General features: G+C 38.5%; 1 protein-coding gene across 1 annotated transcript; it reads right to left on the bottom strand.

The window, feature by feature from the left end:
- Nucleotides 1–42,625: 42,625 nt before the first annotated feature.
- LOC119824376 (zinc finger protein 120-like) lies at nt 42,626–61,814 on the bottom strand. The gene is made up of 6 exons (XM_042055850.1): nt 61,662–61,814; nt 54,479–54,605; nt 52,878–53,091; nt 52,181–52,794; nt 44,089–44,140; nt 42,626–42,863 (listed from the first exon to the last, which is right to left on the bottom strand). The coding sequence occupies exons 1-6, from the start codon at nt 61,812–61,814 to the stop codon at nt 42,626–42,628; spliced, it is 1,398 nt and encodes a 465-aa protein (XP_041911784.1).
- Nucleotides 61,815–72,089: the final 10,275 nt, after the last annotated feature.

Genomic DNA, 72,089 nt, shown 5'->3' with positions numbered 1-72,089 from the left:
CGACGAACTAATGACTGGATTAACTTGAGACCCAAGGTTGCCAGGGTGAACACCTAGATGGGCAGAAATCAAAAGATGGATGGCTCAGGGAACTAGGGTAGAATCAAATACCAGTAACAAAAAAGAAAAAAGTCAATGGAGTGATACCTAACTCTAGGTCCAATGGCTCTCTAGGTCTCCAATTCTGTTCAGCTTTGTTGCCACATTTCTTTTGCTTGGTTCCATTCCCCATTAGCAGCTCACCTCAGCAAGTAACCTATGACCCTGGTATCTCCAACATCTTGCATAATTAGAAAATTGCATCCCTCCAATATCTAAGATCCACTTACGATCTTCCAGGCTCCTCTATAGGACTTGGGTCAATACACTGACTCTGCCCTCTGCAGTCCACACACCTGGTCTTCTAGACTCTGGCTGGCTCCAATCCACTGCCACTGCTGTTCTTGCTCATCATCTCACAGTGCTGGCATCTCCGAAACACTGGGGGCTTCTGATGCAACTGGGCTGCACTTTAAACAGTAGTCTCTCATCTGGTCACCTCTGAGTGCCACATCTAAAATTTTTGGCATGACCCTTACGGTCCTGGGCATTCAACTGCCAATGAGACTGCACCTGCAGTGATGTCCTTTCCTGGCCTCTCCCAGTGCCAAGCCTTACATCCATCAATAACTTCAAAACCAGTACCACCTGGGTAACACACATTACCAAGTCCATCTACCAGCATGAGGTACAATCTTGGCTACCACTGGAAGACAGTTTCTCTGTGCTCTTAGGAAACACTTCCCAGACATTTTCACATCAGTGATGCTGGTCCCTTAATTACCACTGATTTCTTAGCCCTAGCCAACCAGAATCAAGTACCCAGCAAAGCAAAATTTCGCTTACTTCTAATAACTTGCTCATCACAGCTGATACTTCAGTCCCAGCTAACCAGAACCAGAGGATCTAAACATATTTCTCCAATCCTTAAGACTTAAGCCAGAACCACATGACCAAAGCTATCAGGTTCTGCTGCTTACTGGGACTCGAACATGGCCCCTTATTTAATTATATCTTCACCAGCTTTCTTTCTCTCACTGCCTAAGTTTGACTATCCAGAAAATTGATCTGGAGACGAGGCTGACCTTGATTTCACAGAGATAAGTCTGCCCCTCTTTTCACCATCCCAGGATTGACAGCAAGTACGAACAACCCTTCAGGTCACCACACTCTTTATTCCATTTCTTAATCTGTTTATGTCCTTGAACAGGGAATATAGCAACATTCCACTTTTAAGAGGGGGTGCTTTTCCTCAAGTATTTTTCCTTGCTTAGCTACTCCTTATATTATATATCTTCATAGAGTTACCACTAATATCTACAGGACAAAGTCTATCCTAGGCTGTTTTGAGATTTCTTCTTCCAATGCAATTAATCAAAAACTCTTCACTTTAGCCTCAGGGAGATTCTTTAAGACAAGGCAAATTTCCGCCACCTCTGTCACCACAATATTAAAAGAATTATTTCTCAGCAATATACTAAAATCCTACTCTGGAACCTCTTGAGCTGGCTCCCAATATTTCACATCACTACTGAGGTCACTGTCACCCATGCTTCTCCTAGTATGACCCAGTTTGGAATGCTTAATGCATTCTATGTTATTGCTAAGCCAAAGCCCCAAAGTCCATATTAATTCCAAACAAAAGTATGGTCAGGCCTAGCACAGCAATACTCCCTGGGAACAACTTCTGTTTAATTTGGTTTATTTCAATACAGAGACACCCTGACCATTCAAACTCCTATAATAGAAACATTTCATTGAGGTGGATCATTTAAAATTTCAGGGGTTGAGTCATTTATCAGCATGGCTGGGAACATGTAAACAGGCACCCAGATGTGATGCTGAAGCCTTGAGTACTTTGATGTTGACTCAGAGGCAACAGGAAGTATCTGACATACTTCCTATTAACAAGGCCATGTCCACACCAAAATGGCCATAGCTTCCTCTCCTGCCACTCACTACATGATTATGGGTGTCAACTATATTCAAACTACCACAGTGGTGTGGCTGAGTTTTGAGGTAGACAGACTCCCAATTATCTGAGGAACTGCCATATTGATTTCCATAGTGGCTGTAGAGGTTTGCAGTCCCAGCAGCAATGGAGGAGTGTTCCCTTTGCTCCACATCCTCATCAGCATGCGTTTACACTTGTGTTTTTGATCCTAGCCATTCTGACAGGTATACGATGAATTTTTAAAGTAGTTTTGATTTTCACTTCTTTGATGGTTAAGAAGGACAAACATTTATTTAAGTGTTTTCAAACCATTTTAATTCAGCTATTTAAAATTCTTTGTTTTGATCTGTATTACATTATTATTGGATCATTTGAGTTATTGATGTCTACTTTCCTGTGTTCTTTATTATGAGAAAGTCAATCTGGAACCACATAGACAAACAAAATATATACTCACATTTAAGTTCATATTAGCAGCTGAATAAAGAATCATCACAGTACAATCCAAACCCAGAGAGGGTAAGTAACAAGGATGGCTGTAGCAGGGGATACACTAATTTCCCATGGGAAGAGGAAATAGACTAGATTTTATGGGAGGACTGGGAGCACCAATAGGAAGCATTATGGCAGCAATGGAGGGACAGAGGGAAATAAAACACTGAGAAATGACTGGAATAGGAAAGCTTTCAGGGTTGATGTGGAAACATAGTGCAGTAGAAACTTTCTGCAAAATATGATGGTGACCCTAGTGTGGACTCCCATTTACTAAGAATATGGAGCCTGCACCTGTCATCTTCCGTAATGACAAATAACTCTCAGTGGTGGGACTAGAACAGAAAGCCAACCATAATTTACTTGACACACACTTGTGCTATCTGGAAGATTTACCAGGGAATTGGTGCCTTAAGTTAGTGTGCAGGCAAACCAATGCCTGGACTAATTTGAGTCCCAAACCAAAAGAGGCAACCCATGACAAAGACTGCCTGGATGGCAAGGAACAAGAAGCTGTATGGCTCAGAAATTTAGACAGAACAAAATACAAGTAATGAAAAAGAAAATAATGGGCGATGTAATGATTCCTAGCTCTACTCTGATATCATCGATTGCTTCCTGGCCTAATTGTAATCAGAGGAGTTTCCTCTGACAAATGATTGTGGCAGATGCACAGAACTTCACCCAAACACTAGTTGAAGCTCTTGGAAGGATACAGAAATTTGTATGGGGGAGATAGAGACAGAGCCACACATTGGTGCACCGGACTGAGCTCCCAAGGTCCAAATGAGGAGCAGACGAAGGGAGAACATGAGCAAGAAGTCTGGACTGCGAGGGGTGCTCCCATCCACTGAGATGGTGGGGCTGATCTATTCAGAGCTTACCAAGGCCAGCTGGACTGGGACTGAAAAAGCATGGGATAAAACCGGACTCCCTGAACAATGAACAATGAATGAATGGCGGACAATGAAGGCTGCTGAGAAGCCAAGGACAATGACACTAGATTTGGATCCTACTACGCATACTGGCTTTGGGGGGACCTAGCCTGTTTGGATGCTCACCTTCCTGGACCAGGATGGAGGGGGGTGGAACTTGGACTTCCCACAGGGCAGGGAACCCTTACTGCTCTTTGTACAGGAGAGAGAGGAGGAGTGGAGGGGGGAGGGGTAAATGGGAGGTAGGGAGGAGGCGGAAATTTTTAATAAAAATAAAAAAAAATAAAAAAATTAAAAAAAGAAGTGAAAAAAATTGTATGGGGGTTTTATAGAAGCCAGAGGTGTAAAGGACATCAAAAAAACACAACCCACAGGATCAACTAAGCAGGGATCATAAGGGTTCAGAGTCTGACAGAGCAACTATGGATCTAGCAGGGTCTGAGTCCTATCCTCCCCTTGCACATTATGGTTGTATTGCTTAGTGTTTTTGCGGGACTCCTAACAGTAAGAGTGTGATTTTTTTCTGACTCTTTTGCTTGCTCTTGGGTCTCTCTTCCTCCTTCTGAGTTTCCTAATCTTTCATGGATATGAAGGCTTGTGCCTAGTCTTACTGTATTTTGTCATGATGTTCAACTGACATCCCTGGGAGAACTGTTCTTTCTGAAGGGGAAGAAAGGAACTGTGGATCCAGGGCAGTGGGAAGTTTGGGGACTAGGAAGAGTAGACAGAGTTGAGCCTGTGGTCATGATGTGCTATATGAGAGAAGAAGAAATACAGAGAATAAACAAAAAAATGAAAATGCTTTCAGTTTAACTTCATGCTCCTCACAATCTTTAACAGCCCCAATACTGTCAAAATATCCAAAGTCCCCTCTGATACTCAAGACAAAATATTGTCTTGTGACATCTGTTAAAATCAATAAACAAAGAAAACTTTTCAAACATACATGGCACAGGATATATTCCCCTTTAGAAAGAGAGGAATGTGACTGGCTGTGTTTTAGCCCTCAACTTGAGCAGACATCCCATACTCACATACAGATCTCATCGGCCAGAAAAACAGGTCAGCAGTCCATGAAACTCCCCCATTCCTTCAGTTCCCACAGACACAATCCCACAATAATTCTCCAACCATCACCCATGTAGCCATATTTCCACAACCAAACTGGGTGTGAATTCTCTGCTTAGGAACAGGCCAAACCAGCTAGAAGAAGAGGTAGATGAACTCAGACTAAGACTTCCTGATGAAACAGAGTCTCCACAGCTATTGTAAACCCAGGCTGACTGCCCACTGATGGATCTCCGCCACTCTGTGATTACCTCCCTAAAAACTAATCCAAATCCCACTTGCCTCCTTATCACTGTGTTTTAGCTCCCAACACACATGCAGATGTTCTGTTTGAACAGAAGGACCACCAGCTGCCAGAAGTTCATCTAGGACCCACAGACATCTCCTCTCTGGAAGTCCCCAATACTACACTGTTCACATCCCCCCTTCACATTTTCTCATCCACCAACTTGCACAAAGACACCCTGAGAAAACAAAGGCCATGCCTGCCACCTGGTTTCTAGTAACAAACATGGTTATGGGGGACCTCTGTTGATCCATAAACCGCACAGACCAGAAGAACAGAGAGGAGAGCAAATAGAAACCAAAGAACAAAACACCCATTCTAAAGAGACTAAAGGAGAAATAGGAACCTAGACTCATAATCACCCCAAACTCAGATGCACAGATGTTAACTTAAGAAGACAAAGAACAGCCAGGGCAATATATTCCCACCAGAGCCCAGCTATTTTACTACAACAAGCCATTACTACTCCAACCCTGCAGAAATACAAGTAAAAGGTCTTCAAACAAACTTTATAAATGTAATAGTGGTTCTGAGAGAGGATGTGAATAAATCCCTTAAATAAGGCAATAAAAAGATAAATAAAATATTAGAGAAAATGGATAAATTCCTTGAAGAACGCCAAGGAAAAATAAAACAGCCAAAGGAAATGGACAGAACCGGTCAAGACCTGAAAATGGACACAGAAGCAATGAAAAAGCATAAACTCAATGCATACTGGGAATGAGAAATCTAGGTAAGCAAACAGGGATTACAGAAGTAAGCTTCACCAAATTATAGAAGACATAGAGCAGAGAATCTCTGGTGTTTAGAATATGATAGAAGAAAATTTAAAACCTAAAACACTTCTCAAACATAACATCCGGGAAATCTGGAAAATTAGAAATAGATAAAAACCTTGCAATAATAGGAATAGAAGGAAAAGAATTCCAACTTTTATACCCAGATAATATTTTTAAAAAATCATAGCCAAAAATTATCTTACCAAAAAGAAGGACACCAGGGAACACAGACCACAGAATCAACTAAGCAGGCCTCATGGGTGTCTATAGCAACTAAGCAATAATTATGTAGCCTGCATGGGTGTGAGGCATGTTCTCTGCATATATGCTATGGTTGTATAAGACTCCTAACATATATGTGTGTTTGTAAGTCTCTTAACACTGTGTGTGGAAGGTACCTCTCTGACTCTTTTGTCTGGCCTTGTGACCCTATATCTCCTATTGGATTACTTCATCAGGCCTTGATATGAGGATTTGTGCTTAGTCATATTGTAACTTGGTTGATATCCCTGGGAGATCTCTTTTAAGAAAGGCAATGTAGGAGGAGGGGATCTGGTGGACAGGAGAGCAGAGGAGGACCCTGAGAAGAGCAAAAGAAGGGGAAACTGTAGCTGAGATGTATTGGATGAGAGAACAATTCTAAAAATAAAAGATAGAAGAATGTGGACACGGTGGGGGAAGACTGAAACAAAGCAAGTTTGAAACCCAGCAGGACATAAACCAGATCCTGTAGCTCTGTCTCAGACATATCAGGGCTTCACTTCAAAGAGTTTAAATAGCTCTATCCATGGAAGTTTTTGTTCATGTTATCTCATTTGCTATTATATATGTAGCTATCCACGGCAAATGCCTCATAGTTGAGGTTTGTCACTATACTATTTTCGCAAAAGAGCACAAGCTTCGTCTTCACAGCTTCATGCTATCAACTCTCAAAGGCTCCTCACTAGGTTTCTGACCCTGCCAAACACAGACGGGTTCAACAGTGCTGAACTGAACCCACAGAGGAAGAATCCATTACCTTTACATTTGCATCTTTAGTGTTTCCAGATAGTACATGGACAGTCATGACAAGTCTGGCTTGTAAGTTGTGATGGACCCTAACAGAGTTGCATGGACAAGAGTTGCAGTAGGTTTAGTATGAAGTTGATTCCTGGAACTAGGAATCACTTTGCTTCCTCCTTCCGTCACTGAATATTTGGAAGAATGGAATCTTATTCTTAGAGCACCTTGGAAGGATTCCACTTTAGAGCAATGGGCTTTTCTTTAATGCTGACAATCTACGTGAAAGTTTCTGCCTGTTTCTCCACAGGACTGCCATCTGAAACTACCCAGTGCTTTTTTTCTCTACCAAACAGACCTTTCATTTCTTTCTGTCCCACTTGTTTCATTTCCCACTATAGGCTTGAATGAGTCACCAGTATTAAACACACAACAGAACAAATATTTTATCTAAGAAGACAGCTATCACCATTGATGGAGAAAACAAGATATTCCAGGACAAAAACAGATTTAAACAATACGTAGCCACAAATCCAGCCTTACAGAAAGTAATAGAAGGAAAATCACAAAATAAGGAGTCCAACAATGCCCACAATAACTCAGACATCTAGCAACCCTTCACCAGCACACCTCGAAGAAAGGAAACACACAAACTCTACTACCAAAAACAATGACCAGAGTTAATAACCACTGGTCATTAACATCACTTAATATCATCAATGGACTCAACTCACCTATAAAAAGGCACAGGCTAAGAGATTGGATACGAAAACAGGATCCAACATTCTGCTGTTTACAAGAAACACACCTCAACCACAAAGACAGACATCTATTCAGAGTAAAGGGTTGGGAAAAGGTTTATCAAGCAAATGGACCTAAGAAACAAGCGGGTATGGCCATACTAATTTCCAACAAAGTTGACTTCAAACTAAAATCAATCAGAAGAGATGGAGAGGGACATTTTATACTCATAACAGGAACAATTCATCAAGATGAAGTCTCAATCCTGAATATCTATGCCCCTAATATAAAAGCACCCACTTATGTAAAAGAAACATTACTAGAACTCAAGACAGACGTCAAACCACACACACTAATAGGAGGAGACTTCAACACTCCTCTCTCATCAATGGACAGGTCAATCAGACAGAAACCTAACAGAGAAATAAGAGAATTTATGGAGGTAATCAATCAAATGGACTTAACAGGCATCTATAGAACATTCCACCCAAATAGGAAAGAATATATCTTCTTCTCTGCAGCTCATGGAACCTTCTCGAAAATTGACCACATGCTCATTAACAAAGCAAACTTCCACAGTTACAAAAAATATTAGTAACCACCTGTGTTTTATCGGATCACCATGGATTAAAATTAGAATTCAACAACAATGCTACCCCCAGAAAGCCTACAAACACATGGAAACTGAACAGTCAACTACTGAACCACACCTGGGTCAAGGAAGAAATAAAGAAAGAAATTAAAGTCTTCCTTGAATTTAATGAAAATAAAGGCACAACATACTCAAACCTTTGGGACACTATGAAAGCAGTGCTAAGAGGAAAGTTCATAGCACTAAGTACCCACTTAAAGAAAATGGAGAAAGCACACATTGGAGACTTAACAGCAAAGCTGAAATCTCTAGAAAAAAAAGAAGCAGACTCACCCAGGAGGAGTAGAAGACTGGAAATAATCAAACTGAGGGCTGAATAATCCCAGCACTCGGGAGGCAGAGGCAGGCGGATCTCTGTGAGTTCGAGACCAGCCTGGTCTACAAGAGCTAGCTCCAGGATAGGCTCCAAAGCTACAGAGAAACCCTGTCTCGAAAAACCAAAAAAAAAAAAAAATAGAAACACAGAAAACAATCTAAAGAATCAATGAAACAAAAAGCTGGTTCTTGGAGAAAATCAACAAGATTGACAAACCCCTACCCAAACTAATCAAACGACATAGAGAGAACACAGAAATTAATAAGATAAGAAATGAAAAGGGGAACATAACCACAGACAGAGAGGAAATTCAGAAAATCATTAGATCTTACTACAAAAGCCTGTATGCCACAAAATTGGAAAATGTAAAAGAAATGGACATTTTTAAAGATAAGTACCATATACCAAAGTTAAACCAAGACCAGGTGAACAATCTAAATAGACCTGTTAGTCACAAAGAATTAGAAACTGTTATCAACAACCTCCCTCCCAAAAAAAGCCCAGGACCAGATGGTTTCAATGCAGAATTCTACCAGAACTTCCAAGAAGACCTAACACCTATACTCCTTAATGTATTTCACAATATAGAAACAGAAACGTCATTGCCAAATTCTTTTTATGAAGCTACAGTTACCCTGATACCAAAATCACAAAAAGACTCAACCAAGAAAGAGAATTACAGGCCAATCTCAGTCATGAACATCGACACAAAAATTCTCAATAAAATACTGGCAAACAGAATCCAAGAACACATTAGAAAAATTATCCACTACGATCAAGTAGGCTTCATCCCAGAGATGCAGGGCTGGTTCAACATACGAAAATCTATCAATGTAATCCATCATATAAATAAACTGAAAGAAAAAAACATATGCTCATTTCATTAGATGCTGAAAAAGCATTTGACAAAATTCAGCACCCCTTTATGATAAAGGTCTTGGAGAGATTAGGGATACAAGGGCCATACCTAAATATAATATAAGCTATTTACAGCAAGCCAACAGCTAACATAAAATTAAACGGAGAGAAACTCAAGCCATCCCACTAAATTCAGGAACACGACAAGGCCATCCACTTTCTCCATATCTCTTCAATAAAGTTCTTGAAGTTCTAGCAATAACAATAAGACAACATAAGGGGATCAAGGGGATTCAAATTGGAAAGGAAGAAGTTAAACTTTCGTTATTTGCAGACGATATGGTAGTGTACATAAGCAACCCCAAAAACTCCACCAAAGAACTCCTACAGCTGATAAACGCCTTTAGTAATGTTGCAGGATACAAGATCAACTCCAAAAAGTCAGTTGCCCTCCTATACAGAAAGGATAAGGGAGCAGAAAGGGAAATCAGAGAAGTGTCACCTTTCACGATAGCCACAAATAGCATAAAATATCTTGGGGTAACTCTAACCAAAGAAGTAAAAGGTCTATTTGACAAGAACTTTAAGTCTTTGAAGAAAGAAACTGAAAAGGATACCAGAAAATGGAAGAATCTCCATTGCTCTTGGATTGGGAGGATCAACATAGTAAAAATGGCAATTCTATCAAATGCAATCTATAGATTCAATGCAATCCCCATCAAGGTCCCATCAAAATTCTTCACAGATCTTGAGAGGATAATAATCAACTTTATATGGAAAAACAAAAAACCCAGGATAGCCAAAACAATCTTATACAATAGAGGAACTTCTGGGGGCATTACCATCCCTGACTTCAAACTCTATTATAGAACTACAGTATTGAAAACAGCTTGGTATTGGCATAAAAACAGAGAAGTTGACCAATGGAATCGAATAGAGGACCCGGATTTTAACCCACAAACCTATGAACACCTGATTTTCGATAAAGGAGCAAAAGTACACAATGGAAGAAAGAAAGCATCTTCAACAAATGGTGCTGGCATAACTGGATGTCAACCTGTAGAAGAATGAAAATAGATCCATATCTATCACCATGCACAAAACTCAAGTCCAAATGGATTAAAGACCTCAATATCAATCTGAACACACTGAACCTGATAGAGGAGAAAGTGGGAAGTACTCTACAACATATGGGCACAGAAGACCGCTTCCTACATATAACCCCAGCAGCAAAGACATTAAGGGCAACATTGAATAAATGGGACCTCCTGAAACTGAGAAGCTTCTGTAAAGCAAGGACACTGTCATTAAGACAAAAAGGCAACCCACTAATGGGAGAAGATCTTCACCAACCCCGCAACAGACAAAGGTCTGATCGCCAAAGTATATAAAGAACTCAAGAAACTAGACTTTAAAATGCTAATTAACCCAATCAAAAAATGGGGCACTGAACTGAACAGAGAATTCTCAACAGAAGAAGTTCAAATGGCCAAAAGTCACTTAAGGTCATGCTCAACCTCTTTAGCAATCAGGGAAATGCAAATCAAAGCAACTTTGAGATGCCATCTTACACCTGTCAGAATGGCTAAAATCAAAAACACCAATGATAGCCTTTGCTGGAGAGGATGTGGAGTAAGGGGTACACTCATCCATTGCTGGTGGGATTGCAAACTTGTGCAACCACTTTGGAAAACAGTGTGGCGGTTTCTCAGGAAATTAAGGATCAACCTACCCCAGGACCCAGCAATTCCACTCTTGGGAATATACCCAAGAGATGCCCTATCATTTACAAAAGCATTTGTTCAACTATGTTCATAGCAGCATTATTTGTAATAGCCAGAACCTGGAAACAACATAGATGCCCTTCAATGGAAGAATGGATGAAGAAAGTGTGGAATATATACATATTAGAGTACTACTCAGCAGTAAAAAACAATGATATCTTGAATTTTGCATGCAAATAGATGGAAATAGAAAACACTATCCTGAGTGAGGTAACCCAGACCCAAAAAGATAAACATGGGATGTACTCACTCATAATTGGTTTCTAGCCATAAATAAAGGACATTGAGCCTATAATTCGTGATCCTAGAGAAGGTAAATAAGCAGGTGAACCCAAAGGAAAAGATATAGTTATCCTCCTGGATATTGGAAGTAGACAAGTTGGCCGGGCAAAAATTGGGAACTTGAGGGTGGGGTGGGTTGTGGGCAGGGGGAGATGGGGAGAGAAAGGCATGAAGGGGAGGATGGGGAGAGCTTGGGGGAATGGGATGGTTGGGATAAAGGAATGGTAGATATTTGAGCAGGGAAGTATATATCTTAATTAAGGGAGCCATTTTAGGGTTGGCAAGAGACCTGACTCTAGAGGGGTTCCCGGGATTCCAGGGAGATGTCCCCAGCTAGTTCCTTGGGCAGCTGAGGAGAGGGAGCCTGAAATAGCCCTATCCTATAGCCACACTGATGAATATCTTGCATATCACCATAGAACCTTCACCTGGCGACGGACGGAGATAGAGACAGAGCCCCACATTGGAGCACCGGACTGAGCTCCCAAGGTCCAAATGAGGAGCAGAAGGAGGGAGAACATGAGCAAGGAAGTCAGGACAGCGAGGGGTACACCCACCCACTGAGATGGTGGGGCTGATCTAATGGGAGCTCACCAAGGCCAGCTGGACTGGGACTGAAAAAGCATGGGATAAAACCAGACTCCCTGAACATGGCAGACAATGAGGACTGCTGAGAAGCCAAGGACAATGGCACTGGGTTTTGATCCTACTGCATGTACTGTCTTTGGGGGGGGCCTAGCCTGTTTGGATGCTCACCTTACTAGACCTGATGGAGGGGGGTGGAACTTGGACTTCCCACAGGGCAGGGAACCCTTACTGCTCTTCGGACTGAAGAGGGATGGGGAGGGGAATGGGTGGAGGGGGAGGGAAATGGGAGGCAGGGAGGAGGCGGAAATTTTTAATAAAAAAAAATAATAATAATAAAAATTTTAAAGTCAAAAAAGTATAAACCTATGAACACAAAAAAGAACTTTAAATTCTGTTGTTTGTTGAATTTAAAATTAAATAGATATTTTATATTTAAAGGCTAATCAATTCTCAAATAATAGACATAATCCAGAAAAACTATCAAACAGAAGTAATATTTTATTATTTTTATTACTTGAATTAATATACATTGTTACATATACTAAAATATGTTTATTATTTTATCCAATTTATATCATTGTTTTGGTTGGAATTTTCTTATTTTAACAAAGTAATAAAGACAGATATAAAGAAAAAATAAAGACAGCCATTAAGTTTTTAATTTTGGCTTACTCAATTTCTCAGGTAATGGAGAAAGTGAGAATTACTCAGGGCAAAATTATAATAAAAATGACCTCCAGCTTAATTTTTCATGGAGTTCTTCCCAGTGAACTCCGATGAGTTCAACCTTCACAGTCCGCATTACTCCCAACCCTCCCATCTTCCCAGTTCCATAGGAATAGCCACTGTTGCCTCGTGTATTATCTTCTAGGAATTTTGTCAGCTAAAGCCCTAATATCTTCAACAATACTTCAAAAGTCATCAATCCCAGGTCTTTGCAGTAATAACATCACTCTGGTCTACCATATTTTGTTATAACTTGCTAGTTACCTACTGTTATTAAATTCTAACCAAAAGCATCTGAGGGATTATTTGACTGATACTGTCATCACAATTCGTCATTGTGGAAGCTTAGGATAGAAACTAAAGTTAGCAGCTGAAGTAAGAATAACCATGGGGAAATGTTTTATTAGCTTTCTCTCTCACTTGGTCACTGGCTCATGCTCAGCTCGCTCTCTTATGTAGTCAAGTCACGCTTGCTAATGAGTATTGCCACACTCAGTAGAGGAGCCTTCCTACATAAGTCATCAATCAACACAATTTCTCACAGGCATAGTAACTAGTGATTCTTAGTGGGCATGCCCTCAAATGATGTTCCCTCAGAACATCATTTCTAGGCAATTTTCTAGGCAACATCATGTTGACAGTTGATGCTAATTAAGACAAAGGTACAATAATAAATGAAAAAGTTTGAAAAACCCAAAACAAGTGTATTAACCCTATCAATCACTTAAGTGGCCGAAACACAAACATGAAGATAGCAACAACTGGAAAGCACAAAATTGCATAGAAATAATGAAAAACAAGCCTCTAAAATCAAGATGAGAGGGGGCTGGAGAGATGGCTCAGTGGTTAAGAGCATTGCCTGCTCTTCCAAAGGTCCTGAGTTCAATTCCCGGCAACCACATGGTGGCTCACAACCATCTGTAATGAGGTCTGGCGCCCTCTTCTGGCCTGCAGACATACACACAGACAGAATATTGTATAATAAATAAATAAATAAATAAATAAATAAATAAATAAAATATAAAAAAAAATAAATAAAATCAAGATGAGAAAACTAAAACTGTCTCTCTACAGAAAACACTCAAACCATCAAAGCCTCAAGGAAGTCATAAAAATATAGTAAGTTTTCTGAATAAAAAAATTGGCTTATGCTGGAGAGGATGAACAGTAAGGAGAACACTCCTCCATTGCCTGTGGGAGTGTAAATTTCTACAGCCACTTTCTAAATCTTTATGTCAGTTTCTCAATAAAACTGGGAATCAGCCTACCTCAAGACCCATTGATACCACTCTTGGGCATATACCAAAGGATGCTCAATTATACCAAAAGGGAATTTGCTCAACTATGTTCATATCAGCATTATCTTTAGGGACAGAAGGTGGAATGAACTTTAATGCCCTTAAACTGAAGAATGGATAAAGAAAATGTGTTACATTTACACAATGGAGCACTAGTCAGTGGGAAAAAACAAAAACAAAATCAAAAAACAATGTCATCTTGAAATTTGCATGCAAATGGATCGAACTAGAAAAAAACATCCTGAGTAAGGTAACCCAGACCCAAAAAGTAGAACATGGAGAGCACTCATTAACTGGTCTGTTTTCCTTCTCAATTACCAATCAAAGTCCAGCCAGGCAGGAGTTGCAGGAGTGTTTACTTAGCACTGGGTAGCAGAGGCAGAGTTAGCTGTGTTCAAAGCAATTCTCAACTATATAGTGTGGGGGCAATCCTGAACTAGAAAATGCATTGCTCTAAAGAGAAATAAATAAATCAATAGCAGTTGGAAGAAAAAGCAATGAAATCCTTGATAAACAGGTAACAGTGGGGAACAGACCCAAATAGAGATTAGAACAGTAATGTTTTTAAAGAAATGAAATTTGAAAAAGGATACAATTAAATGAGCTTTTTAAAAAGATCAAAGTAATTTATTTTAATAACAATAAGATAGACCTCAGGGATATTGACTTAGAAAACTAGCAGGTCATTCCCTTTTAGCTGTAACACCACTAAGAAGTGACAGATTGATATTGCCCATATGCACCCCTGTTGGCTGCTGAGCTCTGGAACCTGACATACAGAGTTACAGTCAATGGCCTGTTTCTAATCCATAGAGCTGAATTAACTGTGTCAAGCAGGATTGAACACAAATGCACAGGACAGTTATTTAACTGGAAATTCAGTATTACTGACTCAAGCTAACCTTCCTAAACTCACAAATCAGGTCTGTCTTCATTCTAATAACATGAATTAATACATACTGGAATTTAAAAATTATTACTGCAACTGCCTGACTTAGTTATGATTTTTATTGATATGGAGAGACAACATGAGCATCATAAACTTTATAATAAAGCATTTAATTGGGGTGGCTCATTTAGAGTTCCAGAGGTTAAATCCATTATCATCGTGGTTTGCAGCATGATGTGTTTGCAGAATGGCATGTTACAACTTGATATGTAGGTCACAGGTATTCTACTGGCATGCTTGGCAGTATTCAGAACAGAGGAAAGCTCCAAGCCCATCCCCTTCTTTGTGACAGGCTTCTTTCAAGACCATACCCATTCCCACAAAGCCACACTTTGTAGTAGTACCACTTCCTATGAAATTACAGAGGCCAATTACATTCAAACTACCACATTGCCACAATCAGGTCCTTTTTCATACAAGTGAATCCAGCAGCTGATTTTCTACCATTTCCCCCCGCAATGTACTCAATAAACTATTTTTTATGCTCTATTTTGAAGGCACAAACCATGTTACACATGCAAATCCTTCTGCAACTGTAATGGACAATTGAGTATATAACTCAAGTGGATAATTTAAAAAGTCTGAGGTCACAGTCATTTAAGAATATTGCAAGTGTAATCAAGAGGACAGCAAGGTCATTGACCTAGAAAGCCTGGGATTACGGTCACCTATGTCAACTTTAGAGATCTTGTCTCAGACACATTTTTCTAAAAGGCTGGAAGTGCAGCTGTTCTAGATAAGTCTTTCCAGTGAGAATTTATTCCACACACTTATGAGATTAATAAAGAGAAATATCTGTAATGATAGAGAAAAACCAACTCTGGAAAATTCCAAAGAGGAAAGAGCCTAGAATAAATTTCACAATCCACGTATGCTGACATCCTTAGGTTTCTTTTAGGTTCAGACTCTAGCTTACAATTTGAAGAATTTAAATAGTGACAGGAAACTTTAAGTCTACCCAGTTAGGCAAATGGGAGACTTAGACAGTAAAGATATTACCATAATTATTTCATAAGTACATCAGTGACCTGAAACAGCAGGTCATACTTTACTGAGAGGTCCTGAGGTGGAGCTGCCAGAAGGGGAGAAAGATAGGAAAAGTAGAACAAAGGAAAGGTAAAAGCTGAGGCAGAGGAGTCTTGCATAAGCTATGTCTTCCTCCAAGGAAGCTTCCTAAGAGGAATAGCTTCTTGTGTACTATTTCCAGGAGGATATCAAAGGAAATGGGAGCCTTCTATGAAATCAGCAGAAATTATCATACAATGGGAGAAACCCAGGAGAAGGCGAATCAAATAATGCAGCACAAGGGGCACACAGGATATCTCAAGAATATTATGGACTACACCCACAGTGGCCTTGGGAATGATAACTGTAGTTCCAGGAGATGGGAAGAGTTGGATTTTCAAAATCTGAAGAACCTCTCCACAAATTCACTGGCTCCAGATCATCACCATCTCTCCCAAGCTTAAACCTGGTTTTAATGAAGGAGCTCTCTTCTATTCTCCATAACACTGGGCCTTGGGAAAACTCCTAAAACACTAGGCTGTTCCAGGCTCTGTCATGAATGTCCCTAGGTTTGAGGAGGAGCTCTGTTCCTTCTCCATGAGTGAGGACCTAAATGAAAAGTCTTGCTTGGTCATTCCCTTTTCACATAGCTGTCAACTGGTCTCATATTGTGCATCTGGCAGAACTATAATTTTCTATAGAAGAAACCTGAGACTTTATGTCACACCATGCCCTAATGTGCACTGTGACCCTACAGTGCCCTTTTGAGCAGCTTGTTAGAGGCCTGTTCTTTGATATGGGGATTGGCCTAGTGGCTGTTTGTAAATCAGGGGTGTCTACTTTTTCATGGTTTAGAGCCAAATGTTTGATCGATTCTGGTGAACAAATGTGTATCCAGGCATCCAAATCTCTAACAGGCCTAGTTAGCATACTACTTATTTTTGAGTAATTTTTGAGGTAGCCCTCCCTCAGCTAAATATCTTCTAAGCACTGGTGAATCTTTATATTAACAATTTTACTCTTTCTACTTCACACCTTGGTTGTGAAGTGGGATCTAAGGAGAGAATGCCTTTACAAACTCCAAAAACTTAACTTCAAATGGATTTTACACCAAAATGTTAAATGCAAACCACAGAACTCCAGGAAGATACCAGGGAAACTAGACCTCTCCAAGTTTGGCAACTCTATATGCATCAAAATCACATTGGCTAAAAAGTGTTTCCACACACAGTTCCATGATCAAAATGCTTCTCCCAGAATCAACCCACAAAGAAAGTTATTCAGACGCCAGTTCCTGGGTTTGAGAATTTGGAAGGACCACAGGGGACCCAGCCTCAGAGAGGGCCCCATCTCCCATGGCTCGCCATCCTCTCCTCTCCATATTGGGACAGCAGCCCCTTACTCACCATGTCGTGGCTTGCGTGCTCACCCATGCTCTCCTCAGAGTTCCCTGCAGGTGCACTCACAGCACAGCACACAAAGCTCCGGGGCCAGCTCTGCTAGAAAATCAAGCCTGCAACTTTGCGCCAGGAAGTGTCCTGCCTTATTTTGACTGACAGGTAAGCTTGGAGGCCTGATTGGCTATTGAGACTTGAGTGACAAGAACACCCCCCCCCCCCTTAGGTTTACAGTGTACTTAAAGACACAGCACAAGATTTCTCGGACCCGGCTTCCAACTCAAACACAGACTTTTTACAGGTTTGCAGAGATTTTATTTAAATATCGCATACCCCTCTCTCAAATAGTTGACCCAGCTATCTTCCTGCATCAACTACAATCCCCTCTGCCTTCCTTGTCTTCCCAGAATATTTAAAATTAAAGAATTTAGGACACAAAATTTTTCAGTCTGATGTCAGGAGTACTGAGGGTACTTTTTACCTTGTTATCAAAGGCACTTCAGACGTCCATGAGAGCAACCCAGGAACCAGATCACACACAAAATGATATATTTTTCTGCAGAAAGAAAACTGGATGATAGATTCCATTGCACTAGGGTTTTTATTTCTGAATTTCAAGTCAAACTCTTGAGAAATGAATAATAATAAAAAGTGTAGTCAGCATGGGAAGTTGAATACTTAGAGTGAATGGGGCTAGGAATGATGCTTTTATAAGCTCTATGGTGAGCCAGCACATCTTCCTCAGTGGGCAGGTGAAAAAAAAATCCTTGCATTATTCCAGGTTCTCTGCCTAAACAGGACAATTAGAATAAGTCTTTTTGTGTTTGTAGAAAGTGGATTTACAAGAATCCCTCAGAGGCTGTGGTCCAGTTATTCCAATAATGGCTGTCGACCAATGGAAAGCTAAAGACTTCAGTAGTTTTTTGGTCCATAAGTCTGGATGTCTCAACATATTTTCAGTATATATAAGAATTCCAAAGAAGTAGGCTCTAAAGCTAGTATAGGGATGAATTTGTTAGCCAGAGCTATGGCAAGCAAGCAAATAGAGGTTTTTCTTCTTCAATATTCTTATATAAGTAGACTGTTACCAGAAGGTGTGATCCAGATTATAGGTGGATCTTTTTGTTTGATTGTGTGTTTTCTTAATTTTTATTTTTGTTTTTTTTTTTGTTGTTGTTGTTGTTTTGTTTTTGAGTCATCATTTATCTCTGTATGCTGAGATCACATTATCTAGACCAGAATGGTCACAAATTCAAAAAATAAAATTGCTTCTGCTTGCTGAATGCTCAGATTAAACATGTATACCAATGCCAAGCTGGTTCATGTGGATCTTATCATATGAAATAATGATGGTTAAAGATGATTCTTCCCATTACAAAACTTTTAATAAGAAAAACCCCTTATAGGTATACCCAGGTTTTTGGGTTTTATCTATTAGTCTTTGATTAAAAGACTGTATTTTGATGGAAAATTGTTAGGTAGAGGTTACCTGATTAGTAGTGTGCATCTTTTGGACCATGGCTGCCGTTGAAATAGACCTGATAAGTTAAATTTGGAATCAAGGCAATAATAAACCATTTCATCTATGAGAGGGCAGTTCCCACTGACTTGAAACATACATAGCAAGATCTTTGTAGCAGAACAATAATGAGATTCTCTGATATCGTATACACCACAGGCTTATGGGGACAATCTGTACAATTAGTGAATTTTAAAGCAGTCCAGTCTCTGGGCTTTCGAGTTCAACATAGAAAAGGTGACATAGGATGTGAAGTTCCTTCATGGTTGCTACCTGTTGATAAAGAGCAAAGTTGTAGGTCTTGTCTTGAAGGCTGGAACACGGTAAAAATCCATGGAGATCAGGGAAAAACAGGCTGTCTCGGACTCTGTGAGACCTGCAGGCTGCTTTGGAGCAGTCTGTGTCAGGACAATGTACAAGGGCCTCCTGCAGGGAGAGCTGGAGATCAAAGCAACAACTGTGGAGAGGAAATGGCCTGGCCAGAGCAAGAGCAAACACTAACACCTCAAATGATTATAAAATTGGTGGAATAAATATATATTAATGGAAGAATATGAAGTTACGGAATCTTAGAGAAGAAACTCTCTCTCTTAGGTGCACACTTGAAATTTTGGGAGAAGAGAGAAATGCAGTACAGGCCAGGGAGACAGGGAAAGTGTCTCTCCCCTATAAAAAAAAAATTACAGAGGTGGGAAAAGAAACTGTAGATAAATAATACATATTTGAGCTTATATTTACCTGTGATGATGTTGGAGGATCTAAACTGACCACCTGAAGCTCATAAGAATCTTTCTTAAATTTGGGTATGTTGTGTGGTCATTTTCATTGAATTTTAAAAAATCTTTAATTTCTTAATTTATTTTTTCCTTGACCCATTGATCATTCAGTTGACCATTGTTTAATTTCCATGTGTTTACGGACTTTCTGTAATTAGTAGTGCTGTTGAATTCTAATATAATCCATGGTGATCTGATAAGATACCTGGGGTTATTCTAATTTCTTTTTCTGTTGAGGTTTGCTTTGTCAGTTTTTGAGAAGGAATCATGAGGTGCTGAGAAGAAGGTATATTCTTTTATGTTTGGATAGAAGGTTCTATAGATGTTTGTTAAGTCCATTTAAGTCATAACATCTCTCAGTTCCCTTATTTCTCTGGTAATTTTCTGTCTGAGAGACCTGTCCAGTGGTGTGATTAGGTGTTAAAGTATCTCACTATTAGTGTGTGGGGTTTATTTGTGATTTAAGCTTTAGTAGTGTTTCTTTTATTTATTGATGGTGCCCTTATATTTGCGGCATAGATGTTCGGTATTGAGATTTCCTCTTGATGTATTTTTCCTCTGAGCAGTATCAAATGTCTTTTTGGTCCCTTTTGAGTAATTTTAGTTTAAGTCTATTTTGTTAGATATTAGGATATCTACACCAGCTTGTTTCTTAGGTCCATTTGATTGAAAAATTTTTCCCAACCCTTTTCTCTGAGGCAACATCAGTCTTTGAGGTTGAGGTGTGCTTCTTATATGCAGTGGAAGGAAGTATTCTATTTTCATATCCAATCTGTGAGCCTGTGTCTTTTTATAGATTAGTTGAGTCCATTTATATTAAGGTATTTTAATGACCAGTGATTGATTATGGGACATAATGAAAGCAGTGTTAAGAAGAAGTTGATAGTTCTAAAGGCCTTCAAAAAGAAGCTGGAAAACTCCCACACTAGTGAGTTAACAAAACAGCTGAAAATTAACCAAAAGACAAAGAGATAATATTCAAATTAACAAAATCAGAAATTAAAAGGGAGACAAAACAACAGCCATGGAAGAAATTCAAAGAATCATTGGGCGACATTTCAAAAACTTGTATTCCACAAAATTGGAAAAATTTTTAAAAATGAATAATTTTCTGGATAAATATAACTTACCAAAATTAAATCATGACCAGATAATCAAATTAAATAGATTATAACTGCTAAAGAAATAGAAATGGTCATCAAAAGTTTTCCAACCAAAAAAAGCCCAGGACCAGATAGTTTTAGTGCAGAATTCTATAAGATATTCAAAGTAGAACTATTACCAAAACCCCTCAACCTGTTCCACACAATGGAAATAGAAGGAACATCACCAAACACTTTTTATGAGACTACAATTACCCTGATACCCAAACAACACAAAGACATTACTAACAAAAAGAACTACACACTAAATTCACTCATGAATATTGGTGCAAAATTACTCAACAAAATACTAGCAAACCGAATCCAAGAACACATGAGAAAAACCATCAACCATGATCAAGTCAGCTTCAACCCAGAGATGCAGGGATAGTTCAACATATGAAAATCTGTCAATGTATTCCACCTTATAAACAAACTGAGAAAAAAACCCACATGATGATTTCATTAGATGCTGAAAAAGCCATTGACAAAAATGCAACATTCCTTCATGATAAAGGGTCTTGAAGAGAGCAGGGAAAAAGAACATATCTAAACATATTAATCACAATATACAGGAAGCCAACAGCCAACAGCAATCTAAATAGAAAGAAACTCCCAGCGATCCCACTGAAATCAGGAACAAGAGAAGGTTGTCCACTCTCTCCATAGCTATTCAATATAGTACACGAGGTTCTAGCTTGAGCAATAGCCAACAAAAGGAAATCAAAGGGATACAAATCAGAAAAGAAGAAGCCAAATTCTCACTATTTCCTGGTGATATGATAGTTTACAAAAGCCACCCCAAAAATTCTACCAAGGAATTTCTACAACTCATAAACACCTTCAGTAATGGAGCAAGATACAAAATTATCTTGAAAAAATCAGTAGCCCTTTTTTTTACACAGTTGATAAATGGGCTGAGAAAGAAATCAGTAAAACAAATTTATTTTTAAAAGTTTAAAATAATACGTATTATGTGTAATGAGCATTGAAACAGATCCCTCTGAATGAGTAAAAAGGGGACTCTATAGTGTAGGTAAAGTAGGAAATCTATAGTATAAGGATAAGTATAATACAGAAAATAGAAAATTAAGTAAGAAAACTGTGTAAAGTAGAAAATTATTAAGGAGAAATATTAAGAGAACATTTTTCCCCACTTGGAGGTCCTGCCAGATGGGAAGGTTGCATCGAGTAACCTAGGTAACAAAAGTAATCTTGCCACACAAGAAGGACCCCACCCTTCTCTGTCCATTCGATTCTGATAGCCTAGGGCACCCGGCTATCAGAAGGATCAAACCGGAGACAGGTTCAAGTGGGAATAAAAGGAACGGCAGAAGCAAGGCAGTCATCTCACCATCTCGATGGCCTCGCACGCCCGGTGGCGCCACCCGCTGTCAGTGCTGTTGCAGGTGCTCAGCTTGCTGCTAGTCCTGCTGCAGCTGCTGGGCCTTGTAGTGAGATCCTCTGAATGCCCTGCCTCCAGAGAGCACATCGCCAGACCACACAGCCTGCATCATCAAGAGATAAGCTTTGTGGTCAAGCACCCGGTGCGGTCAGGCATCCAGCCTGAAGAAACCCAACAGTCCTTTTCAGGACTGAAGAATCCTTATAGAGGATATCAGGTTGTATGATGCTATTTACACGCCAGCAGGGAACTTCGTAAATCTGATATTAATGCATTAATGATAAGAGAAGAGCACAATTGTGTTAATGCACATGTTTAGTGTGTGAAATGTTAAGAGATATTTTATGGATAATTGATAAGTTGAATGGAGTTTAGGAATTGGATTAATGTATTAGGATTAGTAGGATTAATAGTTGTGATATTCAATTGTTTTTTGTGTTGCCTATCACGGTCCTCCCATGTGTGGTAAGAATGTGAACCCCCTTAATGCACTGGATATAGAAGCTATTAATAAAGAATCATTATAAAGACAATTCTCTTGCTTGGTCTGGTTACTCATTGCTCTTTGGGAAGAATGGCACCGAGTCCTCATAGCACTACTCACAAAAGAACCTTGAGCTGAGAAAGTTCACAGTGATTGAAGTGGCTAAACAAAATAGCTCGTGACATTATGATATTTACATTTTTATATACCATATACATTTATATATATATCATATATTGTATATTATAAGACTACATTATATACTTATATATATAATATAATGTTACGATAACTAAATTATCCAAACCATAGTTTAGAAAATTAATCTTTAGACTGTATCTCTTAATTTCTCTTACTTATGTTAATAGATAATGATTTAAGTAAAGTTTCTGTTTATAGTTTATAAGTTACTGGTCTTATACAGATGGAACTTGTGCTTTATATGTGTTAAATTGAGTCTAAAAATTGATAATGAATGTGAGGGCCAGCCATGATAATCTAAGTCTGGGCAGAAAAGAAGTTCTTTACTTCCTCCAACCATTATCACCTGGGACTCTGACCATCAATAAATTTAAATTTAAAATTAAATGTCTCAATAGTTTACTCTGAGACAATGCCTGGCAGGCCGAGATTACTCGACCCCCACTCAAGAGCAGACAATTCAAAAGAAATTCCTGGCATTCCAAGAATAAATAGAAATAGTTGCCAGCACTTCACAGGACACCCCTAGACAAATGTCAGCCAATCAGGGGTCCTGAACCTCAGAGACCCCTCACCCCCACCTTTATTCCTATAAAAACCCAATTCTAATTGAGCTTGGGGCTCTCCAGATATTCCAATAGGCTGGACTTGTGGAGAGGCCGAGTTTGCAAACTTGATTAAAATAAAGGCTCTTTGCTTTTACATATGGGACTCAGTGTTCTTTGTTGGCTTTTGTGGGGACCCACAGATTTGGGCATAACAATGAATTTATTTAATATAGAAATGAAAATTCTTAAACAGAAATATAATATATATACATATACAGAGAGAGAATGTTTAATTATGAATCCTTTACAATGTATTATGAGACAATTTAGGCATTATAAAGTGAAAAAAATAGCTGCTTTATGGATGTAGAAAAAGGGCAAAGTATATTTTAAACTGTTATGGAGATAACAGGAAAAAGGAGAGAACATGTGAGTGCAGACAGTTTAAAAATCAGTTAAAAAGAGAGAGATATTTGGTGGCTGTATTTTGATCTATTCCTGTAAAGTAGATGGCACTTAATAAAAAGACACAGTTGGAGAAATAGGTCCCTAGTGTTAGGATGAAAAATTTTAAGAGTTAAACAAAGACTGTAGAATTTAAATTTAAATAGCAAGCAGCAGCATGTCTTTTTATTGACTGGCTGGCTTGGAGGGGATGGGAGCCTAAGAGAGTGGCAGGTTGCTGACATCTGAACAAGCTGGGGGGGATCAGTGAAAGAGCAGGGGGAGGGGCAGAGACACAGCTGTGCAGGAGAGTACAGACAATTAGACAGATGCAGAGCGTTAATAAGCATTATAAAGTAAGATTTAATGAGTTATCTTGAATGTCTCCAACCGAACTAAAAAAATCCTGTAGAGTTTTTACAAATCATCAGAGGAGCATCCTCTCTTTAGAATTTGATCCTGGATTGGCTAAAGGCAACTTTCTGTATGTGGCCACTTATATTTTGTAAATATAACTGGAGCAGGATATCCTTACCCAGAAAGAGAAAAAGACAGGTTTTAGAGTAGTAACAGAAAGAAAAGTTGTAGGAATAGTTTATGCAATGTTGAGAAATCATCACATGGGTTTTTAAAGCAGCTGAAATTATCTTTCCATAGAGCCTAATGCTGTGGGCCCCTTAGTGAAACTTGCTTTGTCATTAAAACACCAGGAGTAGGCACCTGGGTTGCCTACAAGGCAGTTTTAGAGTTTAAAGCACAAGTTTGACCCTTTAGATTTTAGTAGGTTACAGTAAAGAAATATGTCCAGAGTGCACAGGAATCCAAACTGCCAGGCCTTAATCCTAGGTGATAACATGGCAAAATACTTTTTACTGTAACATGGTTAATAAAACTCAGAGAAAGTAACTGAGGTTCAAGCTGGAGGTCAGAAAAGTAAAGCAGCCAACCACTGGCTCTTACATCTACCTCAGTCAAAAATGTTGATCTTGCCTCCAGGAATTTTAGAATTTATTAGAATACAAATAAAATACCACTATATTTACCTTTTTTTCTAGAATAAAAAAGAAGTCTAACTAATATAAGGAAAACTATATACAAAAAGTACAATAAGTATATGTAATATGTACAGCCAATAAATACATTCTCTATGTCTAATCCATTTGCATTTAAACAACTTACAGAAAATATTCCATATCTCTTCTAGCTTGGTGAGTCCAAAATCTTATATATAATTTACTTTCTATCATAACTTGCTTTCTACATCTGATAAACTATTGCTATAACTATTTAATCTTCAACTCCCTCAGAGACCAAGAAGGAAATAATATTAACTAAATAAGCAGGAAGTTCAATGAAGTGACTTCCAAAAATTGTGAGTAATGGCAAAAACAGTTCATTGCCTGGACAGTAACCCAAAGTTCCTCTGCAGCATTGGGGCATCCATCTTTGGCCTACATGCCTTCACAGACTATTCTATGAAGCAGGATATCCTGAAGGACTTTCTCTCCTTGTCTTGACCATGCTTGGCAGCCGTTTTTTGTGTCCTGCTTGTCCAATTAGGACAGCATATTATCAGCATTCATGACAAGGACATTTTCTTGCCCAGTGGCTTATATTTTGGCCCAAAGAAAGTGGATTTCATGTGGTGTTTCCTACTGTCCATTATTTTCTATAAAGTAGATTGATTTTGCCAGGAGCAGACATGTTTCATTTTCATAAAAAAGAACAACCCAGGCAATTAAATCATTGTAAGTACCATATTCTGTAGATCTCTGAAGTGTTTGAAAATGGCCTGTCCATCTAAATTTTATCTCTCTGTGATCTTAAAAAGTACCTACCGTGACTACAAGCTCAATTATGATAGGTGACTAATTATTAAACTTCATTTCCTTATTATCTTAAACATTTTGTAATAAATAATGTTCAAGGACTAGGGATGCATTACATTGTTAAATGAGCTGTTTAGGTACAATACCTTGAACAAGATTAGAAATATATGTGTAGGTGCCAGCCCATAATAAGCTAAATAGAAACAGACAACCCCAAAAAAGTTCTTTACTTCCAACCATTATCACCTGCCCAAGTAAGACTCAGTCATCGATAAGTTTAATGGAGTCCTGAATCTCAGTAGTTTACCCTGAAGCAATACCTTGTTGCAGGAAGAAGCACCAACAGAGATTACCTGAGTACCACCCAAGAACAGACCATCCAAAGGAAACGCCTAATGTTCCAACCATTATAGATAGAATCACCTGCCAGCACACTCACCAGGACACCCCTAGAAAATGTCATCCAATCACAATTCATGAACCTCAGAAAACCCTCACTCCCACCTTTACTACTATAGAAACCCAACTCTACCTGAGCTCAGGGTTTGTCATTTATTCCAATACATTGGAAATGCAGAGAGACCAAGTTTGCAAACTTGCATAAAATAAAGTATCTTTGTTTTACATATGGGACTCAGTCTCGTTGTTTTTTGGGGAACATTGCAGACCTGGGTATAACATAGGTACAGTATGTTTTAATAAAACTAATCTCAAATTTCTATGAATATACAAAATTTGTATACAATATATAAAAATTCAATCCAATGTAAAACATTTAAAACTAATAGTTGATTTTTAAATGAAGGTTGAATAATCAACCTTTTAACTTAGCATATCTATGTCTTCCCTTTTTCTTTTCAGAGATTCAATAATCTAACCTTTTATCCTTCATATCTATAATATCCATAATCTGTTGGATAACCAAAAATCAACAACCCCATCTCTTGGGAATGTGGGTGTCATATTCTTAAATTTATTTCCTGCTGTCTGAGCGTGATGGTATTTTTAGGGAATCCTGGAAGAAAAAATTGGATTAATTGTCAAGTCATGGGATAGGCAGCTATATCATATTTTTTGTAGTCTATGTATAATGAATATGTCTTGTCTCAAGTCCAGGCTAGAGTAGTTTGTGAGGCTGGATCATCTCAGCTAGCCACCTCAAAATTGTTCTTAGCAGTTTTTAGTTCAAAGTCAATCTTTAAGTGGTGCTATCAGCTGAATGACATTATAAGAACCAGGTGGAATCATTGTTCTAGAGCCCATCTTCTTCATGGAGGCTTCAAAGATTACTGTAGGAAAATTTATTATTCACTGTGGAAAACATAAACATTATTTATATCAAAATGGAAAATTTAAATTTCAATAGACATATATTCAAAGAAAAGTAGCAGAAAGATGAAAATATGTATGGGGAGAAGTAAAATTTTTGAAAACAGAGTTTTGATAACATTAGTTCCTAGATTTTTTTCTTCCTTCTGTCCCATACCAGGTATCTCCTATTATGAGAAAGAAGCAATAAATTTTTTTATCAACGTGCTTGGATTGAAAGAAGGAGAGCCACCATCCAACTTTAAAGCCAGCTTTTATTTTTAAGTGAGTTACGACTACAATTATACTGAGAAGTAGAAAATATGTATGTTTAGAGGGTAAGATTTTATACTGCAGAGAATATTAATATCATAAGTCAGATTTCACCTTGCTTGGCAATTTTTTCTCGATAGGTATCATTTCTTTTTTAGGCATATAAATGTACCAGGTCTCTTGACATTTTGAAGATAGATATTTGCAAAGACAAGAACAGAACCCGGCCACAAATATGGGAATCCCCTCTGTATGCTGTGAATGTGTTTTATTACCATTTGTTAATAAAGAAGTTCCTTTGATCCTATGGCAGAGCAGAATAGAGTAAGGTGGGAATTCCAAGCAGGCACAGAGAAGAAAAGATGTCAGAACCAGGGAGACATCATGTAGCTGTTGAAGAAGGCAGATGCCCCAGAACCTTACTAGTAAACCACGAACCTCAGAGAGAAATACAAATAATAGAAAAGGGATAATTTAAGATATAAGTGTTAGTTATTTTTTTAATTTTTCCTATATTATTTACTAATAGCTTTCCAACTCTCAGGAATGAATGACCATTATTTCTGATTCTTTAGGAATTATTTTTTTAATTTTTTATTACTTTATAAATAATACCAATCAAAATTTCCACTTCCTCCCCTCTTCCCACTTCCCTCCCACTCTCCCACACACCATTCCTCCTTCCTCCTCCAGTCCTAAGAGGGCCAGGTACCCTGCACTGTAGGAAGTCCAAGTCCCTCCCCCCTACATCCAGGCTTAGGAAGATATGCATTCAAATAGAATAAGATCCCAAAAAGCCAGTACATGCAGTAGAGACAAATCCCAGTGTCATTATCATTGGCTTCTAGTCTGCCCCCAATTGTCAGCCACATTCAGAGGGTCCAGTTTGATCCCATGCTCATTCACTCCCAGTCCAGCTGAATTTGGTGAACTCCTATTAGCTCAGTTACACTGTCTCAGTGAGTGGACCAATAAGTGTGAGTTATTAAGAAGCCTGAGCTAAGGAGCCAAGCAGTTTTTAATTAATACTGTTTCTATGTGATTATTTCAGGTCTGGGTGGCTGGGAACAAACAAGCAGCATCCGTATACAAATTGACAATCCAATGTGAGTCAGCTATATGTACACATAAACCTGAGAGAGCTGTCTCAACTAAGACAGTTTCTGAAAATTATCCTTCCAATAATCCTGTTCTGGTACAGAAATATTGAGGTTTATTTTGCAGTTAAAGCACATTAAACCTTCCAGGATTCAGAAAGATTTGCTATAGCAGATAAAAATCTGACTAGTATGGTCTGAGGGTAAAAAATGAAATAAAGTACCTCACATAATCCTTTTGTCATGTCCTGTTTATTCGTTCTATGGCCTCTTTAATGACCACACTGTTCCCCATAATTTTCTGTTCCTGTTTTTCTTGCTGTTCCCACCTCCTATAAGTTTTCTTGTCTATGTGACTCACATAGACTTTAACAAAATTAAGGTTAATAAAGCACTATGCAATCTGTTTCTGGAGCTTTTCATAATTCAGATCAGGATGCATTACAAAATTGTAAAAAAAAAAAAAAGCAAAAAACAAACAAACAAACAAACAGGTAGGACCTGAAAAAGCAGCAAACTAGAAAAAGGTGATACTATCCAAAAAGGGCCAGCATCCAAAGGGAAACATCTGGCATTCCAAATCATTAGATAAAATTCCGGAACCCTGGACTCACCCACTCCCCTCACCCCAGTCTCTATTGTGATAACCAGCTTTGCGGACACAGAGACTTGTTTGTCAGTTGGGGCAGGCATGCTGTCTTCCTATCATTTTTTGAAATTCTTATGTGATCTGTTAATAAGGTTAATTGTGGGGAACTGACTTGACCAAGATTTGACTATTACAACAGAGAGTGAATGTTATAGTTCTTAGGCCCCTTAATGTGGCAAAGTGAGAAAAAGTCATTAGCTACTTATACACTGCTAAGGTATTTTGGGGTGAATTCCTTTTAGAAGGAGAGAAATGCCACGATTTCACATAATTTCTACAGAATTGACAGTGAATATCCAAAAGACAAGTGTTCCCAAAGCTCTGCAATTGTGTTCTCCGTACTAAGTTTATACTCCCATGGATCTGTCTATTGGTTTGTCAGCTGTACATTCACTATACAATACTTGTGCTTCCAACATTCTTTGCTTAAAGTGCTTAGAACAAATGGTGTAAACTTCAAATCTGAAAAGTCCTTAGAGCTTGTTTACAAATGATGAATGTCTTAGCGGGCCAAGGGACAGAAGCTTCCCCTGCTTGGTTGCATATGTTGCCTTGTTACCAAATATTCTATGCCTTCTGGGGAAAAAAGCAGTTGAGTAAAAGACAGTTATTGTCTTGCTCATAATTTATACTGCAGTGCTTTAAACTTCTTATTTATTTATTTATTCATTCATTCATTTATTTATTATGTATACAATATTCTGTCTGTGTGTATGCCTGAAGGCCAGAAGAGGGCGCCAGACTTCTTTACAGATGGTTGTGAGCCACCATGTGGTTGCTGGGAATTGAACTCAGGACCTTTGGAAGAGCAGGCAATGCTCTTAACTACTGAGCCATCTCTCCAGCCCCTGGCTTTAAACTTCTTAACTTTTTATCTAATCACTTAATAATATAGTATAATACACCAGTCTCCTCTCCTAGATTTCCTGGGTGATTTAATTTCTCCCTTAATTAACCTCTTCTCCCTTAAAGAGTTTACTCACTGTCTGCAGCCACCTTGAGTCATAAAGTAACCTTGCAGTTACTACTTTGTGTGGGAAAATCCTTATCTATCTTTAAAAGAAATCCCAGACCTGGATTTTTCTATGCCTGGAAAACTGTTGATTATAAGGGTATAAAAACCGAAAACCTGTGCAGCATGAGAGCACATGGAAGAGAGAATAATAAAGAGACATGCTGAGGAAAAATCCTGGGTGAGCAGATTTATTTTTTTTTTACCCTTAAACGTTTACTTTGCCAGTTTTAATGCCTTAGATTGACCCTGAAGGGATCTGAGGGACTGATACCCCAAAATATCATGTATATTGCCCTTACCATAATCAGTAATTTTTTTATAATGTTGACTCCAGAAACTGATTGCATTCCCTCTTTCCCCTTGTGCTGTGCTCAATAATTTATTCTTCCTATTCTGATCTGAAAGCAGAAACTGTTATCATTCATAAGGGAATGACCCAGCAGGTCCCGTGGTAGGTGGGGAGGATGACCAGAGGCCTTGGTGTGTGTCCTGATGTCACACAGGTTGAAAGACAGAGATACACCATGCAGAGAGAGCTTAGGTATGGAGTTTACTTAGCTGTTTGTGAAAGTAGAAAAGAGGGGGAGTATGGAGAGAGGCAGAAACTACATCTCCAGTAGAAGAGCAGATAGAGAGAGAGAACAGGTGGGAGAGGAGGCAGGAAAGGGGAGATTGGGAGTAGGCAGGGCTTATCTCTTATAGGGACAGGGTACCAAGAAGACAGGCCAGGCCAGCAGATTTATTTTTCCAACATTCTTGCCTTTCTTCTATAATAGAAGGTGGGGAGTTAAGCATGGCAGGTTGAAGAGACTCGGACAAGAAGTTCTCAAAACTGCTTCCTGCTTATTTTGGGGCATCAAAGCCCTTCTTGGGGAGCCTGAGAATGCTGGGTGCTTGTCACATATTGGAGTAGCTGGTTAGCTTTACTTCTATTCAGGATTTGTGATGTGGAACTTTCCAGTGTCTCTTGACCTGGCAAGTTGTTGGCAGAGCAGAGGACAAATTTCAGTGCAGAAAGAATTTTTTTTCAGGATCAGGAAATTGAAAGGGGTGTATTTGACCTGTTTAAGGTGAATCCTTCAATTCAGCTCCCTGGAACTCACAAGAATTCTTTGAGTTTGTAAAACATAAGTTTTAGACACATACATTGTATAAGCAGCAGCATAGTTATGTAAGAATGACTGTGACAGATGTTTTGTACAATGAAAAGTATTTTTAGAGAATGACCAAAGAGAATTTTAAATCTGGATCTTGCAGTAGTGGTAGTACTCTGCCAGAGTTAGATTAATAGCTTAGCAGCAATTTATTGATGATTTTAAGACTATGAAATGTAGTATGAGAGAGAAATTTGATAACTTGCATTTTTCCTTAGACCTTTTAAAGTGTGTAACTTGCAAGTACACACTTTAATAGCTTGCATTTGTATATCTTAAAACACCTTTTATTTAGAACATGTTAAGAAGTTGTACTGAAATTCGTTTGGTGAGATTGTCCTTTTAAACTAGCAAAAGCTCTGAGCTGTCAAACTGCATCATAGGTATTTGAGAAGAATAAAATTTTACTTGAGTTATTGATTTAAAAAATGACAAAGAACTTGCTTGATTGCCTATCTAGAGCCACTCCTCAGGGTCTTCCATGGTCGTGGAGGGTAGGGAGAGCCAGATTGTTTTTGCCTTCAGCGGTTTAGCACAGGGTCTTCCAGGTCTTAGAATATCCTTTGGTTTAGGAAACCTGTAGGAAGGCAAGCCTACTTTACCCGGAGGAGCTAGTCCACTGATTCCATTTGATACTTCATCCACATCTGGAGATCATCAGGAGTTTAGATGAAAGGCAATTCTGTCCAATGGTTAGTGCTTTCACTTGATGAAGTCAGTTGCAAATGGATGATGTTCTGTGGACATTCTGTGCTCATTTGTCTTCTGTCTTTCTTGGAGGAGATGGGTTACAGCTGCTAATAGCCAATCTGTCTCTCTGCTACAAAAAGTCTTTTAATAACTGAACATTTAAATGCCATATTCCCCAGACCTCTGAGCACTTGGAGGCTCTTTATTGGGTATATATAAGTTATATCTAGAGTATAGAATCTGCCTGAAGAGTTGAGTCCAAGCCTGACTGTACTAGTTTTTAATTTAGTAGGTGAAATTTATACTTGTGAAAGACAAAGAAGAAAAACCTTTGCAATAAATCTTAATGATAGAACTGGCAACAGTGGAGAACAGCTTAGAGAAAAGGCTGTAAGTTATCTGTTAAAATATTTTTTCACAATAAGTACATGTACATATATATATATATATATAGTTGCATTAAATTTTATACACATATACACAGAATTAAATCTAACTTATATTCAAACATATAGTTAATTCAAATTCACATGCATACACTCACACAGATATTACACAGAAATTGGGAGAAGTAGATGCTTCGATGGGCACTTCTAAAAGCATACCACTTTGCAAAGCATACATGTAGCAGAGTCAGTAACAGGAATTTAGAGACAATAACATAAGTAAACATCAAGGCCAGGCAAGGAATACCTTAGTAAATAGGGCAACTTGGTTACCTGCCCTGCCTTTATTCAAGATGGTGGTGAGGTCATCTGACCTGCCCTTCATCAAGATGATGGTGGTCATGTGTTGCATGGAGAAACCATATTTTCAGAGCCATGCTGGGAATTTTAAACAGATACAAATAAGAAGAGAGACATAGAGCCCATGTAGAACATACATTTAAAACAGCATCAAATCCATGTGGCCACCATTCACAAATTATTTTCTACATGAAGTAGATAGGAAAATTACTCAGGGTCAGTAGCTGACATAAAGCCAGATGCTGTGCTGCTAGCCAGTGCACAGAACAGCCAGCTTATGCAGATTGACTTTTACAAAAGAAACCATGCAAATCCTTTTCCTGTTATATCAATGAACAGTTGACTACATGACTCAAATGGGTAATTTTAAGTGCAGTGGTGGGACAGTCATTTAAGAATTTAGTTGGATTACTGAAAAGGACAGGAATGTCATTTTCTGGAAGAGGCACAGATTACGATGGATACATGAGTCTACATAAGAGAGCTTGTATCAGAAATACTTTTCTAAAGTACAGGATACACAGCCGTTTTAGAATTAATAGGTCATCCCAGGGATTGATCACTTTAAACACTTCAAAGACAAACAAAGAAAAATCTCTTTAATAATAGCATGCATGCAGCTCAGGCTAATGCTAAAAGAGGAACCAGCCTAGACCAGATTTTGCATTCCACACACGCTGTCATCCTTATGTCTCTTTTATGTTCATGTCCCAAGTTAGACATTGAACAATATAAATGGGAACAGGAGACTGCAAGTCTAGCCACCTAGGAAGATGAAGAGAACAAATCAATCTTTTAGATGATATATTATGATCTGCATTTAAAAGAACCATTCAGACATTTTTTTTATTAAAAATTTCCACCTCCTCCCCACCTCCCATTTACCCCCTCCCTCCTCCACTCCCCCTCCCTCTCCTGTCCAGAGAGCAGTAAGGGTTCCCTGCCCTATGGGAAGTCCAAGTTCCTCCCGCCTCGATCCAGGTCTAGGAAGGTGAGCATCCAAACAGGCCAGGCCCCCCCCAAAGCCATTCAGACATCTAAAAGATATACCATTGTCACAATCCTAAAACATGAAATTCAGAGAACACAAATGCAGAAAAAAAAATCAAGGAAAAGTCAATTACTCACACTGTGAAAGCTGTGATCAAATGAAGAGACTTGCTGAGCTTTTCTAACCAGAGAATAAGGCTGATTTGCCTCTGAGAGGACTAGCTAGCAAGGAAGGTCACAGTTGCTCCCTTGCAGGACCAGAAGGAATTCAGTTCAACTAAACCTGCCCTCTGTCTCTCTCTCAGGGCTTTATTATTTTTTTGGTATGTGGGTGTTTGCCTGCCATTTTCTGTACTCAGTACCTACAGAGGCCAGAAAAGGGCATCAGATGCTTTGGGACTGGAGTTACAGGAGATGGTTAGCTTCCATGGTTTCTTGTAATGGATCCTTTGTTCTCTGTAATAATAGCCAGTGCTCTTCACTGATAACCTGTCTCTACAGCTGCCTTTTGATTTAAAACTCATTTTCATACATTTTAATAAAAAATATATTACACTATGGGCACTGACCTGAGACCATCGCAGTCGTCCTTGGAACTCTGGGCCACCCTTCATAGCTTACTCATCATTCTCAGCTAAGATAACTTAAAAACCCTGAAATTTTTGTCTCCAATTTCTAAGTACCATGGCTACATGTCTGTGCCACCATACTTGACTTAGATTGCTTCTGCTTCATTTATTCAGGCATAAGAAAGATGGGAGTAAAAAGAGCATTGCAGTCAACCATATTCAAAAACAACTTACCTTTGTGAGCCTGGATTTCTCCATCTGGAGAATAAAGTCTGAAATATGTCCTAGTTCCTTGTTGAGTTATAACAGACTCAGTGATAAAGAAGAAAAGTATGGGTAAGTGTTAGAAGAAAGTAGACTTTAACACAGAAGGGTTGCATTTGAGAGGAGTGAGTTGGAGGAGAGAGGTGGAAGCAAAACGAGGGGAGGGAGATGGAATTGTGGTTGGTATGTAAAAGAAATAAAAGTTTCTAAAAAATCAAAACAGTAGAATAAACAAACTTTTAATAAAAATTCAAAACATGGTTTTTATCCAGTTTGACTAATTTGGAACAGTGATGAAAATGTAATGAATCTATTCTTCAGACATAACAGGTTTAGATAGAAAGTAAAATATATGCAAAATTAAGTGATTTAATGAATCCTTATAATGATATTTTACCATTATATCTATAATGGATAGTTACACTATAGATAGTTTCTCCAAAACTCTCCCTCATTCTCACCTCCTGTCTGTCTTGCAATGTGATCAGATAAGGAATGAATGTTTCTTCAGTTGGGAAAATCTCACAAAGAGGTCTCAGTCTTTTCCAGGAATGAGAATCCTAGGCAAATTTGAATTTCATGGGATCCAAAATTTTGCTGGTTGTTAGGAAGAGATATAAATGTCTCTTTACAATATCCTTATTTCTGCCAGTCAGACATGTTACAGGGATTGAAAGAGAGGACTTCAGAACTTTAAAGTCCAAGTGGGGACTGGAAAGTGTGACTCTGTAGGAAACGCTCAGTGACATCTACATATAGCTGCCAAAGAAAGAAACAGTAAAAGACCTGGAGGGGCCTGACCCACCACGCTGAGTGGATGCAGAGCACAATAGGAGTTAGCTTGTGCTCAGGTCCACCCCAGGAATTGCCCTCTGGAAACTTGATTTGCCTTCCCTAGCAATTCAGTACTCCACAGCTCCCTGTAAATGCCTGATGTCCAAACCTTAGAGGAACTTCTTTATAAGTCCCAGAAAGTCTTAAAAAGCTGCATGTCATTTGGAGTCACCACCATTCAAGGATCCTACTTGAAAGCTTTACAGCCATCAGCAAAGCGGACTCACCACATTCAGAAAAGTCATTCTTCATACCTGCCAAGTTCCTTTTCTCTCCTTACTGGAGGCATAAACTCCATTAGGGGTACACCTGCCCTTTGTCCTTGTGATCTTCCATTGCTAATTATTTACCACATTTGAGCTAAATTCAGGATTGTGGTTTCATCAAGGGTGAGTCACATTTTAAAGACTTGTATTGTGAGTTTCTCCCAAATGAATTTTTGTATTCTTCCATTGTTTTGTGAAGATTTGAAATCAGAGATTTTTTTATGCACCATATAAGTTACTTTCTGATGCTATTCACCTTGTATTTCTTTTGGGTCAGAAGGGGTGAGTTAAAGATGAACTTGGCATAATCTATTCTACCTTACTTCTAAAATGGTGTGATCATTTGGCTGAATAGATGGCTCAACAGAGAGAACATTGGTTGCTCAACACAAGGTCTGACTTTCTTCCCAACATCCACATGACAGCTCACAACTCTCTTTAACTCCAGTTACAGGGTATCAGATACCCTCTTGTGGCTCCACTGGTACCTGGCATCTACTTGGTATATACACTGACGAACCCAAACCATCAGGCTTGGCAGCAACAAACTTTATCCACTGGGACAATTTATTGCAATTTCGAGATTCTGAAAATGTGTTTTGAACAAGTACATAGTCCTCAGAATAACACAGCCCATTGAAAGAGCATAAAGAAAAGAAGAGATATAAGTTTATAATATTCAATTCCAAATAGGAGTTATTAATGAATTGTCCTCTTTTCCTCTGTCCTTCAATGCAAACATGTTTACAATCTGAAAATAATGCAATATTTTACTGATTTAAAATTTCAATTAATCAGGTTGATGGCTCAGTGGGAAATGTGTGTGATGTGCAAGGCTGGTATCCTATTCTTGATCACCATATGAAGAGAGCCAAAGTAGACCCCAAAATGTTGCCTTATGGTCTCCACATATCTGTCAGGCCTAACATCCAAAATCATATTACACATACATACAACAGAATTCAAAGAAATCTCACTGATGTTAAATTTTCTGGCATCTCTGGATAACTCCCTTAGCAGGAAGTATCTTAAAATGAAGTGCCAAATGGATAACTAATGGGGAAGTGAGGATTCATAGAACTACAAATAATATATACATATCATTGGGACAGCAGGCTACACTGTGAAATACACAGTTGACTACTGAGTATCCTACATCATTACATCTCCACACGTTTGAGACAAATATTGCTTTGAATGTACATATGCTGTATTTAAAGTTTCTGATGTTCTTTCCTATTAAGCTTTTTAATGTGAACTTTGTTAAAATATGTTGACAAAACAGTAAATGTTGGGGTACATCATCTAACCATGAAGTTACACTAAAGGCACATGAGAACTGTGAGGTCAAATGTATCCATAACTAATTACTGACATACAAGCTAGGCTGGATAACAAGCAACATCTCAAGGAAATTTGTAAAACTATGAAAAACAATACCAGAAACAACAATCCTCCACCCTTTCACAGACATCTGTACTTGAAAAGTCTGATCACACACTACCTTCTACTATAGCAGCATATCACTTAGATGATGGACGTCTCACTCTATGTATTTCAGCAGAAAAACAGCTATCACTAAGTGAAAGCACAGCAGATGTACAAAAGCCACAGAACAAGTACAAAGACCACAAAATAGACTTCACTAAATAGATTGTATAAACATATAGCATACTTTAATATCGATCTCAAACACTGCAAGTTAGAAATCACAATACAGTAATCTGCACCATTATTCTTGGGTGAAGACAGTAAATAATTAACTTTCTTCATGATGAAAAAGACATTAAACAAGATTTTCTTGAAACTAAAGGCAATGGGACTAAAGCCTTTATCAAATCATTTTTATGAAGATGGTTTTTCTCTTTCAGAAGTGCTTCCCTGCAACCTGATATCACACACACACACACACACACACACACACACACACACACCAACACACACACACACCAACACACACACACACACACACACACAAACGAACAAAACTGAACAACATATCAGAAAAGGAGAACTCAAAAAGTGGGGCATTCCATACCTTTTTAAGTCATTTCAGGTGTCTGCCACTAGTACCATAGAATCAGTTTCAACACTGAAATTTGCAAACATGGTAACACAGGCCATTAATTCCAGCCATTCAGTGGCAAATTCAGGCTATAATTGCAAATCTGAGGTAATGCTGATTCACATAGTCACTTCCAATGTAAGGTCCATCTCAAAAAGACCTAAGACTTTTTTTTAAATGTGTATTTAATTTTGCTTCGTTTTCTTTGTTTGAGCCAGGGACTCATTTGATACCCGAGTTGATGTTGGCTTATTAAGTATGATACTATATTGTATCATATATATTGAGTTTTTAATAAATACTCATTCACATTTAATCCTATGATTTTGGATAATCATTCTTAGGATGGAGAAGAGAAGATTTTCCAAATAATTTGGTATTCATCTGGTTAGAAATAAATTAGAATGTTCTTAAAAGCATTGTTTCTTCATAGAACTCTTGCCAATCTTGGGATCACTTCTACCTTCAAAGGCATGAGATTTGTGCCATCTGCTCTAGAACTAATGTTATAAAGATTTGCTCCATGGATTCTATACTTAGAAGTGGAGATTTTTCTGTGTTCTGGCCTTCCACAGAACACTTGTATAAAATGCACCATGTCCAAGGCAAATTATACAATAAAACATTAAATTGGGCTTACAGTTTGAGAAAGCTAGATGGCCTAAAAACAAAGAAGAAAAAGCTGAGGGCCCACATAGTGAACCTCCAAAAGGAGGTAGTGACCCCACTACGCATTATCCAAGGCACGTGATGCCTCAAATCCTACTACTACTGGTGATGACTGGTGATTCCTAGATTTTGTATATAATTGCTACACAAACTTCCAGAAGTAGTGAGTCCTGTTTACTCTGGAACCAGAGCAGAAACACAGAGTGAACACGTGACTATTTTTACTTCTGGAGGAATAACTCGGATTGCCAATGAGGTATTAAGTCTGCTTTTGAAATGTTGAAAGAACTTGAGAATTGAGACCTCAATTTTCCCCTGAGGGGAAAAAAGCCATATTACAAGTAGTGACAAGAGCCCTTCATCAGATATGAGGAGAGTAGCCTAAGGGTTTTGCTGCTACTTAGATACTGTGACAAATGCTTAAAAGAGGCATTGTATTTGGACTCTCACCTATTGTAAAAACATTCTCGTATCTTTTGTTTAGAATGGATTTAAGAGAATCATGATTTGACAAATTGTATTATGGTATTGTCCTGTTAAATTGTGTTATGGTATTGACCTATTAATATTTTAGTTCATTATAAGATGTTAATGATTAGAAAATTGTTATAACTTGTCTAAGAAAAGTTTGAAATTACTAATGAATTGTTGAATTTGACATGTTTGATAAGACAAATTTAGATTTCAATACAACTGAATACTAACAAGAAACACTATAGGCATTCCCAACCCTGGTGATCCTCCACTCCTTTCATTAGGAGATATTATAGACATAAAAGTATGCATAGCACAAGGTATTATCTGCTTGCTTACTATCAGTTAACTGCTGATGAACTCTCTTGAAAGGAACATGGCTCAGAGACACAGAGCCCAGTACTTTATCCCTTAACCCTTGATTACAAAGGTCAGCAGTCAGTGATGGGTTTAATCCTTTTTCCACCCAAGTGCCAAACACAAGGACTTGCATAGTTGGAATACATGTTCTGAAGTTGGGTAAGTCTGGGAAATGGAAAAGTGTTCACATAAGGCAGATGCAAACATCTGTATTGTTGCAGAAGTATAGGCTTTATTAACATTAATAAGAAGGGAGTGTTAAGGAAAAATAAGAAGAAAAGGACAGATCCACTGGTGCAAGAAATCCAATTAGGTCAAATCAAACCAAATCAAAATGCCATCATTTTATTAAGTACAACACTCTCAGGTGACTGAATGCATGGTTGGGAGACAGAAAAGTGGGGAGCCCATGTCGACCAGAAAACCACGTGTTTCTCCTTTGGGTGGCCACTTAAATATCCTGCAGGAGTGGTCATGACCCTCCCAGGGAAGGGTCAGGACCTGGCATGCTGGGATTTGGAGTCCAGAGCAATGCAACTCCCAGGCTAGGTTGGCTGGGATGGATGCCAGGGGCTGGAGGCTGTGCTCCCAACTTAACAAGGAGGAATTGTGGAGGCCCAAAAATGTGAGCCTATTTCCAAGTTGACAGGTCAGTGAGTTAGATCTTACCTTGAGTTCCTTCAAAGTTATTATGTTTCTACATCAAACAAAGTTCCCACCTAGATTTAGATCAGAGAGTTCTGCTCTCTCAAAGTTATTGTCAATAGGTGTAACTAATAGCCAGACCATATACTTCAGGAATAGAGAAGCAGACATGTTTTCTACCTCAAACAAAATCTATGTATCTCAATAAAGAAATTAACAAGTACATAAAAGAAATTGTTAGAGGAGTCTAAATATAGAATTGTCTTTAGTAAAAAAAGATCTTAAATCTTTGAAATTAATAATAACTTGATGGTACCAGAATAAAGAGACCCGAAAGGTTTGACAAGTTATGAAGGACTGGGTAAATTATGTAAGGCACATAAAGAGTGAGACTTAGAGGCCATATATTGTATTAAAATTGGTAAGGTCAGATACCATCTGTATCAATGACTGGATAAAATGTATGTCTAACAAAAATTTGCTGAGTTATTTCTGTCTATTGAAATATTGTACTGAAGTTAAAAGTACAAAGCTGGTGTATAGCTAATATTCTGGGTATTAAATAATAATTTTTGGAATCTATTCTACTGTGTTTAGAGGAATTAAAAGGATGAATATTTCTCCCCTTTCCACATAAGTTCATTAAGGTTCACAAGAATGATGCTATTTATAACTTGTTGTCTTTTTCATGTAGGGCATCATGATGCCACTCAAAGAATTAATTTGAAACATTATCCAATATATATAAAAGGAGGGTCATTGTGGGAAAGGGTTACTCAACACTTCAAAGGAAGTCACAGTTCATAAAACAAAGCCTTTGGTTTATTGTGATATGGATGGACATCTGGCAAGAGAAAGCTAGACAACTCTAAGGTTCCATTCAAGCCCAAGTGACCCATGAGGTCTAGTTGCTCAACTGGCTTTGACAGCACAGAAGGAAAAACTAACTTTGACCACCTTGACAACCTTCAACACTCAGCAGGAAAGTTCAATCAAAAGCTAGAAGAACTGATCAAAGCCCAAAGGATCACACTCCACAGATATTAGATATAAGTCTACATGGCCTGTTATTTAGACAAACAGTATCACTAATAATTTCCTCTTCCCAAGTAACTGTGCTTCAGATGTAAGACTTCAGACTTTTGCTCACTGAACACCTGCCTATAGCCAAGGAAGAAAGGTACATAATTATTTTATCCCCTAAATTATATGATGCTAAATATAAATAACTCTACTCTCCCTAGACAGAAGCCACATATGAAGGGTATCATGCTGACTTTTGGCTGATCAAAAAACTATGATAGTGTGCGAAAACTGATTGTCCATTCATTACTCTGAAGACCAACTCTAGAGGTCAAAAGACACATCTAATAGACAGCTTTTTAGTTCTTTTGATGACTTATAAAAATAATGCCATCAAAGTCAACTGGAATAAGCCAGATCAATCATTGTCCTAAGCAGATAATGGCATTTATGGTTACCTATCCAGAGTGAAGTGGGCTAAGAAATGAGCTGGAAATTGACTAGGTAGTTTAAGATAAAACACTCCAAAAAAAAGTAACCAGTGGTTTTCCAGACTAAAAGTCAAGTGTCACGGAAACTCTTAGTGATTTCATCCTTTCCAGAGGCCAAAGATTCTGAAAGTGTTTTGGGAGCTCTGATCTTGGATCCTAAGTGATTCTGCTGGCCTTAGAAGGAGGAAAGTTAGTAGTAGCAATGAATGTCTGGTAAGAGAAAATGGTCCTTGAATAAGAGAATAGCATTTCTTTTCAGTCCTTAGGGCAGACCCAACACTTCAGTGATGACATGTCAGTGTCCTGGTCAAGAAACCTGGTCTGTGAAGCCAAATAAATGCCCATGTGGGACATTTACAGATCACATAGTAATGATTAATCTGATCTGATTAACTGGTTTGTCTGCAATAATCCTAATGTCACACAAAACTGGGAAACTCTCAAACTCCTTTTTGTCCTTCCCTTTCTGTACTATGATCATAACATTTTGTAATGTGTGAATAAAGAATTTCCAATCTTATACAAGTGCCTTTGCGTTGCCACTCACCAATAAAATGTTGGACTGCTTTAGAAAACTTGACCTACTGTCTCTCTTTCTTCTCATTGACTAGGCAAGGCTCATTTTGGAATGTCTTACATAGGCTTGGAAGTAGGAAGGGGATGGTGGAAATGATGCAATTATAAGCTAAAAAAAAAGGTCATGTTAAAAATTTGAAACATGCTTTATGGCCATGTTTTGAAATCTATGGGCAAAGACTAGAGATTTGTATTGGAGCACACAAAGTATTACTCAAGCCTTTTCTTTCAGGCTGTACATCAAAAACATGGAAAATAACAGTCCTGCTACCCAGGGTCATACCATTTTACCCATAATTTCTATTTTGAGTAAAGAAGAGTTACTATGGTATTTTAGTTTCATGATAAGTTCAGTTCTTTTTTTTTTTTTAAAGATTTTATTTATTTATTATTTATATAACATTCTGCCTCCATGTATGCCTGCAGGCCAGAAGAGGGCACCAGATCTCATTAGAGATGGTTGTAAGCCACCATGTTGTTGCTGGGAATTGAACTCAGGTCCTCTGGAAGAACAGTCAATGCTCTTAACCACTGAGTGATCTCTCCAGCCCTAAGTTCAGTTCTTTATCCTGATTCTGGATTTCCTGCTTGGTGGCCAGTCAAGACACGTATCTGATAAGGAACCTCCTTCAGTCAATGATCATTAAGAGGTTGGACAAGGTTGTGGCATGACTTTTTGGGTACCCCAAGAAAACTGCCTGCCTACCAGCCCAGCGCTCGCTCTCTCTCTCTCTCTCTCTCTCTCTCCTCTCTCTCTCTCTCTCCTCTCTCTCTCTCTCTCTCTCTCTCATTCCAATGCTGCATACCTTGAGGTTGGCCTTCCCATTCCTGTTCCACGAGTTTCCCCCTTGCAATACAGAAAGATATTAGCAACTTTTGGAGCTAGCTTGGGATCATTTGACTCTGTGTTTTCCCGTTTACACACTCATTTACACCCGGTGCCCATCATGGGTTGAGGGGACTGGTCAACTCTATTTTGAGAACCCCTGAGTCACTCGCATTTTGCAAGCCACATAGTGCATTGGGTATTGACTCTCCCTGCCCATGTCACCAGCTGGTGGCTCATGCTTCACAACCACTGATGGTCTCTGTGTGCCCTGGGAATGCAGTGTGGCTCTCCACTTCCCACTGTCTCTCCAGCCAGTAATCCCCAGAGTGCACACAGTCCATGATTCACACTGACAGAAGGCTTTATGTTTTTCCTTTATCCTGGTCACCAAATCCCTGAATTGCCTTGATCACTGTAAAAGCTACTCTTAATTTGTTAAATAAATCATATTTTCCAACATCTAATGTATGAAAACCAATTCAGGATTTTCTGCTGCTTGCATCTCTCAGCCACATGGTTGCCATGATGAACCTGCTGCCTGGTATTGGTTATTGCACATGCTCCAATCGACTATAACTAGATAAACTACAAAAATGGGTGAATAATATAACAATCCAGAAATTTGGTAAGTTTTTACTTATGCTATGGATAGTATTCAGCAATGCATATGTGATTTTCCTTCTACACCCCTTTATTTGATTATAGGTATTAGCTTTGCTCTCAATTATCTCATTAAAAGTGGTTTGATAATAGAGCCAAAAATGAGGCACTTTTAGAAATAATTCAGTCTTTACAAACTAATAATGAACAGCAAAAAGGGAAAATCAGCACTTTGGAGAAGAATATGACCAATTTGATGGGCAAAATTCAGTCAGTTATGGAAGGTGCTGATACATTGCCTGAGAGAAATCATGTTGCTGAATTTAATAATTAGAATCTGTTGAACAGTTATGATAGGATGGCAGATAGGGTGTCTCTAAAGAAAGGTAATTTGCACACCATCAATGTTATGTCCAAGGATGAGATGTTATCTTTACTAGAAAAATTATATGTTGGAATTCTCAGTGAGCCATTAGACAGGAGATCCAGACTTTACAAAAGGCAAGGTTAAAAGATTTGAAAAAAAAAAACCTGAAGAATTTATGAAACTGATGAACAGCGACAGGATTTAGCCTCATCAGTACATGTCAGACTCTGGGATGACTTTCCCAGAGTTATAACTGCCTATATAGTGATCTTCGTGGAAAGACCATCTGGCAACAAGTACCCTAAAGTCGTAAATGAATAAACATGAGAACCTGTATGTATGAGTAATCTAAAAGACATTACACAAACAATGTTGGCTTATGGACTGCATTTACCTTTTGTAACAAAAATTGTAAAAACATGGGCTTAAGGCAATAAGGCCATCCCACACGGGTGGCTTGAATTAATATCAGTGGTCCTAGAAGATAGACCTCAGCTGTTTCTGAAGTGTTATTAGAGAGAAGAGGTTAAAATTTTAGAACAGGGAAAAGCAAAAGGATTTGTAACATCCCAAGATCAAATTTTTGGTGAGGGACATTATTTTGAATCTCAGGACAAGGCTCTCTACAAGAAACATACCTTGTCCCAATGTAGCACAGCAGCTTTATATACTTGGGACAAAATTCAGGAACTAGAAAAGAGAATTGAAGTGTATATTAGGGTTAAACACTGCCAGAACCCTTTAGTGACTTTTTACAAAGATTAACTAAGGAGTACAGACACAGAAGCTAGATGTGTATTTATTAAATCGTTGGCTTTTAAAAATGCCAGTTTAGATCTGGGCGGTGGTGGCGCATGCTTTAATTATCAGCACTTGGGAGGCAGAGGCAGGCAGATCTCTGTGAGTTCGAGGCCAGCCTGGTCTACAAGTGCTAGTTCCAGGATAGGCTCCAAAGCTACAAAGAAACCCTGTCTCAAAAAAAAAAAAAAACCCAAAAAAGGAAAGAAAAATTAAAAAGCAAATGCAGACTTAAAATGTAAAAGGATCCTTGGGCCTTTAAAGGTCAGATCAGCACCAATAGATAAATTCTATTGTATTCTTACATACAATGAATGTTGAGACATGTGAATATAGTACTGAAATTTGAGTAGGAGAAGCAATTTCCAGTATTATAAGGAGACACCAAAATGTCATTTTTTAAAAATTGTGGTAGAATGAGACATCTGAAATAGGATTGGAGACAAGGATTCTTAGGAACAATGTCACATTTAGGAATGGCGAGAATAGGTGGACTCAGCCTTCTGGTGTATGTAAGAGGTGTGGCAAAAACTGACATTGGAACAATGAATGTAGGTTAACAAAAGACAGACAAAGCAATCTGATAACATCAGAAAACTCTTTGGGGGTCCTCTCACAGGCCCCCATGATCCACATGGTTGAACCATTCCCAGTCAGTGTGGAGAACATGCCTCACCATGAAAATTAAAAAACCCAGTGCCTAAGGAAAAAAAATATTGTTTTGAGTGATGGAATAGACATTGAGCATGAATCAAAAACTTCAGAAGGAAATAGGAAACATACATTCTGGCAGACTTCTATAAATGAACAGAGACCAAAGCTAAGAGTGTGTATAAATGAAGTTGTGATTGATGGATTGATAGACATGGGTGTGGACATGAGTATTATTACTCCAGAATCTTGGCATCTGAATTGGTCTCTTCAAGAGGTATATATTCAATTACTAGTAATTAGACCCCTATCTCAAGTGGAAACAAATCATGAGATGTGTTGAATGCATTAGGCCAGAAGGACAGAAAGAAAGGCTGAGGCCATATGTAGCTAATATCGGAGTGAATTTATGGAGTCATGACCCATTGCAGCAATGGAATACCCAGATTAACATTCTTGCAGTCTGCAAAACTCATGTTTCTGGGGAGGATATTATAAAATATTATAAACAAAAGTCACCAGCCATTTAGGCTGTACAAGAACACAAAGCATCTAGCAAACTTTCAGAGGTACTAACAGCCCTGCATTAAAAATGGTTAACTGAGAAATCAATATGGATTAAACCATGGCTTCTAACAGAAGACAAACTGAAGGCTTTTGAATAGCTGGTATAGGAACAACTTATTGTTCACCATATTGAAGAACCTACCAGCCTTTGGAATTCTTCTGTATTTGTTGTGAAAAATAAATCTGGAAAATGGTGAATGGTGACAAATCTTAGAGCTGTCAACAAGGTAATTCAACCAATGAGCCCTCTAAAGTCTGGAATTCCTCTGCCTTCTCTATTACCAACAGTGTGGCCTCTCATAGTTATTGATTTAAAGGATTACTTCTTCACTATATCTTTACAAGTACAGGAAAAAATTGCCTTCACAGTGCCTACTTATGAAAATTTTCAGTCTACAAGGAGATATCAACGGACCATCCTCCCAGAAAATACTCAATAACCCCACCCTGTGCCAATACTTTGTAAGGCAGCCATTGGAAATAAATACAAGCAATTTAAGTCTATAATTTACCATTACATTGATGACATTTTGTTATCTGATTCAAATGCAGATACTTTAGAATGTTTGAAGAAGTAAAGAATGTTTTGCCTAAATGGGGATTACAAATTCCTCCTGAAAGTACAATAAGGAGATTCTGTCAATTACCTAGGTTACATAATAGGTTTATAGAAAATTAGAATACAAAAGGCACAAATTAGGAGACCAATTGTTGATTCTTACTGACTTTCTAAGATTGCTAGGAGACATTTCCAGTCTAAGAGCAGATGTTGGGATAATACCTGATCTAATAATTTATTTAAACAAAACCTTAGATGGTGAAAAGGACTTAAATAGTCCCAGAGAATTAGTAGCTGAAGTGGAAAAAGAATTCATGATTATTGAGAAGAAATTTTAGGAGGCACATATGGATAGGGTGAATCCACATTCTAATTATATTCTAATAATATTGCCTTCCAGAATTTCCCCTACAGAAATTTTAATGCAGAGGGAAGATATTATCTTAGGATGGATCTTTTTACCATGTAAACAAAGGAAAAATTAAAAAATTATGTAAAAAATGTTTCTGAATTAATTATAAAAGGAAATTTGAGATTTTGTCAATTGGCAGGTATAGACCCAACAGAGATTATAGTGTCTTTTACTTACTACTGATGGAATTAAAAATTTATGGGACTACAGTGAACCTTAGCAAAGAACTTTTGCTAAATTTTGGGGAGAATTTAATAGCAATTAACACAAAAGTGAAGAAGAAACTTTATTTCTTAGGTGCACACTTGAAATGTTTAAGTGCACAGTTTGGCAGATTAGAGAAAGGCAAACCAGGCCAGGGAGACAGGGAAAGCTAGTCTCCCTCACAAAAGAATTAAGCAGGTAGAAAAGCAAATTCTAAACAAATAATACTTAGCTGAGTTTATTTTTACTTGCGACAAAATTGCTGGATCTAAATTGAACTTTGAAGCTCATAAGAACTGTTTCTAAGAGACAAAAATGTTATATCGATCTGGTTATTACTATTTGTTGTCTGTACTGAGATCCATATTGTGGAAGACGCAAAGAGACAGCTATTCTGCAGCTATATTTTATCTATACCTGTAAGGTAAATAGCACTTAATAAGAAGACAACTATACAGTTGAAGAAATAGGTCCCTAGTGTTAGAATGAAAAAAAATGGTTAGAGTTAAATGAAGACTGTAGGTTTTAAATTTAAAGAGTGAGCAGCAGCATTTTTTTTTGTGGTTGGCTGGGAGGGCCTGGGAGTGTAGGAGAGTGGCAGGTTGCTGATCTGTGAGCAAGCTGGGATAGACAGTGATAGAGCAGGGGGAGGGACAGAGACAGCTGTGTGGGAAAGTATAGACAATTAGACAGATGCAGAGAGTTAATATGAAATATAAAGTAAGCTTTATTTCATTATCTTGAATGTCTCCAATTGAAGTGGAAAAATCCTGTAGAGTTTTTATGTTATCCGAGAGAGCACCCTCTCAGGGACTTTGTCTTGGATGGGCTAGCAGGAACTCTCTGTGCGTGGCCACTTATTCTTTGTAAACATAACTGGAGCAGCATAGCCTCACCCAGAAAGAGGAAAAGACAGGTTTCAAGTAATAATACATAGTGTAGCAAGAGGAAGAAAAGCTGTAGGAATAGTTTATGCTATGTCGAGAAATCATCATATGGGTTTTTAAAGCAGCTGAAATAGTCTCTCCACAAAGCCTAATGCTGAGGGCCTGTTAGTGAAACTTCCTTTGTCATTTAAATGAGAGGCACTAGGGATAAGTACCTGGGCTGGCTACAAGACAGTTAGGGTTTAAAGTACAAGTTTGATAATTTAGTTTTTAGTAAGTTACAGTACAGAAATCTGTCCAGAGCAGGCAGGGATCTGAACTCCACTTAACGTCTACTGACCTGTCAGCAGTACATTCATTCACTGTGCAGTGTTTGTGGCTCCAACATCCTCTCCTGTTTCAACTGCTTAGAGCAAAAGGTGTAAACATCTGATCTAAACAACCCCTAGAGGCCGCTAATCTTTGGCAAAAGTGCTCTTGGACCAAGGGACAGATGTTTCCCCTTGTTGTTTCATAGTTTGCCTTGTTACCCTATACCCTATGCCTACTGGGGGGAAAAACCAGTTCAGTAAAAGAAAGACTTGCCTTGCTCCTAATTTTTACTGATTATATAACTTCTTATCTAATCACTTAAGGATATAGTGTAGCACACAAGTCCCCCATCATAGATTTCACTGATGGTTTAATCTCTCCCTTAATAAATCTCTTCACTCACTATCCACAGCCACCTAGAGTCATAAAGTAAGCTGGCAGCTACTGCTTTAGGTGTAAAAATCCTTATCTGTCTTTTATGGCCACAAAAGAATTCCAGTCCTGGACTCAATTAGGGCTGGAGAATTATAAGTGTGTATGTAACAACTGAAAATCTTTGCAGCATGAGAGAACAAGAAAGAGAACAATAAAGAGATATAATGCTCAGGAAAAATCGCCAATTAGTGAATGCATTTTTTAAACATAAAGATTTCCTTCACCAGTTGTAATGCCTTAGCTGGATCCTACAGGGATCTGAGGGGCTGATACCCCCAAAGATCCTGTTTACTGCCCTTACCAGAATCAGTAATATTTTTTCCTAACAGTCACTCTGGAAACTGACTGACTTCCTTGTTCCCCACCACCACATGGTGGACTCAGTAAATTTTTCCTCCTGCTCTGCTCTGAAGGAGAAACCAGGCTCCATATGCAAATCCTTTTCCTGTTCCTTCAATGGACAGTTGACTACATGACTCAAATGGGTAATTTTAAATTCAGTGGTGGTACAGTCATTTAACATAAGAATTTACTTGGATTACTGAAAAGGACAGGAAGGTCATTGTCCAGAAGACTAAATGATTGAGATTAAGGCTACCTGAGCAACATAAGAGAGCTTGTCTCAGAAATACTTTTCTAAAAGGCTACACAGACACCTGTTCTAAAATTATTATGCATTCCCAGGGATAAAGCATATTAAACACTTCAAAGACAGACAAACAAAAATCTGGTTAAAAGCAGCATGCATTCAGCTCTGGCTAATGCTAGAAGAGGAGGCAGCCTAGTACAGACTTTGCATTCCACATATGCCGTCATCCTTTTTCTTCTCTTAGTTCATGTCCCAAGTTATACATTGAACAATATAAATAGCGACAGGACCCTGCAAGTCTAGCCATTTAGGAAGATGAAAACTTATAGAGAAAATCTATGTTTTAGATCATACATTATGATCTGCACCTAAGAGAAGCACTAAGACATTTCAAAGATGTACCATTGCCACAATCCTCACACATATGAAAGGGAAATAACACAAAAACGGGAAAAATCAAGGAAAAGTCACCAATCCCCACTGTGAATGCTATTATTAAATGAACAGCCTTGCTGAGCTCTTCAAATGTTAGAATAAGGCTGCCTTTTCCTCTGAGAGGACCAGCTAGATTTTAAAGTCACAGTTGCTTCCTTGCAGAACCAGTTCAGTTTAACCAGACCTGCCCTCTGTCTGTCTCAGGGCTTTATTATGTCTTTGGTATGTGGGTGTTTGCCTGCCATTTTCTGTGTACAGTACGTAATAGGCCAGAATTGGGCATCAGAACCCTTGGGACTGGAGTCACAGGAGATGGTTAGCTACCATGATTTCTTGCAATTGATCTTTTTCCTCTTTAACAACAGTGCTCTTAGCTGCTAAGCTGTCTCTACAGTTGCTTTATTTAAAATTTATTTTCATACATTTTACTTAAAATATATATCACTTTCACCCTTCTTTGTTCTCTTCACATGTTCATAAATTATTTCCTATCAATTTTCTCTTTTTTATGCATGTGTGACTAAGTGTGTACAAATACATGTATAAAACCTGCTGAGGCCATTTCTGTTGGTTGTGTATATTTAGTTCCAGGGCTGAACATGTTCCATTGGATGCCTGAGTCAAATTCTCCCACTTGAACAAAAACTTTAGCCGTTAATGAACAAAATGATCTGACCTCAGAGTGACCTAGGATTCCTTAGGTAGGAAACATTATCAAAATTAGAAAACCCTGTGTGTAAATACCTCACCAGACACTTGCAGAATGACTGAATTTCTGGACCTGCAGCGAGTGCTCTGAACACTCATTTGAGCCAATCAGTCTTTCTTGAAACTCTGGGCTCCCCTCTACAACATGATATACTCACTAGGCTGAATAGGTGGCTCAGCAGCTGACAACATTGGTTGCTTATCCACAGGGCCTTTGCTTCCCAGAACCCACAAAACAGCTCACAATTCTCTTTAACTGCAGTGAAAGGGGATCAGATGCCCTCTTATGGCCTCCACGTTTACCTCAACTCTTGCACTCAGTATATACTATGACAAACTCACGTCATCAGACAGCAGCAATAAACTTCTGTACTGAGAAATATTATGGGATTCCTTGTGGTTCTGAGAAAATGTTATGAAAAATGTTTAGTCCTAAGGATAACACATTCTACAAAAAAGGGAAAAACAAAAGAAGAGATAGCAGTTTATCGTTTTCAATTGAAAAGTTTTATTTAAGTTGTTGTTTTTCTTCTATCCTTCATGAAAACATGTTTACAATCTGAAAAAAGGCAACATTTTCCTGGTAGAATGTTTCAATTAATCAGGGTGCTGACTTAGTGGAAAATGTGTGTGGTGTGCAAGTCTGGTAACCTGATCTTGATCACCATATGAAGAGATCCAGGAGTCCACCCCGAATAGTTGTCTTATGGTCTTTACATATCTGTCAGGCCTAAAATTCCATAATCATATCACACATACATATAACAGAAACTTTTTTCAAATAAATCTCATTAATGTTACATTACATGGCATCTATGGATAATTCCCTTAGAAGGAAGCACTTCATGATGAAGTGACAAATGGATAATTAATGGGGAAAGGAAGATGCTTAGAACTTCAAATAATGTATACATATCCACAGGACATCAACTATACCGTGAAATATTCAGTTGATTACTGATTATCCCACATTTTAGATATCTACCAGTTTGATGAAAATGATGCTGTGGACACACATATGAGGTAATGTTTCTTATACTCTAACCTATTATACATTTTAACATTAATTTTGATAATATATGTAGATAAAACAGCAAGTGTTGGAGTCTGACATGTACCCTTGGACTTACATTCAAGAAAGTGACCCATGATGATTATGAGTTCAGATGTATTCATAACTAATTAGTGACATACAAGGTAGACTGGAAAGCAAATGACGTCTCAAGGGAATTTTTGACTATAGGAAAAAAGAAATCCAGGAAAAAAAATTCACCCCCCCTTTCATAGACACCATTACTTAAAAAGCATGAATATACACTGCTTAATATTAAAATAAACAATGTTTCACTTAGATGATAGACATCTCATTTTATATATGTCAGCAGGAAAATATCTAATTCTAAGTGATAGTACAGTAGATGTAAAAATATCACAGAAAGAATATAAAGAGCACTAAACTTCATCAAAAGGATTTCCTAAATGTATAGAACACTTTAATATCACTCACTAACCAGAAACTGCAATGAAGAAATGTCCACCACCAGACTTAAGTGAATATAGTAAATAATTAACCTTGTCCATAATGAAAAAGATATGAAAGAAGAATTTCTGGACAATGAAGACCATTGTGATGTCTAAAGTCTTTACCATATTATTTACATAAAGAAGATTTTTCTCTTGCAGGAGTTCTTCCCTATTATCTGATGTTAAGATTATAAGTGAAGCCGGGCAGTGGTGGCGCACGCCTTTAATCCCAGCACTCGGGAGGCAGAGGCAGGCGGATCTCTGAGTTCGAGGCCAGCCTGGTCTACAAGAGCTAGTTCCAGGACAGGCTCTAGAAACTACAGGGAAACCCTGTCTCGAAAAACCAAAAAAAAAAAAAAAAAGATTATAAGTGAATTCCAGAACAGACTCCAATGCTACAGAGAAAACTCTATCTAGGTAAACCAAAAAACAAAAAAGAGTTTGTTTGCAGTATGATTTTTCCCAAGATTTTAAAGCCTGGTGACACATACAAAGGCTCTACCACATTGGCTAAAATTGTAGGGTTTCTATTCAGCATGTGTTCTTTGATGGATGTGTACACTTCTACGACATGCAAATTCTTTACTACATTGATTACAGTATTAATGTTTCTCTCCAGTATGTGTTCCTTTATGTATTTGGAGACTACATTGACGTGAAAAGGAGTTGCCACATTCATTACATTTATAAGGTTTCTCTCCAGTATGTATTCTTTTATGTGTTTTTAGACTACTGATTTGTGAAAAGAATTTATTACATTGATTACATTCATATGGTTTCTCTCCAGTATGTGTTCTTTTGTGAAGTTGGAAACTACTGATATATGAAAAGGCTTTACCACATTGAGTACATTCATAGGGTTTCTCTCCAGTATGCATTCTTTTGTGTATTTGGAGTTTACATCTCTGTGAAAAAGCTTTACCACATTGATTACACTCAAAGGGCTTCTCTCCAGTATGTGTTCTCTTATGTCTGCGAAGCTCACCCTGAGTCCCAAAAGCTTTACCACATTGATTACACTGATAAGGTTTCTCTCCAGTATGTGTCCTTTGATGTACTCGAAGAGTACTTTTCAGTGAAAAGGCTTTACCACATTGATTACATTCAAATGGCTTCTCTCCAGTATGTGTCCTTAGATGTACTCGAAGACTACTGTTCTGTGAAAAGGCTTTACCACACTGATTACATGTGTATGGTTTCTCTCCAGTATGTGTTCTTTTATGTATTTGGAGACTACATTGACGTGCAAAGGCTTTACCACAAAGATTACATGCATAGGGTTTATCTTTAGTATGTGTTCTTTCGTGTATTTGAAGGTTAGCGCATTTTGCAAAAGCTTTATCACATTGATTACATTTATAGGATTTCTCTCCAGCATGTGTTCCTTTAAGTATTTGCAGACAACTGGTACCTCCAAAGGCTTCAGCATGTTGAACACCATCATATGGTGTCTCTGCAGAATGAATTTTTTTATGCCTTTGAAGATGACTATAACATGCAAATGATTTAAAACATTGGGTGCATTCAAAGGGTTTCCCTCCATTATGGCTTTTTTCATACCTGCAAAGATAATTGGCACATGTAAAAGTTTTACCATGTACATTACATTGATAAATCTTAATATCTGGATGAATTAATTTTATAATTTTGTTTAATTGTAAAGAGGAATCATATTTTAACTTTTACATTCATGGTGATCTCCTTCAGTATGGGATGTTTTGCGTCTATGAAGAACCTTTGATGGTAAGGGTCTTTTTTTAAAATGACCCACATTTATAGCATCATTTTCTATGAATTTGTTTTTACATATTTAAAAAGAACTAGGTTAACTCAGTTTTAAATAACCTTACATTCTTTTTGCATTCTTATGTTTTCCTGCAGTGCAATACTCACCACAAGAAAGTGTACTAGGACAAAAAAAATTAAGTACACAGTCCAACACTCATATGGCTTATCTTCAGTGTGAGTTTGCTCATGTCTTCCCAAGGAAGTTTGAAGACCAATTAAATATAATCTTTTATCACATTCAACAAATCTACACAGTGTTGAAATACTAAATATCTTTCATATCTTCTCATTATTCTGAAAGAAATATAGTCCCTCTTTCATTTTGGGACGCTCACTTGTGACATATGGCATTCTTATTAAAGGAAGAAGAAATAAATGGTTGTCCATTGAATTCACACAATTTAACTTTCTGTTCCTCATAGACATGTGGTGTAGAAATTAATGTTTCTCCAAAAGAGTCTTCTTGACTCACATAAACTAACTCTATCAATAAGCTTGGCAAAGTCACAAGTCTATGAATAACACCGGCTTTATTACAGTCTATTTTTGGACAGTTTTAAACATACACTTATTATTTATTCAATGTGTATATATGTGTTCCTTGTGCAATATCTGAGTGCTATGAAACTAAATGGATTGGCATTTCTACAGCATAGTTCTCATGGGGCTATGATTCAAATGCTGGTATCAGTTAAGGAATCATTTGTTTCTCTTCTGATTTTAGAGGAATGCACTGGAAACACAGACCAGTCACCTCATATTGAGGCATATGATTTTATGAGAAATTAATACACATCAATATACTATAAGCTGTGCTTATTTATACTATTGTTTTTCTTTAAATCTTCCAGGACAAAATAAAATTTCTTCAGAGAAAAATATATACCAAGTTGGAAATAAAAAATACCTTTTATGTTTTCTGGCATTTTGAGAATGCTCTTCAAATTTATGGTCTTCCCAACTGTAGCCTAATATATAGTAACAGAAAGTAGATAATATATTAATGAATATTGTACAAAATTGAATATCTTAAGTGAACTATGCCTTAGTTATATGGCTCATTCTTACTCTTTCTCCAACAAAAATATAGAAAAGTATCAATAAATAATACAGAGTTGTCCCCTTATGTTAAAATGTGAAGGAAAGTTCACAATCTTACCAATAGCAGTGAGGTTCCTGTACGTCTCCAGCATCACATCTTTGTAGAGAATCTTTTGGGAATAATTCAGCAAAACCCACTCATCCTGAGTGAAGTCAATGTGCACATCTTCATAGGTCACGGAATTCTAGAATAATCCAACCAACAGTAAAACAAAGTGTGATCCTGACATTGGATTCTTCTTTTAAAATGATATATTTGTTTCGAGGCCAGCCTGGTCTACAAGAGTTAGTTCCAGGACAGGCTCTAAAAAAAAAAAAAAAAAAGCTGCAGAGAAACCCTGTCTCGAAAAAACCAAAAAAAAAAAAAAAAAATGATATATTTGTATACTGCTGCTGCTTCTCACACTTCTACCATGACATTACATTATAATGTAATCACCAGTCACTTTAGAAGGAAACTGAAGAGGAGGTTTTCATATGAGCCATTCCTTGGTCCTTTAAATAGGATACAGCCTTAAGAAAAAATGCCAATAAAGAGACATACAGAGACAGACAAGCAAGCAGATCAAGAGTACTGAGAAAATGTTGCGGAAATAGTAAGAGCAATGATTATCTAAGAAAAGTGATGGGGAAATTTGGGTATACTGACTCTTGCCTTTAATTGCAATGATCAATGAAAAAGCAGAAGAATTAAATTGAGGTGGATGTCAGTCAAAGCCTATGCAATGAGTTACAGATAAGCCAGAGTTACAAATGAATAAAACCCAGTATCGATCCAAAAATCATTCAAATAAAAATGTAAAAAGAAATCAGAGGTTTTACTGAAGTTCTTACACAAAGTTTTGTATTTACTTTAGTTCTATATTCATCTTCCAGACCCTGCAGTGGCCCAGTTTAAACTGTTTTATAATAACATCTTAATAAAAGGGATTGCATGTTTAACAGTTAGAAATGGACCAAAGAAAATATCAGCCCTGCAAATGATCATCATAAACAACATAGAGTAAGGGAGATGGGTCAGCAATTAAGCGGTCTTGCTGTCCTTGCAGATAAGTGGGCACAATAGCCAGTAGTAAAAGGGGGCTTGTAATTATCTATTACTTCAACTGCGTAGGTGCTGAGGCCTCTTGTGCCTACCATGAGAAACAAACACATGTGTGATACATAGCCTTGAATATAGATACAACCTCATATTCATTGAAAGCATTCAAAACAAAGAAATTAGAGGCAGGTAGAAAGTCACACACCTGCAGTACAATGATTCAGAAGGCATAGGTATTAATGTCATGGATACTACTCTCCTGGAAAAAGAGAATGACACCCTCCACCAAACTTCAAATTTCAAGAAGTAGGTGAAGTTCAGCATGGAAGCTTATCCTTGAAATGTACAGAAACCTACATTCCAGGCTCATCAGACAATAAAACAATAAACACACACACACACACACACATACACACACACACACACATACACACACACACACACAAACCCAAGCATCTTGCTTTACAATTAATCCCTCTGTGCAGAAGCCAGGATCATTTGTATTTCTGAGTTGAGGATAGCATTGTCTAAGAAGATATATTCAAGACCCAGAGCTACACAGAAAAAAAAGTCTTTCAAAACAAGAGTAAAAACAAAAAATTAAAATAGAAATCAGGACAGCAAAGGCTTAAGAGTGAATAGGAATTGCTTCAACTGCATGACCATCTATAATGGCGGTAAAGTCATAACAACAGGACATACATAACTAGAAATGGGTTGAGGCTATATACATGTAAATCCAATCCCCAATATAGGAAGTCCATCCAAAAGATTTCTCCTACTAAATGTTTGACAAACAAAACAAAGAAGAGCATCCCGGAGAGACAAGTGTTCAACCACTTCTAATCTGGGACCTTTTCCTTCGTTCAACTACATTCTGACCCTGATCCATAAATATTCATAGTCATTCCATGATAAAAAAAAAGTATTTAGCCTAACTTCAATGATTGTCATAGGCTAGAACATTTTCTGAAGTGTTTCAATGTGAAGCCTCTTATAACAATCATGATATAGACTTGACTTGGTCATAACCCAGCCCAATAAAGCCACACCTAATAGCGCCACTCCCTACGAGACTATTGGGTCTAACTACATTCAAACTAGCAGAGTGGTTTATCTGAGTCTTAAGGTAGATAGATTACCAATTAACTGAGGAACTACCATATTGGTTTCCATAGTGGCTATACAGGTTTGCATTCCCAGGAGCATTGGAGGAATGTTCTCCTTACTCAACATCCTTGCCAGCATTAGTTGTCCCTTGTGTCATTTAACCCAGCTATTCTGATAGGTATAAGGTGAATTCTAAAAACTCTTTTGATGCACATTTTATTGATGGCTAAGTATATTGAACATTTAGTTAAGTGTTTCTAAGACAGTTTAGATTCATCTATTTAAAACTCCTTATTTAAATCTGTGCCACATTTTTATTCAATCAATTTGAATAATTTTATTCAATTAAATTGAATAATTTTATTCAATTAATAATGTGTTGCTTCTTGAGTTCTTTGCTTCTGAGTAAGTAAACCCAAACTACATAGACAAACATGATGTGTACTCATTGTAAGTGGATATTAGTTGATGAGTAAAGACTAATCACAGTAAAATCCACAGATCCAGATAGGGTAAATGACAAAGATGGCTGTATCAGAGGTTGCATGGATCCCAAACAGGAAGATTAAATATTTTGTGGGTGTACTCAAAGCAAGAACAGGAAGGATCATGAGAGTAAATGGAGGTATGGAGGGAAAAAACACAGCAAGAAATTACTAGAATACAAAAGCTTTCAAGGCTTGATGTTGAAACAGTGCAGTAACACTTTTCTGCAATCTTTGAGGGTGATTATAGTGAGGACTCCCTATAACTCAGAAATATGGAGCCTGTACTGGCCATCTTCTGTAATTACATATGGCTCCTAGTGGGGAGACTAGGAAACCAAGCCATCCACAAAATATTTAACACACACTTGTTGTGTTTGAATGGTATATCAGAAAATGGTGGCTCAAGATTTGTGTAGTGGCTAACCAATGACTGGCCCAATATGAGGTCCAAGGTGGCTAGGAAGAGCGCCTAGATAGGCAGGATCCAGAAATTGGATGGCTCAGAGAACTAGGGTAGAACCAAATACAAGTAACAATAAAGAAAAAAGTCAATGTAATGATACCTAATTCAATGACCAATAGCCCTCCAGGTCTCCAATCCTGTTTAGCTTTGATGAGAGCAGCACACTTCTTTTCTTGGGCTGGTTTCATTCCCCATTAGTAGCTCTCCATGGCAGGTAACCTGTGACCCTGGGATCTCTAACATCTTGGTGAAATAAAGAATTCCAACCTTTCAATATTAAGGTCCACTCCAGATCTTCTGTACTCTTCCATAGGCTTTGGGTCAATACACTGACTCTGGCCTCTGCAGTACACACAGCTGGTCTTCTAGACTCTGGCTGGCTCAGTTCCACTGCCACTGCTGTTCTGGTGGTCATCTCAAGTGCTGGCCTCTTCAGACACTGGGGTCTTCTGTTGAAACTGGGTTTCACTTTCACCAGCGTTTCTCACGGAATCTCCTCAGGGTGCCGCACCTCTTGGCATGACCTTTACAGTCCTGGGCATTCAACTGCCAATGAGACTGTACCTCCAGTGATGTCCTTTCCTGGCATCTCACAGTGCCGAGCCTTACATCCATCCATACCTTCAAAATATTTCCACCTGGTGAAACACATTACAAACTCCATCTACCAGCATGAGGTACAATCTTGGCTACCTCTGGAAGACAGCTTCTCTGTGCTCTTAGAAAACACTTCTCAGACATTTTCATATCACTGATGCTGGTCTCTTAATCATCACTAAATTTTTAGCTCTAGTCACCCAGCATTAAGTACCCAGCAGAGCAATATTTTACTTAAGTACTTCTGATAACTTGCTTATCACAGCTGATTCTTCAGTCACAGCTCACCAGAAACAGATGATTTATTGCTTTTCTTTTATCTTTATCTCAAGCCAGAACCATTGTGGCCCAAGCTGTCAGGTTCTCCTGCTTACTGGGGTTGGAACATGGCATCTTGTTTAATTATGTCTTTACCAGCTTTCTGTCTTTCATTGTATAAGCTTGGCTGTCTTGAAACTTGATCTGCAAACTAGGCTGTGCTTGAACTAACAGAGTATGAAGGCCTCTGTGTTCTGAGGGCTAGGGTTAAAGTCGACGTGCCACCACCCCCTCAGGCCACCAAACCCTTTATTCCATTTCTTAATCTGTTGATGTCCTTGAGCAGAAGATTTAGACACATTCCAGTTTTTGGAGGCTCTTATCTCCTCAAGTATGTTTCCTAGCTCAGCTGCTCTTCTTATTATGTATCTTCAGTGGAGTCACCACTAACACTTGGCAGAGTCTATCTTAAGCTGTGTTCAGATTCCTTCTGCCAATGGAATTAATCAAAATCTCCTTATTTTAGCCTCAGGTAGATTCTTTGAACCAAGGCACTGTCTTTACCAAAATAACCTCTTGAGCTGGCTCATGATACTTCATATCTTTATTAATGTCACTCTCCCAAACTCCTCCTAGTATGATCCTGAATGCAGTGCCAAATGCATTCTTTCATTTTCTTAAGCCAAAGAGTCAAAGACCTTATTATTCTAAACAAAAGCATGGTTAGGATTAGCATAGCAATACCTAAGTCCCTGGGACCAACTTCTGTTTTAGTTCCTTTATTTTTTTTTTTTTTGGTTCTTTTTTTTTGTTTTGTTTTTTAAGGAGACACAATGTCCTGAGAAACTCTTATAACAAAAACATTTAATTGAGGTGGCTCATGTACAATTTTATAGGTTGACTTAATTATCATCATGGCTAGAAGCCTGTAAGCAGGCAGCCAGATGTGATACTGGAGCTGAGAGTCCGTTGTTCTTGACTCAGAGGAAACAGGACATAGTCTGACACAATGGGAAGTATCCTGAGAATAACAGACCTCAAAAACCTAGTGACATTCTTCCTCTTATAAGACCATGCCTACTCCAAAATGGCTACACATCCTACTACTTCCACTCCATAAGAGATTATGGGGGACAAGTATATTCAAACTACCACAGTGGTATAGCTGAGTCTTGAGGTAGATAGATTAATAATTATCTGAGGAACTGCCATATTGATTTCCATACTGGCTATACAGGTTTGCATTCCCAGCAGCAATGGGGGAGTGTTCCCTTTTCTCCATATTTTTGCCAGTATGAGATGTCACTTGTGTTATTGATCCTAGCCAATCTGAAAGGTATAAGATGAATCATTAAAGTAGTTTTGATTTGTATTTCCTTGATAGCTAAGGATGTTGAACATTTATTTATGTGTTTCTAAGCCAGTTAAATTCAGCTACGTAGAGTTCTTCATTTTGATCTTTACCACATTTTTATTTGATTTGTTGATGTCCAGTTTCCTTAGTTCTATTAAATTCTGAGCAAGTAATTGCAGAACCACACAGACAAACATGATATATACATATATGTATGTATGTATGTATGTATGTATATATATATATATATATATGGATATTAGCAGTTGAGTAAAGAATAATCACAGTACAATCCACAGACTCAGAGGGTATAAGTTACAGAAATGGTTGTAGCAGAGGATGCATGGAGCCCATATGAAAAGAGGAAATTGACTAGAATTTATGGGTGAACAAGGAATAGCAACAGTAATAATCATGAGATAAATGGAGGGATAGAGGGAGAATATACAGGGAGAGGTGACTGGAATAGGAAAACTTTTAAGGTTGATCTGGAAACCTAATGCAGTAGAAACTTTTTGCGGAGGGATAGAGGGAGAATATACAGGGAGAGGTGACTGGAATAGGAAAACTTTTAAGGTTGATCTGGAAACCTAATGCAGTAGAAACTTTTTGCTAGCTAAGAGGACAACCCTATGAGGACTCCCAGTAACTAAGAATATGAAGTTTGTCATCTTCTCTAATGACATATACCTCCCTCTGATGGGAATAGAAAATAAAGCCAGCCACAAAATATTTGACACAGTTGTGTTTTCTGGAAGATATAACAATGAATGGAGGCTTAAATTGGTGTAGTGGCAAACCAATGACTGGACTAACTTGAGGCCTAAGTGAAAAGAGGCAACACATGACCAACACTGCCTGCATGGCAAGGAGCGAGAATCTCAATGGTTCAGAATTTAGAGTAGAACAAAATACAAGTAACAAAAAATAAAATAATAATCAATATAATGATTCCTAGCTCTACTCTGATAAAATCACAGTTTGTTTACTAGCCTAATTGTCTACAGAGGGCCTTCCTCAGAAAATTGATTATGACAGATGCAAAGAACTTTACTCAAACACTAGCCGAAGCACTTGGAAGCAAGCAGAAATTTGGGTGAGGGTTTTTTAGAAGCCAGAGGTGTCAAGGAAACCAAAAAACCAAAATTTACAGAATCAACTAAGCAGGGATCATAAGGGCTTAGAGAGCCTGACAGAGAAATTATGGAGTTTGCAGTGTCTGAGTTCTATCCTCTCAATGTGTACTTTGGTTGCTTTTCTTGGTGTTTTTGTGGGACTGCTAACTGTAAGAGTGTTTCTGACTATTTTGCTTTCTCTTGGGACTATTTTCCTTCTATTGGGTTATGTAATCATGCACAGATACAAAGGTTTGTGTCTAGTCTTATTATATCTTGTCATGATGTTCGTTGACATTCCTAGGAGGCCTGCTCTTTCTGAAGGGAATAAGAGGAACAGTGGATCTGAACCAGTGGGAATGCTGGGGACTAGAGAGTTTAGACAGGGTTGAGGCTGTAGTCAGATGTACTGTGGGAGAGAAGAATAAAGAGAATAAACAAAAAGAAATGAAAATGCTTTTAATCTAACTTCATAATCTTCACAATCTTTAACAGCCAAAATGTTGTTCAAATATCCAAAGTCTCTTCTGATACTAAAGACAAAATATTGTCGTGACATCTTTTAAAGTCAATAAGGAAAGTAAACTTTTTAGCATAAAATGACACAGGACATATTATTCCATTTAGAAAGAGAGGAATATATCTGTCTGTGTTCCAGTCAATAATTTGGGCAGACATCCCATACTCACATATAGACCACACCAGGCAAAGAACAGGTAGGCCACCAGTTCATAAAACTCCTTCATTCCTTTAGCTTCCACAGTCACAAACCCCAAACAACTCTCCAGCCATCACCCCTGAAACATATCCCCACCTGAGCAGGCCAGGCCAGCAAGAAAACCAGGTAGTTGAGAGTCCCTGATAAAGCAGAGTGCACACCAAACGTTAGAAATCCAAGCAGCCTGTCCACCCATGGATCTCCTCCAGTCTTTGAATACCTCCTCCAAACATTATCCCCATCAAACATGCCTTCTTGTCACTGTGTCCTAGCGCCCAAAACAGGCGGAGATGTTCTGTTTGAAGAAGATACAGCAGCTGTGAGAAGTCCACGTAGACCACTTGCACACTGACAGGTCCACTCCCAAAGTGCCTCACACCATGCAGTCTCCAAGCCACCTCCCCTCTTCATGTTTTCTCAGCCACCAATTTGCACAGACTTCCTGACAGAACAGAGACCACATCTGTCAACTGATTTCTAGCCCCAAACATGGTTGTGAAGGACCTCTGTTGAAACCATAGGCCACACAGACCAGAAGAACAGACAGCAAATAAAAACCAAAGAACAAAACACACTTTCAAAAGGGACAAAATGAGAAATAGGAACTTAGACTCATAATCACCAGAAACCCTGACACGTAGATGATAGTTAAAGAACACAAACAACAGCCATGGCAATATGTCCCCACCTGAGCCCAGCTATCCTACTACAACAAGCCCTCAATATTCTAATACAACAGCAACACAAATAATACTGTGTGCAAGGTGTCTCTTACTCTTTTCCTTGGTCTTGAGACCCTATTTCTCCTATTGGGTTACCTCTTCAAGCCTTGATATGAGAGCTTATGCCTAGTCTTACTTAACTTCACATGTTGTGGTGTCATGCCTGCACTGTGAGAAGGTTCGCGAGTCAGGCACAGGACTGGAGATTGAAAAAACACAGAGACATGGATCACTCTTAAAACAAGAATGCTGATTTTGTGTTCCAGGGCAGCTTTTATAGGGTTCTCCTTAACTAATGGCCACGTCCCAGCTACTGGGATTTTTAGCTGAAAACCCACCAAAAACCACTGCCCTGCCATCAGGAACGCATGAAGGTCTCGTGCTCAGAGCAACTGCAAGTACAGGAAAACCAGCTGTTCACTCCAGCAGGCAAATGGTCATAAAAAATTCAAGGTCTGAGGGTCTGCAGTCCCAAATAATATGTCATGTTTGGTTGATATCCCTGGGGGATCTTTTAAGAAGGAAAATGGAGGAGAAGATATGGAGGAGAAGGCGTCAGGGAATGGGAATGAAAGAAGCAAAAGTAGGGGAAATTGTATATTGTGTAAGAGAAAAATTTCAAAAAGAAAAGAGGAATGTGAACGCTGTGGGGGAAGATTGGACCAAAGCAAGATTAAATCTCAGCAGGATGAAAACAAAATCCTCCAATTGCATCTCAGACTCAAGGGGCTTCATTCTAAAACAACCTAGATCGCTCCATCACTGTAACTGTTCATTCTCATCACTCATTTGCTATTCCCACTCTCTGTATGCAGCTGTCCATGGCAAATGCCTCCTAGCTTGGGTATGTCACGATTCTGAGTTCTCAAAAGAACACAAACTTCTTCTTCAGAGCTTCAGGCAATCAACTCTCAAAGGCTCCTCACTAGGTTTCTGACCCTGCCAAATGCAGGAAGATACAACAGTGCTGAGCTGAACCCACAGAGTCCATGGCCTTTACATTTGACATCTTTATTGTTCCCAGAATCAGTACATGGGGGATCATGACAAGTTTGGCTTCTAAGTTGGGATGGAAGCCACCAGAGCGGCATGAACCAGAGTCACAGGAGGTTTTGTATGAAGTTGACTCCTGGACCTACAAATCACTTTGCTTACTTCTCCCATCAATAGAAGGTTTAGCTAGATGGAATCTTACCCTTACCGCACCTTGCTAGGCTTCCTCTCTAGAGCATGGGATTTCCTTTAATGGTGAATATCTGCTTGAAAGTTTCTGCCACCTGAAACTACCCAAAGCTTTTCTCATTACCAAAGAGACTTTTTAATTTCTTTCTTTCCCATTTGTTTAATTTTCTATTGTAGACTCAAATCAGTCATCTGTAAAAACTATCCAACAGAATCAATACTTTAAGAAATCAGCCTCTATCTACTTTTTAATTTTGGCTTACTTAATTTTCAGGTAATGGAGATGGTGAGAATCATTTGGGACAAAAATATATTCCAATGACCTCTAGATTAATTTTTCATGGAGTCTATTTCCGACTGAATCCTATGAGGTCCACCTTCACTGTCTCCATTCCTCTCAGCACTCCCATCTTTTCAGTCCCATAAGAATGACTGGTGAGGGGGCTAGAGAGATGGCTCAGAGGTTAAGAGCACTGGCTGCTCTTCCAGAGGTCCTGAGTTCAATTCCCAGCAACCACATGGTGGCTCACAACCATCTGTACTGAGATCTGGTGCCCTCCTCTGGTGTGTGGGCATACATCGAGGCAGAATGTTGTATACATAATAAATAAATAAACCAAAATAGGAAAAAAATTACAAAATACTTTAAAAAAAAAAAAGAATGACTGGTGAAGCTCTGTGTATTCGTTTCTAGGGATTTTGCCATCTCAATCTTAATATCTTCAACAATCCTCCAAAAGTCATCAATTCCAAGTCCTTTGCAGTAACAACATCACTCTGTTGTACCGGATTTTTTATAACTTCCTTGTTATTTGCTGTGACTTCATTCTAATCAAAAGCATCTCCATGTTTACTTGACTGATACTGCAAGATCACAAACCCATCATCATGGGAACTTAGAATAGAAATTCAAGTTAGCACCTAAAGTAATAAAAAAATATGTGGGGAAATTTTTATTAGCTTTTTCTCTCATTTGGTCCATGTCAAGCTCAGCAAGCCCTCTTATCCAGTCAAGTTCCACTTGCTTATGAGTACTGTGAGACTCAGGGGAAGAGTCTTCCTATATCAATCATCAATCAACACAATTTCTCACAGACATAGTAACTAGTGATTCTGAGTGGGCATGCCCTTAACTGATGTTCCCTCAGATGACTCTAGGCTACATCATACTGACAGGAAAAACTAAGACAAGGAGACAATAATATATGAGAATGTTTTAAAAACCCACAACCAGTACATTAACTGTATCAATCAGTTAAACAGCAGAAACACAAACATGAAGATGCAACAACTGGAAAACACAGATATGCATATAAATAACAAAAGGAAAGCCTCTAAGATCAAGAAGAGAAAACTAAAACTGTCTCTCCACAGACAGCACCCAAAGCAATGAAAGTTTATGGAAGTCTTAATTAAATAGTCAGCCGGGCGGTGGTGGCGCACGCCTTTAATCCCAGCACTCGGGAGGCAGAGGCAGGCGGATCTCTGTGAGTTCGAGACCAGCCAGGTCTACAAGAGCTAGTTCCAGGACAGGCTCTAAAGCTGCAGAGAAACCCTGTCTCGAAAAACCAAAAAATAAAAATAAAAAAATAAAATAGTCAATTTCCTGAATACAAAAATTGTCTTACGTAACTCCCTTAAGAGAGGTCTTTCTGATTCGGCGGGGGGAGTTTCAAAACAGTGGCTTCCTGGTTTGCCAGCACAAAGGACTCTGGCACTTTTGGGAAGTCTGGCTATGGAACATTTAAATTACTTGTAAGCAAAAGGCAATTTCCATTAGTATATAATCTTGTTTATTGATACAAACTTAAATTAAATTTGAATATGTTCCTATTTTCTTCTACAGTATTTATATACCTAAGCAAAATTATTTTGTCATAACGTATGCATACATGCTTCTACCTCTGCTTAAGACATTTTGTATATCAATATAATTTTAGGATGTATTTTTCATATACATTTCTACCTCTGATTAAGATACTTATACATTGTTTACACTTTGAGGTCATTGTCCTCATTTGCTGGATGGTTGTTTAAAGATTGTTTAATATTCTAATATGAAGGCATATATAAGTATACGTTATATATAGGTTATATGTTAAATATAGGTATCATATATGAAATCATATGTGTTATATATGAAGTTATATATTACATATAGGTTATATATAAATTATATATGGGTATTAAGAATTAAAGGTCAAGATCTCTGTGAGTTCAAGGCCAGCCTGGTCTACAAGAGCTATTTGCAGGACAGGTTCCAAAGCAACAGAGAAACCCTGTCTCAAAAAAATAAAAATAAAAAAAGAACCAAAAATAAAATCAAAAATGAATTAAAGGTCAATAGTCATCCACATTTGAGCCGAGCGGTGGTGGCGCACGCCTTTAATCCCAGCACTCGGGAGGCAGAGGCAGGCGGATCTCTGTGAGTTCGAGACCAGCCTGGTCTACAAGAGCTAGCTCCAGGACAGGCTCTAAAGCTGCAGAGAAACCCTGTCTCGAAAAAACAAAAAAAAAAAAAAATGAAATTTGGAAAAAAAGATACAAATAATGTGCTTTTAAAAAAAACAATTTATTTTAAAAAACAATAATAAATATATCAGGTATATTGACTTTGAAAAATATTAGGATACTTCATTGCAGACTAAATGTCACTAATAATAGACTGATTGGAATAACTCAAATGCACATACAAACTGCTGAGATCTGTAACGTGACATACAGAGTTACAGTCAATGGCTGTTTCTCAAACCTCAGAGCTGACTTTACTGAGTCAAGCAGGATTGAACACATCTGCACCTTCCTAAATTATAAACTCACAAATCATGTCTGTCTTTATTCACATGACATAAAATTAATACATCCTGGCATGTTAAAAAAAATCACTAAAAGTGTCTGTATTAGTTATGATTTTTATTCATGTGAAGAGAAAACAGGACCACCAAAACCTGTATAAAGAAAATACTTGCCGGGTGATGGTGGCGCACACCTTTAATCCCAGCACTCAGGAGGCAGAGGCAGGCAGATCTCTGTGAGTTCGAGACCAGCCTGGTCTACAGAGCTAGTTCCAGGACAGGCTCCAAAGACACAGAGAAACCCTGTCTCGAAAAAAAAAAAAAAGAAAATACTTAATGAAGCTTGCTAATTTCCAGTTCAGAGTTCAGTGAATTTTCATCATGGTGGGGGCATGATGATATGCAGGATGATGTGGTGCTGGTTACAACTTGGAATGCAGGCCAAAGGAAGTTGACTGACATGCTTGGCAGTATCCAGAACATAGGAAGTCTCCAAGCCCATCCACATTGACATACTGGTTTCAACAAGACCATACTGGTACATTTCAAAAAACCCACACTTCCTAATAGTACCACTCCCTATGAGAATATAGGGGCCAATTACATTCAAACTACCACACTGCCAAAATCAGGTCCTTTCTCATACTTGTGACTCCAGCAGCTGATTTCCTACCATTTGCCCTGCAGTGCATTCAGTAAACTATTCTTTCTACTCTGGTCTGAAGGCAGAAACCATGTTCCATATGCAAATCCTTCTCCTGCGACTGTAATGGATAGTCGATTACATGACTAAAGTGGGTAATTTTCAAAGTCTGAGGTTGCACAGTCATTTAATTTAAGAATTTTGGAGGTGTCATCAAAAGGATAGCAAGGTCATTGACCAGAAAGCAACACACTGGGATAAAGGTCACCTATGTCAATATAGGAAAGCTTTTATCAGAAATATTTTTCTAAAAGGCTGGACGTGCAGCTGTTCCAGAATAGTATTTCCAGTGAGAAATCATTCCATACACTTGAGAGATTAATAAAGAAAAATCTTTGTAATGATAGCATGCACCCATCTCTGGTAAATGCTCAAAGAGGAGAGAGAAGAGAACAAATACTGCATTCCACATGTGCTGCCATTCTTAACTTTCTCTTAGGTTCAGACTCTTGCTTATGCTTTGAAGAATTTAACTGATAACTGTAGCTCCGTGTGGTAGAAAGAGTAGTGTTCTCAGGATCTGAAGACCCTGTCCACCAAGACACAGCTTCCAGACCATTACCATCTCTCCCAAGCACATTCTTGCTTCCAATGTAGAAGCTCTATCTTATTCTGTATAGCTCAGGAACTTAGGAAAAACTACTAACGCCTAGACACTAGGCTGTTCCTGGCTCTGCCAAAAAGTCCCTGGATTTGAGAAGTTCTCCCATGAGGGAGAACTTAAAAGTGATGCTTGATTAGCCCAGTCCTCTGCACAACAGTGTTTTCCTTTTCAAACAGCTGAAACCTGCTATCATCTTGTGCATCTGGCAGAACTTTAAGTTTCCATAGAAGAAAACTGGGTATTTATGGCAGACCATGCCCTCGAGTTCATTGTGACCCTGTAAGGGCCCCTTGAGCAGCTTGTGAGAGGCCTGTTCTTTGATATGGGAATAGGCCACGTGGTTGTTTGTAAATCAGCAGTGTCTACTGTGTCGTGGATTAGAACCAAATGTTTGGACAATCCTAGAGAACAAATATGCATCCTAGCATCCTAATCTCTAGCAGGCCTAGTTAGCATGCTACTTATCTTTGGGTAATTTTGAGGCAGTTCTCCGTCTGCTAAGTATCTCCTAAGCATTAGAGAAGCCTTTATATCAACAATTCTGCTCTTCTCCCTCACAGGTTAGTAGTGGAGTGGGAACGAACGCAAGAATGCCATTTACAAACTCCACAAAATTAACTCTAAATGGCTTTTTTTTTTAAAGAAGGTCTTTCTTTCTTTTTCTTTTTTTTTAATATTTATTTATTTTATTATGTAAACAATATTCTGTCTGTGTGTGTGCCTGCAGGCCGGAAGAGGGCAGCAGACCTCATTACAGATGGTTGTGAGCCACCATGTGGTTGCTGGGAATTGAACTCAGGACCTTTGGAAGAGCAGCCAATGATCTTAACCTCTGAGCCATCTCTCCAAATGGCTCTTATTCCAAAATTTTAAATACAAGATGCCGAACTTCTGGGAGAAGCTAGAAAAACTCTAGACGTTTGACTGCTTGGCTTCCATATGCATCAAAATCACGTTGATATTGACTACAAAGAAGTTTCTACACACAACTCCCTCCTCGAAATGCTTTTCACAGATGCAGCCCACAGAGGAATTTTTCAGAGACCAGAATTTGACGCTGGGGAGTTGTGAGTACCACGTGGGACCCAAGAGAACCCTGGCTGTGGCCTTCGGTTCCCACCCAGGCTCAGGGAGGATCTGCAACACCTTCCCACATAGCTCACCGTTCTCTCCTCTCCATATCGGGACAGCAGCCCTTCGCTCACTAAGTCATGGCTTCCATGCTCGTCCATGCTCTCCTCACAGTTCCCGGCAGTTGCTCTCGCAAAACAGCGCGCAATCCACTGAGGCGAGGCCCGCTCCGCTTTAAAACCAAGCCTGTAAAATGGCGCCAGGAAGTCCCACCTTACTTTTGACCGACAGGTCATCTTGGAGGCTGTGATTGGCTAGTGAGACTTGAGTGACAAGAACAAATCTCTGAGCTTTATGGTGTTCTTAAAGGCGCAGCACAGAAGTCCTTGGTTCTGGCTTCCATGATAGAACCAGAATTTAAGGATCTGCACAATATCATTTACTTTGTCTCCGGTAGATGACCCAGCTATCTTCCTGCAGCCCATAGGCACATGGCCTTCTTCCTCTTGGACACGATATACCTGGCTTGCACAGCCCATTACACAATATGGAGGGGAGTGATTCTCCTGTTCAACAAATGCAAGGGTGCCCTGAATATTACAAAATTACACATTTAGAACACAAAGGTTGAAGTTTGTTCTGTGGCTTCAGGCTGGCATCAGAAGAACTAAGGGTGATTTTTTACCTGGTTGTCACAGATACTTCTGACAACCATGAGAGCAATTCAGGAACCACATCACCAACAAGATAATATATTTTTCTCCTGAGAGAAAACTAGCTGATACATAAGGATTTTTAAAATTTTTTTATTATTAAAAATTTCCACCTTTTCCCCACCTACCACTTCCCTCCCCCTCCCTTAGCTCCCCTCCCCCTCCCTTGCCAGTCCAAGGAGCAGTCAGGGTTCCCTGCCCTCCGGGAAGTCCAAAGTCCAACCCACTCCATCTGGGTCCTGGAAGGTGCGCGTCTAAACAGACTAGGCTCCCCAAAAGCCAGTACATTCCGTAGGATCAAAACCCAGTGCCATTGTTCTTGGCTTCTCAGTCAGCCTTCATTGTCCGACACCTTCAGAAAATACGGTTTGATCCCATGTTTTTCCAGTCCAGGTTGTGCTGGCCTTGGTGAGCTCCCATTAGACCAGCCCCACCGTCTCAGTGGGTGGGCGCACGAGAGAGAGAGAGAGAGAGAGAGAGAGAGAGAGAGAGAGAGAGAGAGAGAGAGAGAGGGAGGGAGGGAGGGAGGGAGGGAGGGAGGGAGGGAGGGAGGGAGGGAGGGAGGGAGGGAGGGAGGGAGGGAGGGAGGGAGGGAGGGAGGGAGGGAGGGAGGGAGGGAGGGAGGGAGAGAGAGAGAGAGAGAGAGAGACTGAGTTATGGCAAGCACACAAATAGAGACAGTGCTTTTTTTCTTCAATATCCCTATTAAGTAAACTGTATCAGAAGGGGGGGAGGGATCCAGATTATAAATGGATAATTTTGTTTGATCGATTTTCTTGATTTTTTTTGAGACATTGTTTATCTGTGTTGGCCTGGATCGCAATCTCTAAACCAGGCTGTTCAAAAATTCAGAAAATCCAACTGCTTCAGTTTCCCAAGTGCTCGGATTAAAGATCCTCACCACCACCAATTGGGAAAGGTGGATCTTTTCACCTCAAGAAACCCTGTCTCGAAAGACCAAAAAAAAAAAAAAAAAAAAAAAAAAAAAAAGATCCACATTATAGGTGAGTTTTCCCATTTTGAAACCTTTTTTTTTTTTTTTTTTTTTTTTTTTTTTTTGGACTTTCGAGACAGGGTTTCTCTGCAGCTTTTTTAGAGCCTGTCCTGGAACTAGCTCTTGTAGACCAGGCTAGCCTCGAACTCTCAGAGATCCACCTGCCTCTGCCTCCCGAGTGCTGGGATTAAAGGCGTGCGCCACCAGGGCCCGGCTCCATTTTGAAACCTTAAATAAGAAAAACCCCTAAAGGTGTACCCAGGTTTTGAGTTTTAATTAATTTCTTTCTTTTTTTTTTTTTTTTTTTTTTTGGTTTTTTGAGACAGGGTTTCTCTGTGGCTTTGGAGCCTGTCCTGGAACTAGCTCTGTAGACCAGGCCGGTCTCGAACTCACAGAGATCCGCCTGCCTCTGCCTCCCGAGTGCTGGGATTAAAGGCGTGCGCCACCATCGCCCGGCTTTTAATTAATTCCAGAGGTAGACAGATTGACTACCTAGAACACACCTCAGCCAAAGCTGAACAAACGAGACAGCTTACTTACCTCAGGTGACAAGGAGAACATGGGTATTATTTCCAAAGCAATGCTTTTCCTAAAGAAGGAAAGCATGGAGATTATGCTTATGGAGTCTGGACATGTTCCTGTGGAATTCTGCCTATTCCTAAGCATAGCCAGTCAACAAATCCACTTCTAAACATGATCAACATGATCACAATGTAAAGGAGAGATATTTAGGGGCATTCTTATCTAAAACTTATGCAGGACCCTATGTAAATTTAAAAAAAAAATGAAAAGAAATTCCCCTGTCAAGCTTATCTTACACTAAAACTTCTTAGTTGAGAATCAGGTAAAAGAGACTGTGAATCAGAATGCTTGGATCCTTTTTGTTATGTTTGATAACATAATTCTGATGTTAGATCTAAAAGTTAAATGTGCAATGACACAATTCTCCATAACCAAAGGACAGAGAACACAACACAGATAACATCAAGGAAGAGTCACCTACCAGTAATCTGTTATTAGATAAATGGTTCTAGTGATCTCCTTTAACCTGAGAACAAGGCTGCTTTAGTCTCTGAGTGTATTGGATCAGAAGAAGGCCACAGCTGCTTCCACGGAAGGCCAGAATTAGTTTATTTAACTAACCCTGCCTGCTTCTTGTCTCAGGGTTGTGGCATTACTCTAGAGAATATGACTCTTTACTTTTTCTAAACTATATAAATTATAGTTATATATGTATTGTTTGCATGCGTATGTGCACAGTAATTACAGAGGTCAGAAGAAGGGACAATTATCCAGAGACTACAATTGTGACAAGTCTTACCTACCATGTGGGGTACAGAATGGAACTTCAGTCTTCTGTAACAGTACCCAGTACTCTTAATTGCTGAGCCATATCTCAAGACCCACTTCTTTCATTTAAAATTTATCTTTGTACATTATTAATTAAAAGACATAACATCACTTTCCTCTATTTGGTCTTCCTCCATCTCTTCGCAGATATTTCCCTTGTAGTGTTTTACTTGTTAAGTATGTGTGAACAAATACGCTGAAATATCAGATTACAATCTGATGACTTTGTTTTATTAGTTGTAGTTTTATGGTTTAGGGGCTGACAATACTGTATTTTATAAACAATTAGGAACTTCACCCCTACTGATGGCTTATTCTATCACATGAAGGGGAATTAAACTGTTTTAAATCAGTATCAGGAGTCTGACTGTGATTAGTCTGTCTGGGACA

This window comes from Arvicola amphibius, chromosome 10 (assembly GCF_903992535.2).
Source record: "Arvicola amphibius chromosome 10, mArvAmp1.2, whole genome shotgun sequence".
Taxonomy (NCBI): Eukaryota; Metazoa; Chordata; class Mammalia; order Rodentia; family Cricetidae; genus Arvicola; species Arvicola amphibius.
The sequence above is the reverse complement of the archived record's forward strand: the minus strand, read 5'-3'. Positions and strand labels throughout refer to the sequence as shown.

Excerpts from the sequence above, each read along its gene's own strand:
- LOC119824376 (XM_042055850.1), bottom strand. The coding sequence starts at position 61,814 with ATGTTTGATGGGGATAATGTTTGGAGGAGGTATTCAAAGACTGGAGGA. Across the intron at positions 53,092-54,478 it reads CAGGAACCTCACTGCTATTG|GTATGAAAAAAGCCATAATG; the intron begins GTAAGATTGTGA and ends TTATCTTTGCAG. Across the intron at positions 44,141-52,180 it reads CAACTCCTTTTCACGTCAAT|TTCCTGAATTTTGTCCCAAG; the intron begins GTAGTCTCCAAA and ends TCTCTTTTCTAG.